The 72,089-nt window shown below is 31.5% G+C and overlaps 3 protein-coding genes across 3 annotated transcripts; 1 reads left to right on the top strand and 2 right to left on the bottom strand.

The window, feature by feature from the left end:
• Window positions 1–3,430: 3,430 nt before the first annotated feature.
• On the bottom strand, window positions 3,431–6,999 carry LOC139484442 (GTPase IMAP family member 9-like). The gene is made up of 2 exons (XM_071268175.1): window positions 6,986–6,999; window positions 3,431–4,163 (listed from the first exon to the last, which is right to left on the bottom strand). The coding sequence occupies exons 1-2, from the start codon at window positions 6,997–6,999 to the stop codon at window positions 3,431–3,433; spliced, it is 747 nt and encodes a 248-aa protein (XP_071124276.1).
• Window positions 7,000–40,168: 33,169 nt separating this feature from the next.
• Window positions 40,169–42,040, top strand: LOC139484441 (GTPase IMAP family member 4-like). The gene is made up of 2 exons (XM_071268174.1): window positions 40,169–40,954; window positions 41,966–42,040. Exons 1-2 carry the CDS (start codon window positions 40,169–40,171, stop codon window positions 42,038–42,040), a joined length of 861 nt encoding a protein of 286 aa, XP_071124275.1.
• A 23,564-nt stretch (window positions 42,041–65,604) lies between these two features.
• LOC139484440 (GTPase IMAP family member 4-like) lies at window positions 65,605–69,329 on the bottom strand. The gene is made up of 2 exons (XM_071268173.1): window positions 69,316–69,329; window positions 65,605–66,337 (listed from the first exon to the last, which is right to left on the bottom strand). Exons 1-2 carry the CDS (start codon window positions 69,327–69,329, stop codon window positions 65,605–65,607), a joined length of 747 nt encoding a protein of 248 aa, XP_071124274.1.
• Between the last annotated feature and the right edge of the window lie 2,760 nt (window positions 69,330–72,089).

Genomic DNA, 72,089 nt, shown 5'->3' with positions numbered 1-72,089 from the left:
CAGTCTAATGATTATAGATTATCGGTGATAAGCTCAACGAGATGGCGAAAGCAAGAAAGGCCATCGAGTTGAGATGAACAATGATAATCTTTTTATCGCTATTTTACCTATGACGACGCTGTCAATTTCATGTCAATTTCGTTAGCAACGCCACGTGCATGCTTAGTTTCTAGCGATGATTTTCCATCTCAAGCGAATAGCATGATATGAAAATTATCACAAAAAAAGATCAAGGTAAAATGCACAAAATAGCGATTATGAATGTTATTGCTCAATTACTTTCGTATTTGAAAAATCCGCCGGTGCCAAAATTGCAGGATATTCTTCCCTTAAGGAACACCTGACTTCATCCCAGGTTTTTGTTGGGTTATGTGTTAAGTTTTTAGTTTTCTATGTTATGTGGCCTGCTGTTTGTCGGTTTTCCTTTTTGCTATGACTGAGACGCTTTGTATTCGACCTTTGAGTTGGATTGTTCCTTTGGTGTCTTTTACCTCTCTTTTAAAATGTTACCTCTACCTGCAAAAGTAGAGACAGGAACTGTACATAGAGAAATTTTTGTACAGTTAAATATGATGTTGGCAATATATTTTTGCGGAGACAAAGTTAAGAGCGTTTATCAGATCGCACACACTTTTAGAGAATCGTGTAGCAGTCATGTGTTCTCGTGTATGGACGAGTAAAGATCGAAGAGTGGTCGGATGTGGTCACGATGGGATCGGGTATTGGTCGAGTTGGTCTTGGATAAAATAAGTATAGAAGTAGTAGAGATCTGAAAGAGATCGGACATTGGTCGAGTTAATCTGGAAATGATCGAACTTTAGTCGAGCAAAAGTCGAAATGATCGAGAACTGATCGGTATTTTTTTTGTATTCCGACCGAACTCGATCTCTACACGATCCTTTCCCGATCAATTCAACTGCTACTCGACGAATTCTCTATCTCTTCTCTAGTGGCTAGCTTTTCTGTCCTTACTCGATTGTTTTTTACAGGTCAAAAACTCTCGGGTAGAAAGTCATATCGATGACGAGTAAGGTAGACTATCCCTAACATCTTTGTCGTTTGAAACAGACCAGTCTCCCGATCACGTAATTTGTCTTGATCGGGCTTGATCGAGTTGATCTGATCTGCAGTGTGAACCTAGCTTTACACAACAAATACATATTGTCATCAAAACAGTCTTTTAAAATACATAAGAAAATATACTTATCAAAGATACGAGAATTCAATTTCTGTACCCCAGATTTGCGTTTTGTCTTCGAAAGACTAACCAGGGATGATTGAAAAAATAAGATTAAAAAGGCAAAATGAATGTCAATGTGGACGAGCATTGAGAACACAAATTGTGAAGGTTTTGCCAAACACAACTAAGATGATCTAATCCCAGGATTCTTGCTTTTAGAGTGAAATTATTATAACATAATTGAAAAACGACCCACATGATTATGCATACATTGTATTGAAAGATAAAGTTGTTGGCAGAATTGTTCAAGTGAACTTTAGTTCACCTAGCTGTCTTCAAATGTTATTATAAAATAAAACCTACCACCAACATACACGGAGAGATCGTATTATCTCTAAAACGATATGATTTTATCTTTACTGTTTGAGGTAAGAGAACTACTTCAGCATTTATCTGCTATACTAAAGTAAATAAAGTAGGTCATTACATTGCGGATATTTCTATCTACAGTTATTTAAGGTCATATGTTTTACATAACGGTTTCGATATTTAATTTCTGCACGGACGATTGCAGCAGTTATTATATAAAGAAAATTTACGACGTTTGTTAAACGATATAAAAGACAAAGTTGTTACTTTGGTATACTATTCCACAGCCATGCACCTCGTATAACCGTCTCGTCTCGTTTCGAGTTGTATATGGTGGTTTATGATGCAAATTTGTAAACCTGATTGTATAAAGTCAAAGCTATATTATTATTTAATATGTGATATCATAGCGAACGTGCTACCGTAAACCGCGTTTTTTTTCTATGACGTCCAGTTAAGAAAAATTTTCTTCTCGGAGTAGTAACACCGAAAAAATAAGTTGATTTCGTCGAGCACATTCGAAAACTATATTGGAAATAGAAACTTTTCAAAACAATTTATCAAATTTAGAATTTTGTCCTGCATTCCAATCGTATTCAACTGAATATCTTGTTTGTGTCTTCTCAAAAATGGATCTGAGTTATTGTCTCTTGTTACTCATTTAGTATATCAAGATTTACAGCCTTGGATGAAATCATGACAGGTTAATGGTAGAAGTAGCTGTGGTTGTTTCTTTCGCAATGTCGATGAAGGCTGCCGGTGACGATACATATGCTGTGCAATGTAAGTTTGGTGTAATTCATACTCGCGGCTTTTGACTAAATTGAATTGTGATATGTAAAGATCTCGACGATTTTTTTTAAAAGTCAAGATTCATTTGAGCTAGGTGTTGATATCTTCCACATCTTTTTGTGTCTTTGCTATTTTAGAAGGATATGTATTATAAAACATGAAGAGAAAATGTAATACGGAATCATATCTTTTTCAAAGCAATACCACGATTTTCGATTTTCCCCATAAGGAAGTAGATGCGTTTTTATGAAATGTAGATTTCTTTTTTTTAAATTTTATTCTTTTAATAAACTATGTTTTACAGAAACGAGTAAAGTACCATTTAATTGATTTAATTAATTATTTTAATCATTATTTTAGTGGAGTTCGTGTGGTTTCTTATTTCTTATATTTATGTTGATGTACATGTCTTTTGGTTTCACGAGTCTTTGTTTACTCCTTGATTTTAATTGTTATTGTCCCTTAACCAATTATATAAAGATATTCAAAATCATGCTTCCTTATATCAAATATCATCACAAACTGTAACATCTAAATCGTGATTTTTGAATCAAAAGTAAATGACAGTATTTACTATTATTACTGGTATCATTCGAATTTTGTCAACTCAATCACAAACATATTGAATAGTCTCGTTTGCGCCTTCTCAAACTCTAAATGCAGTCACTTTAATTTGTAAAAAAAAGTTGTGATTGTAGTTTTTATATTTTTTCAGCAATATTTATGAGATGATTACACGAACAGTACCAATGGTAATGCATCATATACGCAATTCGATAATTGTATGCATTGATGGCAGACAATTAGATTTCAAAATAAATAATTTCTCCAATAATTAATAAAAATAAAAATAGATAAAATATGTCAGAAACAATTGACTTTTGTCTTAATCACCATTATTTTAGCGGTACTTTAGAATAAAAAAATAAGAAGACTTAGTATTGATAAAAATGTACAAAATATTTTTATTATATGCCTACATTTACATTTTTATTATTGTTTGATGATCTTACTGCATTGACAGATTATATAAGAAATGTTTATTGTTATACACCGATAAAACCGTGTCAAGGACACTCCTATCGAAAACTAATTTACTGAGCATTTGCTCTGTACATCTATGTTATCGTATTCATTTTTTTTCTTTCGTTCTTCTTTCATCATATTATTAAGTCTTTCAACTTCTGCTTCCAATTTCTTAATTTTTTTGAGTGATTCGATTTGCTTGTTTACTTGATCAAAATACTTCCAGTCATAATAATCATTGATTTTATCAATTTCTTGCAACACCTGATTAGCATCTACTAGTCTATCTTCCCATTCCTGTTTGTTTTCAACGAGAACAAAACGTTTATCACAGCCATTGTATAATTTCTGTATGCCATTTGAAGATATGTTCTCAATATATTCAGTGCTATTGGGATTTTCTCCATAGTCTTCGGTTATTTCAGATTTTCTATTTATTACAAGAACTGTATTCTTGAGGAAATGGTCGTCCCCAAAAAATTCAAAAAGCTTATTTACTGCTTTTTCATCTTCTTCGGTAAATCTATTTGGCATCAAAACTATGATAATTGCATGAGGACCTGGTGATAAAAAATCAAAGCTATTTTTAAATTCATCTATCATACTTCTATCGAAAATTCCAGGGGTTTCTACAATTTTCAAGTTTCGTCCAGACTCTGTCTTCACTTGCACTGTATCACATGATGGCGTCACGTTTGAAGAAGATGAAGACACTTTGAAATGCTGTTTTCCAATGAGGGTGTTTCCCAAAGAACTTTTCCCGGCGCCAGGTCTACCAAATAAGATTATTCTACTTCTGGAATATGATAAACACTTATCATTATCTATATTTGTATATTTTCTATATAAATACCATGTACAGATTTGATATCATAGAAATGATTAAATCTTGTAAAGCGCCAAATAAAGTTTGATTGGGCTAGAAAGTTGCTGTAAAATGAGAAGATATCGGTTTCTTCTCTCCTGGTTCTTTGAATGTTAAATGTGTTTTTTAGTAAACGAAAATCACCAAAAGAACCCTACCAGCTAAACAGTTTACGAAATAAATATGATAATAAAGAATAATTGTATGTTTTGTTGTTTTTAAAGGGTAACTAAAGTGTCTTTCGTATCTTCGGAACCACCCTTTTAGAAACAATTATAAGATGAATACAGTGGTTTCCCCTCGTTTTGAATTCTATGTGCATCAGATTAATTTTCCGAGGTATACTTCTCTTGCTAAAAAAAACCAGTATCGATACAAATGAAACAAATACAGAATCAAGTCAGCTTTTTTGAAATAACTTTACATTTGTAACTTGGCCTTTTCTTCTTTTTCTTTTTAATTACATCGTAAAAATAACCGTTTCAAGTATATTAAAAAACAAATTGGGTTATGTATAACTATCTTAATTCGAATAATCTACGTAAATGTTATAAAACAAATTTGTTGACGATTAATCTGTTTTATTAAAATCAATTTGAAAAAAGAAGTTAAAACATTGGTGGAATAAAAGTTAATATGAACATATACTAGTCAACAAAAGAAACGAAACAAGACTCTTTTTCAAATTAAAGATAAAGTTTTCCGTTCATTGGACCAATACTGGAGGAAGTTATACTTAATCATTATGGAAATATAAATCCGTTGAAAAAAAATTTTTTTTTGCTTTTCTTAGTACGTTTTTTCGCGAATTTTTTTTTTTTACAAAATTTACATAAAACGACAATTTTAAAAACAGAAGTTCCAACTAATGATGCCAACCTCTCATTTAAAGGTAAAGACAGTGTTTGCCAACAATTTGTTTTTAAAAATCATACAGTATCTTCGTTTATTTGTGTAGCAAAGTTCGGCCCCACGAGAAATCGTTAAAATGTATACATTATTAACTGATTTACCATAGACAGTATGTGTAGAGCGATATTTAAAAAGCGGTAACAATCCGAAAGGTTTCAAATATACTGTGTGTTGTTTTCATATCTAAAGCATTGATTTAAGACGAAAATAAAAAAAATGTTTTTTTGTATTTTTTGAAATTTCAACAACCACTTGTTTCCCCAAAAATTTGAAAAAAACAATATTTCAACCCATAAGTTACAACACGAACATAACTTGATTAGCATATGGAATGTTTGTAAACAAATTTGAAATTTTATTCAGTAGTTAGAAAATTATGTGTCGATTTTTTATTCAACTTTCCGCAAAACTAATTTGCACCCTATGATCGTTTACACGGAATTTAGATACTTTCCGACACGTTTTGATTTTCATTATCACATGTGCATACATTGCAAATGAAAGCTTTTTAAAATAGTGTATCTCATTCTGTTTTATATTTAATACCTTTTGATAAATTTTATTTCAAAGTCGTGTATCGTTTCTTTTGTTGACTAGTATATATGTCAATAGTGCCTCAACAATATGATATATGTAAACACAATGATACTATAATAGTCTGAAGTTCTGTCCAAAATTGTTGATAAGTTTTTATGGAATATGCTTAACTGTTAATGAGCCATTGTCAAGAAAAGGAAACATGATTTATCAAAATAAAATTGAGAAAAGAAATTGGGAATGTGTCAAAGCGACAACAATCCGACCAAAGAGCATACATGGATTTATGAGTTTTGAACAGCGGTATACTACTGTTGCCTTTATTTATACAACAGCCGAAGGCCACCAATAGGTCTTCAATGTAACGAGAAACTGCCGCACCTGGAAGCGTCCTTCAGCTGGCCTCATAAAAATATGTATACTAGTACAATGATAATAGACATCATACTAAACCCCGAATTATACACCAGAAACTAAAATTAAATATCATACAAGACTAACAAAGGCCAGAGGCTCATGACTTGGGACAGGCGCCAAATTGCGATCGGGTTAAACATGTTTATGAGATCTCAACCCTTCTTTTATACCTCTACCCAATGTTGATAAAAGTAATGTAGAAAAGTAAACGCATAACAATACGCACATTAAAATTCAGTTCAAGGAAAGTTCGAGTCCGATTTCAGAAGATGTAACAAAAGAAAATAAATAAAATGACAATAAAACATCAATAAAAACAGACTACTAGCAGTTGACTGACATGCCAGCTCCAGACTTTAATTAAACTGATTGAAAGCTTATTTCTTCATCATATGCATATCAGGCACAATCCCCTCCGTTAGGGGTTTATTATCATACTATCATAAAATATTTGAGAAGAACATAACCCGTGTCATGCCAACAACTGTCTTTTTAAAAACAAATGTGTTTAGTTCCGATGCAAAGACCCTATAAGTGAATCAATATTAAAGCCAAAACACTACCAAACATCTACGTATAGCACCAGGCCAATAAACTCGAAAATGAATTAGCTTGCAATCAACAGCCACTGATTGAAATGGTATTGATCCATGATACATTGAAGTTGTTTAATTGATTAAATCAATTAAAACATATAATTATATAATTCTTTAATAAGGTATCTTAAACATTATCGAACTTGCAAAAAGAGTAATTATCAATTTGCATTGAAAAGGAATAAAATAGAGAAATGTAATAATATCATATTTTTTCTAAGTTTACATATAAATAATTGTAGACAGAACATTTCACATTTAAAGGAAAGATAAAAATGATATATAACTTACTGTTTGCTTTCCATGATGCGTATATACACCTTTGCCAAATAAATGTTATCATTTCTAAATGATTTGTTATCGGTTTATTATAAATCTTAAGTTATCAGCAATTTGTTTAACATCACACGTCACCAATATGTGTCTATAGTTTATTTCAGATTTACATATCAAATATGAGTTAGTACGATGATACGACACCATTTTGGTTGAAAAAGAAACTGTACCTTCTAAATAATTGCCTAATATGTAAAATGAAAAGTTAAGTAACAATCTATCCAAATCTCGTTAAAATAATGTCATCGAAGATATCCGTTGATGCCTGCGACTATTGTGTATATTTTGTAGGCATTTAGCTTCCGTTAGTCGTGGTTTCAGATTTTTCGGTTTTTCATAAATCGATTAAATAGGACTGCAGTCCTATTATGAATAAAATCACTGACGGAGTCAGTGACTATATTCCTATCATGATTTCTTTGATAGATCGTTGCTGCTCACAAGTAAGCCATCAAACCAAGAGTTCCAAATAGTGAAGTTGAAATCATTCCTTCGTTAATTTCACGAGTTGGTTGACCGTTATGAAATAACGGCTTCACAGATGATATCGGATATGTTTCTAACGTCGATACTACAATCCCCTTCCCTTTCATGAATGTGACCTACCGAATAAGGCTATTTAACGAGTTTATCATAACATGAATAACACTACGGGTGCAACATGTGGAGCAGGATCTGCTTACCTTTGGAGCATATGAGACTCCCACAGTTTTTGCTGGGGTTTGTGTTGCTTATTCTTTAGTTTCTATGTTGTTTCTTGTGTACTAATATTTGTCTGCGTATCCTTTTCATTTTTAGACATGGCGTTGTCAGTTTATTTTCGGTTTATGGTTTTGACTGTTCCTCTGATGTCTTTTGCCTCTCATTTGATACCTTAGAACTCTGACGAATATCAAGATAATTACCAACTCTGTTTTTTCTTTTACAATGTATTATGAATTCTTTACATATCTTTTATTCGTTTGTCTTTTACACTATGCTATCTTACCATATGGTGTCTTTTGCGCCTCTTTTGAAATAACACATATCTTGAGGTAAGACAAGTATTTATTTCAAATACTGTAGAGTTCTCTTTTTAGGAAAAAAAGGTGAAAAGGGACCATTCAAATATAATTGACATTTGTCTTGTATATTGGTAATAAAACGGGTTGTTATTTACATTACCATGACATATAAGATACCAACAGGTACCGGGGATACACAAATAAAATATTGTGTTTTCTCGTTTGAGAAGGAAAAACAATACTCCTGACCAATACTTCCCAAACAGACTAGTAAAAAGAAGTTCTAATCTCAAATTCCAATTCGTGTGATTAAATTTACTACATGTAACTGATACGCTTGCACATAAAATGTTTAACTCGGAAAATTTTTAATTGTAAGGGTAACACGTTAAATGTTTCGATAGGTCTTTTATCCTAAGGTTAGACGAATAATTACTTAAGGCAGTTTTTTTCCTTGGTGTTTGGGATTTTACTCTCTATAGAAACACAAAATAAAAAAATGGTGCTTTGATACATCCAATATATATGTTTATGACTCAGAAATGTTTTACTGCAATGAAATGTAGAATTAACTTCCTGCAACTGTCAAAGTCAAGGGAATATTTTTGTTTTAAACCTTTTTAAACCTTTTTCGTATGCAACCAGATGTGTCGTACTATGTTTTGATGGTATAACACCCATTGTTGACTTTTTTGTTAAGAAACTGCATGTAATTTATCCTTTGTAATACTAGTTATTTCAAGAATTACTGTAAAGTTTTGTCAAAATCAGTAAAATAGTTTGAGAAAAATCTAGTATAATGTCAAATATTTATCTCACTTGCCTTTAAACAGTTGATACAAGAGATGACTTTCAGATGATAGATATCACCAATAAACCTCTTCATTCTACATTATAAAGTCGCTTTTGGTCCGTTTTCCCTCTTATTTCTTAAATAAAATTCAATTTTTTGGCCAATTAATAAAAACATGTGAGTTAAATTGTCCTTATTGAAGAAAGACATGTTATTTTAAATCAGTAATTGGAGTATTCAAGCTGAATGCACTTTTCATATAAAAGTTTACCTACTCAATGGAGGTTTATATAAGTTCTTACAGAAATTATAAATTTACGCCGTGTTCCATAATGAGCATACAAAGTTTCCCTTTGAGTGAATAATTTGTTGTTTATTCGAAAAAAAATATTGCTAACTTCTTTTCTTTCTTCCTAAAAAGTTCCTGTATGAAGTCAGCCTCATAATACTAAAGAAACAAACCGGTAGGAAGTGGGATACGATTGGTTCCCTTTGGAATTTCGACAGTCTGTTGAAAAACACATCCTCCAAACTTAACAAATATGTTATCAATCAATTTTTTAGTATTCACGTCTGAATCAGCCAACTCTAGAATAGGCAGTATCACAATAACTGTGGTGTCCGGCTTTGATGGCTGATAAAATAGACGTTAATCATTTAGAAAGAGGAGCACTTTGAAGACCCAGCAATATTTTTTAAGTTTAGGTATCCAATACACATGATACAGTGATGGAAGATCCCATTCTTCATCTTTAGTTGAAATTCTAAAGGAACATAGAACAGACTTATGATCATCTAGGATTTCCTATTTGGTAAGTGTCGTTGGGGTATAAGTTGAGTTTCCAAGTGATTTGTCGATACATAATTCTTTTATCAAGCAGTTTATGTCATGATATTTACACACAAAAACGATGTTGTTTGTGGCTTTATCTGCAAGGACAACAACATACTTGTCATGGAGGTAGGGCAAGTGTTCTGAAACATTTTGGTCTTTAAAAAATGACGTAGTGTAGGTATTGATAGATAGTTTCTTAATGCGGATTTGTATCAACGACCTTACAGCCTTAATCCATTCGGAAAAATTATATCGTCTTCTTTCCAACATTGTTAATAGTTAATGTTAAAAACTAATTGCCTACTAGGTGTTTACCCGAAGAGATAGGAAAGTTGACATTCTGCATATTGCAAAACAACTAATGCTTCTTAACTTCTTTCGCTGATGGGTCTTTTGTAGACGAAACGCGCGTCTAGCGTATGTACTAAATTTAGTCCTGGTATCTATAATGAGTTTATTTACAACCACTGGGTCGATGCCACTGCTGGTGGAGATTTATTTCCCCGAGGGTATCACAAGCCCAGTAGGCAGTACTTTTTGTGTCGACATGAATTGTCATTGATATGATTATATTTATAAATTTACTGTTTACAAGTTTTTTAATTTTTTGAAATACTAAGGCTTTTCTGCCTCGGGCATGGATTACCTTAGCTGTGTTTGGCAGGACTTTTGGGAGTTTTGGTTCTCGGTGCTCTTTGGCTTCGTGCTTTGTTTGGCCTTTTTGACTTTTTTTGGATTCGAGCGTCGCTGATGGGTCTTTTGTAGACGAAACGCGCGTCTGGCATATATATTAAATTTAGTCCTGGTATCTATGATGAGTTAATTTCTATACCGACAATGTCCTTTTCTGTATCTTTCGCATCTATTTAAGTACTCACGTGGGTAATTATTTGATTGATTGATTGATTGATTAGTTGTGTACAATGTCTGTTTCAGTGACATCATGCCATTTTAGAAAGGCGTAGGTACGTGTATTCAGATCAATGTTCTATGTCAAACAAATATTAAAATGACTGCAACTGAAAAATCTAGAATTCGATGATTTATTCCTTGGAAAATGATATACAAGTATACAAAAAATTAAGTAATCCTCACAATCGAAATACGAACAATGATTGTGTTGTTTGCATGATCGAGGAGCAATGTATCAAACAATTCTTTGGATGTTTTAGATAATTACGTGCTTTTGATGGTCCTCTTGATTCTGTTGACAGTTTTGATTTGTCTACTCTATACACTACACTTCCACACTATCTTATCAAACGGAAGTTTCCTATTTAGTTAAATGGTCGTTTGGTAAAGTTGAATGCAAATATATTGCTACAACTCATTTATATCCTTCTTCTCTAATGAGAAAGGTAAATATGCTAGATATACTTACTGGAGTTGTGATAAGATGATTGGAGCTGTTAATTTTCTCCTTGATAATATTTATGTACGTTTCGGAAACAAAGTATATCGACAGGTTGTTGGTATCCCTATAGGCACTAAGTGTGTCCCTTTAATAGCAGACTTGTGTTTGTACTGTTACGAATCACAGTGTATGACTAAACACACTAAAGACCCGTCGAAATCGCATTTAATTCATAATTCAACAATACGTACCGTTATCCTGATAATATTTTTCGTTAAGTTATCAAGAATTTTCTCAATATACTGCTGAAATTTATCCCATGGCACTCACTTTAAATAAATCAAATTTAAACGTAAATAACTGTCCTTTCCTAGATTTATATATTTCAGTGTTAAACGGGAAACTTCACACTAGAATTTACGCCAAAAGGGACGATTTATCGTTCCCTATTATTTATTTTCCATTATTAGATAGTGACGTTCCTTTTGCACCAAATTAAAAGCAAACTAAATATTACGAATATGTTATATACATATACCCATTAATGGATCTACAATCTGTCGATACCTGTATTTTGCATTGCACAAGATCATATTTTTCTCTGACTGTTTATGATGTCCTTACACTAAATCCATTGGATGTTGGATGTGTACGGATTGATAATTTAGTCTAAGATGCATAATTTTTTTATTACTTGTTAGTGGCTTTGCACTAGCTGTTAGATAATTGCGAGTTCTCTCAGATCTTCTCCTTGAGTCTTCTTGTTGTTTGGATATACAATGACCCTGTCACGTCCACTTTCTCAGGTTAGGAGGTTTGGAGGTAGGAAACCCGCTAACAGGTTTAACCCCGCCACATAATGTTAGGAGCTTGTGATTCAGTGGTTGTCGTTTGTTTGTGTGTTATAAGAAAGGTGTGGTATGATTGCCAATGAGACAGCTGTCCACAAGAGACCAACATGACACATTCATTAACAACTATAGGTCACCATACGGCCTTCAACAATGAGCAAAACCCATATCACCTAGTCAGCTATAAATGGCCCCGATAAGACAATGTGTAACAATCCAAACGAGAAAACTAACGGCCTTTTCTTATTCATATAAAAAAATGAACGAAAAGTACATATGAAACACATAAACAAACGACAACAACTGAATAACAAGCTCCTGACTTGGAACAGCCACATACCTAAATAATGTGACGGGGTTAAACATGTAAGCGGGATACCAGTACAAAATAAGCACGAACTATAAAAATCAGTTAAAAAAGGCTTAACTCATCAGATGGACAAAAAATACAAGTGGACGTGGCCGGGTACTTGTACATCCCGACAAAAAAAAGACACTTATAACAGATCTGAGAGTACTCGCAGTTATCTGATTGCTAGTTCAAAGCCACTTACAACTAATAAAAAAATCATGCATCTAAGACTAAATTATCAATCCGTACACATCCAACATCCAATGGATTTAGTGTAAAGACATCATAAACAGCCAGAGAAAAACATGACCTTGTGCAATGCCCTGATAATTTACAGGTAATACATAAATTACGTTCGTTAAATTCAAAAACGTCACAACAGACATATATACACACAGTTAGATGTGCCAAAGGAACATTACCATCTAGAAGTGGAAAATTAACAATAGGAAATGACAAATCGACCTTTTTGTCGTAAATTTTAGTGTGGAGTTTTCCGTTTAAAACCGAAATATCTAAATCCAGGAAAGGACAATTATTACCGAATAAATTTGATTTATTTAAAGTTAGTTTATTGGGTTACATTTCAGCAGTATATTGAAAAATTCTTATTTAACGAAAAAATATCATCATGATAACGGTAAGTGTTGTTGAATATATCAATTAAATGCAATTTCGACGGGTCTTTACCGAGTTTAGTCATAAACTGTGATTCGTAACAGTACAAAAACAAGTCTGCTATTAAAGGGGCACACATAGTGCCCATGGGGATACCTATAACCGGTCGATAAACTTTGTTGCTGGAACGTACATAAATATTATCAAGGAGAAAATTAACAGCTTCAATCATCTCATTAGAAAGTATATCTAGCATATTTACCTTTTCATTAGAGAAGAAGGCTTTAAATGAGTTGCAGCAAATATATTTGCATTTAGCTTTACCAAACGACCATTTTGTTGAATAGGAAAACTATTGTTTAATAAGATAGTGTGGAAGTGTAGTGAAGAGAGTAGAAAAATCAAAACCATCAAAAGTACGTAATTTATCTAAAACATCCAAAGAATTTTTGTTCATATATTTCATTACATTAGTTTATGATAAGCTTTTAAATAGTAGTTAATGAACTTGTTAAGAGCACCGAAAGATTAGTTGTAGAACACTTACTAGAGGCCGACTTGAAACTATATTTTAATGTTTTTTTTGTGTAGTTCAGGTAGCGAATACATAGTAGGGACCTTCAAATGTCCAGAAGAAGCTTTGATGTGGAAGTGATATGTTTGTTTACTATATGAATCTCTGTGGAGCCAATGGACTTGAATGAAGATGCATTTAAAATTTCATCCTTAAGAACGTCCGTGTAGTATTTACAGCATACCACCACTGCTTTGTCGGCTGGTACATACACGAACCACTTTGAAAGTATTGAAGTTAATTTCTTATTCTGGAAATAGGTGTATTATGTACTCTATTATTTACTTCTAAATTATTTTCAAAATGTGATGTTCTTTTATCTATCATATTCATACATTTATTTAGATAGGTATCAAGAGATTTTTTATCAGATTTTTCCCGTTTACACCACTTTATATAAAAAGATGAAAAGGGATCTTTGATGACCTGACGACACTTATTCCAATCAATTTAAGATGAAGGACGATATTTTGGTCCTTTTTTTCAAATTGGTTTAACCTCTCTGTCCTGGACGATATTTAGGTTCCCTGTAATAACATGACTATAGGGAACTTATCTTAACTTCGACGATTTACAGTTTCAAATTAAGGTAGTATTATTATCTATATTAACGTCTGGTGTAACCGACGTATAATTAAAAATTAAACTTTTGCTGGTTTTTTTTTGTATGTATATGAAATTTTATGTGGTTTTATGTTATCAAAATAGGAAGGTATAAAGTTTTGAACGGTAGAGTCATTAAATATACTAGATAAGTTGAAAAAATCAATACCTCTGCTAATATATTTAATTTTCACAAAATGACGTTTATGATCTCAGGTTTGTCGATACACGGGAATATCCTATGTTGGCAAAAAGCTGTAATTATACGAGAATATTCATACAGTGGACTGAAGAAAGAGATGGTGTCACACTCTTTCAAAATTTCGTGTAGTTTACTAATGGGTATTTGACCCAGTTTACATAATAATTGATGCCTACCAATGTTTTTAAATATAGATAGAAGATTATCAAGTGTATAATTTATACGATGTTTAACTATAGTGTGTGATAACATTGTGTGAGGGAATTCGACGTTTGATGTACCACTGTTCACTCCAGTGCAATTTATGACAATACCACTGTATCAATCAGAATTAATATTTTTGCAGTGTTTTAAGAAATGATTTTGCTTTGTTGTCGCGTATTATTTGTGAAACATTCAATTTTTTAAAAAGGCGAACTTTCTTTATAAAGTTAATGATTATGTTGACTTTTGAAGGCCAAACTTTCTACAGCCCTAAATACGCTAATGACAGATCCAGAAACTATACTTATACATAACGACATGTTTATGAAATTATAACAAATCTATTGGTTAACACTTATTTACTCGTTATTGCAAAATAATGAACTTAAAATATCTGACATTTTCTCCCTACCCAGTTTACCCCTGAACAGCGGTATACTACTGTTGCCTTTATTTATGATTTGGACTGGTAATTTTTCATGATTGGATCGTAGGCAATTTGATTGGATTAAGTTGTTATTAGTTTACCTTCAAACTTGTTTATGCTTTTCATACATGACTATTGATTAATTAAAACGTGCATAAATGTGTACGGTTACTAAAATGCCCTTCAAACTGGACACTGGACGAGTCAATATTATGTTTATCAATGAAAGTTAAGGTATGAAAGGTAAGAATTGCCACTAATTTGATTTTCACAAAATTTTCGGAATATACTGTTGAAAGGTTATTTTTTAAAAGCCTATTGTGAAGAGTAAAGAGAAAGTTTACAAATAACACGTTTTGTTCCATTAAGCAATTCATTTTCGTAAGAGAAATACCGAAATATTTTTTACGCACGACTACGGCAGGTAAAATTATTATTTATCATAATAAAAAACAGCATTTTTCAGTCTAATTGGAATATGTTGATTACAATTAATCCCAAACCTAAGAAGTAAGTAACTAAAGTCAAGATATGTCCGATCTGCCTATTTCTGCACATCAAAAGTCAATACGATCGTTTTAAAGTCAATTTCGTCTACCTCACAAAATGTTGTTAGGCACTATAGTTGATTTCGATTGATACGTTTCCCATGAGACCTATTATTTCGTTGTTTTTTTATCAAATATATTCATGATATCAATAGAAGAAGTAGTAGATATGTTCCCTTGTCCAAGTATTGTCATTTAGACCCAATGGATAAGATGTTTGAAGTCGTTTAACCCAAGATAGTTCGATCATTTTTCGGGAATCTTCAAATTGTTTATGCGACTGCCTTTGTTGTTTCTGGATCGTTTCGAGCGGTTGAAATCTAATAATATTGTGTTTGTGTTTATCTAAATGTTGATAAATTATACTTTTCGGAAGCAGTATAGATGTTCCTGTGTTCGTTAAAAAAACTCCCGTCCTGTTTGTCCTACATATTGTATACCACACTTTGGCTTTGTTCATGTAACCAGATAAGTGAGGCTTTTGGTTTTTCATGTTATGTCACATGAAAAGGAAACAGAAAGGCTCTCCCGTTCACTGTTGACCTTATAGTATTATCAGAAGATAATCAAGAACAGGTTTGTCATTTTCTGGCATTGCACGGAAATATTTGTGGATATCCACATGCATTTTTATTGAATAATGTGGCTGCAGCAGCATTGCAACCTTTAACACAATTATAAAAACTGCTAAATTTAGATTGGGAATTTCGATTGAAGGCGATTGAATTAATATTTGGAATGAGGTTTTTAGAGCACGTGAATATCCTTGAAGGATTGGTGTTAATTGTTTTCTTTCCATTTCGTTAAATCGTGATTATTTAAAGGGTGATGAGAAGCCAAAATGAGACCGAAAGTCATAACATTGAATTAAGAGTTACAATAACGGAATATATAAACATATTTGTTTTCCGTTCATTTTCTTATATAAATAAGCCCGTTATTTTTCTCGTTTGAATTGTTTAACAATGCATTTATGGGCCATTTACAACTGACAATGCGGTATGGGTTGTTAATTTCTGTGTCATGATGGTCTTTTGTGGACAGTTGTCTCATTGGCAATAATACCAGACCTTCTTTTTTTAATACTAAATGGATGTTATTTATTCCAAACATAATCATGCATGTGCAGGTAGCAGCCAGTTCGTTATTCGATATTCGATATTCAATATCCAACCAAGCAACCGGTTGGATATTGAATATCGAATATCGAATAACGAACTGGCTGCTTACTTTACATACACAACATACTCAATGTCACTAAGATATTAATCAAGAAACAACACGATCAAAGCAATATTTAGAGATGAACAAACGATCGCCAAATTCTGTTTCAATTTTAGTCATCACATAATGTGAATCAACGCAACATGCTAAACAATAAACACCAACATGATATTTTAAATGTAAAAAAAAAAATAAAATAATATCAAGTAATTACTTTAACCCAGCTGGTTTATGATTTCTATTCATAATCAGTGTGGCTTTAATAATAACACAGATAAAAACACAGTTTCTGCAAAAAATGGATCCTTAAAGAAAAATCATGAATAATCAATGATTATCTTTTTTGAGTCATTCACCATTTGAATAGTACAAAATAAATTAATGAAACATTGTATTCACAATTGAAGTACTCACAAATAAAAAAGTTTAAGAGCTCACATCTGAATATTTCAGAGTAATAGATATTATTTCTGCGCAACAACAATTATCTATCTGCCTTAAATGTATCTAAAACGCAATAAAAAATAAAACCCAAACAAAACAAAAGCCTTTTTGATTACTTCGAGATCGTTACTGACGTATAACTTTTACACATAAAACCAGTCCTGTGGAATTAAAAGTAGAATAGCGACCACAAGTACATGTATTTAGGTGTTAGTACGTATTGTTCGGTGATTTTGAATTGCGGTCAATTCAGTTCTGTTCAGCACGTTTCAGACCATTCTGAGTATCGTTATTGTCTGTAGATAAAAACAAAGTACTGGCAGACAGTTGGGGTTGACTGCAAGCGAAGTGTCTTGATGATCTGGGTAGTACTTTATTCAAAGCTGTAAATAAATCTGAATATTGACTGAAATACTGAACACCGTTTTCGTTGTTTGTTATAATTTTAAGGTTGTAAAAACCGTTTGAGTTAAAAATCTATTTAGTTAATGTAGGTGTGGATAATCATCAAAAGTCATCATATGATATTGAAGTCTAAACAATTCTAAAACGGTATACGATTTGTGCTGTGTTTAAATCTCTTTACTTTCTCAGATGATCTCTGTTGTCAGCTTATAGCATGTTGCAATTTTCATTCTTATCCTTCAATCTTTTGTTTTCTCTTTTCAACGCTTGAATTTCTTCTTGGTCTTTAAGTTGTTTTGTTTTTAATTTTATATTTTCATGAACCATGTCAAAATAAGGGTGTCTGTAATTCCCATCTAATTTTTCAATTTCCGTCAAAATTTCTTCTGCATAGATTTTTCTTTGTTCCCACTCTGCTTGATTTTCCACAGCAACAATTCGTTTCCCACACTGTTCATACAGTTTTTGCACCTCATTGGAAGCACATTGCTCAATATATTCATGAACAGTTGGGTTTGAAACGTCAATGAATTCCGTCTTTCTAATCATTATCAGAATGGTGTAGTCAAGAAAAAAATCGTTACCAAAAAAATTTCGAAGCTCAATCAGTACGTTTTCATCCTGATCGTTATATCTAGTTGGATTTAGAACTACTAAGATTGCATGGGGGCCAGGTTTAAGAAACTTAAAGAAATTTTGAACTTCTGACAGCATATTCCTTTTTTTTGTATCAAATATTCCTGGCGTGTCTACAATTTTTACATGTCGTCCAGATTCTAACGTGTCTTCTCCTGTTTTGCACTCTTGTGTTACAGAAAGTGCCGATGTTTTCGCGAAGAAATGGTTTGTGCCTAACAATGTGTTTCCTACAGAGCTTTTTCCGGCACCAGTACTTCCAAATAAAACAATTCTAGTCCTGGAATATAAATGTATCTAATTATAAAGATCATTGCGTTGAGTTTAATTGTCTAATTCGAAAAAGAATGCATATAAAAAAACCATAATAATGTAATAGTTTGCTATTTTTTTACTGGAATGCAGCACATCTTTATTGATTTTAGGTAGTAAAAATCACGCAAAAAAAGTCTTTTCACCGGGTTGGTTTGAAAAGGTTTTTTTATTTAATGTATCATTATTTGAATTACTTGAATCTAATTTGTCCATTCAGGTCTGTTCTATAACACACGAACTCGGTCCAGAGATCATTTCATTTTATCTTATCCTTTTAATATTTCAGCCATATTAAAGTTAAAATATTGTACAGATCAATTAACAAGTTATCAGTATTTTGATAACCTCTTTATATTGTATAATGAAATAAGGTCAGGATCTTTGATTACACATTTGAATGCAGTTTTTCTGTATAACTATTTGCTCAGAAACTGGTATGCCTTAAAAAACAATATATACAAATATATAAAAAAAGTTGGATTGGATGTACGTGAAAATAACTTTTATCTGTTAGCAGTTTTATCAGTTTATTTAAGAATTGAATGCTTCTTTTTGTAACATCATAGGAGTGTAAAAGCGTTTACCGAAGTACATTTTGCATGAAGCGCAGAAGCGTAGCTTTGTGTATTAACAATAAGTAGTTTTTGAGAAATACATTTTGCATGAAGCGCAGAATCTTAGCTTTGTGTATTTACAATAAGTAGTTTTTGAGAAATACATTTTCCAAATTTATCAACAATCAAGTCGGTCTTTGTAGCCAAAATATTTAGAAAATTGTTGAGGGGTACACGTAATGATTTTACCAGAAACATGTGTATCGCATAGCACGTTTCAGTTGAAATGATATGCGTTTTGTACATAAAACAGAGAAAATCACAAAGGAGTAGGTTCAGTACTTTTGGCCCCAAAATATAGCAGGTTTACAAAAGCGTTAAAATGTAACTTTTAGCTATATGTTGGTAAGTAGTATGCTCCTCCTACATAAATATAAACTGTATTTGACAATACAATGCACGTATATCGGGTATAATCACCATTAAGTCATACTAACTTACTGCAATCTTCACAACTTTAGCATCTTAATTTTCGTCTTGAATGAAGGTGGCCGCATTTGTGTTCATTCTTGATATTGCAATATAAGTTGTATTTGATAATAAAACATAACATATATAAAGGTTGAGGATGAACACGAATGCAGCCACTTTCATTTTTGACACAAACCATCCGAAAAGTCACATTTTTTTTTACATTTTTGATAAATTTTTCATATTTAAGCTTGAATCGGAGCGTTTTTAATGACTAAATCAGTTAAAATCTTTCACACAAAGTAATTGAATCAACTGAAATAGACACTTTTGTATTTAAAAAGTGTTCAAATCTTTCGTCAGATGAACCTGAAATTTGAGGCCAAAATCGGACCTTACCTAACTCCTTCACAAAATTTACAGCATGGTAAATTTGACATGAAAAAGCATCAACATATTATTAAACTTTCACTATTTTTATATTATCACCAACCTATACTTTTTAAATATATTCAGATTGGTCCATTTCATCTTTATTGAAAGTATAAATAAAAGTTGTGGAACTACGATTATTTTCTTCACAATAATAACCCCAAATCGGTAAAAATTGATGAAAAATTGGAAAATCATCAAAATAAGGTACTTTGGAAGGCCGTAACAAATCATTTAGAGCGTTTTGATATAGACATCCGACGCTTGTTTCGTTTTCATAAAACGCATCAGCTATGGGCAAATTATATCAGTTAACAATGATTTCAAATTTGAGGAACATAAAAGAGAAAAGAAATCAGAAACGCTATGCACTGAAAGCTTAGACAATCTTAACATTGGGGAATAACAACTTAAATGTTTCGAATAATTCAACATTTTATAGGCAGTTACTGTTGTAGTAAATTGTCAAATTAATGATACTGTATGTCAACACAAATGTACCGAATTCTGGGTCTGTAACACCGTTGTAGACAAAAGTGAATTAACAAGTGCAACCCTAAGCTTCGTCTCTATTCGTTACTCTATTCATCTTTGTAAATGACTTGAACGTAATGTTGTGTAACGGGAGGGATTGTGCTTGATTTTCATATAGTGAAGAAATAATCTTTATTTAGTTTAATTGAGGGCTTGGACTGACATGTCAGTATCTTCTAGTAGTCCATTGTTGATTTGTGTATCGTTGTTATTCTGCTTAGTTTTTATTTGTACCTTTTACTTTTGTGACATCTAACTCGAGATTCTATCAACATTAGGTCAACTTTGCGTATATATGTGTGTTTGTTTATTGTACATTGGCTAAAGTTCTAGACGGAATGTGGAAATCTCTCAAAACGTGTTTATCCTACTGATTTTGTGGCCTCTCGTCTTTGTTAAGGGCATACAATACAGGTACAAGGAAGGTAACGACGGTGCTAACGTAAATTGTTCGCGACGTCAAACAGTGACTTATCGGGAAAAGATGCAGTTTTCCACTGATTTTTGACATTCAAATTGGTCTAACTTAAAAACGAGTTCATGAACCCCTTTTTTTTAAAATGACATGTGGTTCAATTACGTATGGATATTACGTGTACCAATTTCATGAATAAGTCAATAGTGCATTTTTTTTTAATTTGATAAATATTTAGCAAAAAATGATTTTTTTGTTCTACATTCATGATTTTTTGATAAATATGAGTTATTTGTAGAAATAAAGTGTACAAACTTATAGAACATTATATAATATACAGAAGTTATAGATAATTTAACAAAAAAACAGCTATTGCTTTTTTTTAAAACAAAAAATTTAGGTATTTCTGTCGAAAGCAAAAATACGGTCACAAATCCGAATCTTGAGGAAAAATCTTTAATTTGCAAATTTTTATCAAGATTTTATCCTTTATTCCGATAGTTGTCTCTTTGACACATTCCCATCACCTTCCTCAAATCTATTCCATCAACGTCTATAATACACGGGAACTCGTCTTTAAGATCGTTCCATTTTATCTCATTCATTTAATGTTATTAAAGTTAGAATTTTGTACAGACTAATAAAACAAGTTATAAGTATTTAAATAACCTCTTTATATTGTAGGATGAAATAAGGTCAGGGTCTTCGATTTGACATTGGAATACAGTTTTTCTGTACAACTATCTTCTTAGAACATTTAGAATCCGGCATGCCTTTATATAAAAAAAAACCCGGGAGTTAAATTGGATGTACAAATGATAGGAACTTTTATTTCATCAGTTTTATCAGTTTATTAGATAATAATAAATGTTGCACATATATAAATAAAGGCAACAGTGGTATATCGCTGTTCGAAATTCATAAATCGATTGAGAAAAAAACCCAACAAATCCGAGTAACAAACTAAAACTGAGGGAAACACATCAAATATAAGAGAACTACGACACAAGAGAATCACAAAATTAAAATGTAACACATACATAAACGAACTATAATATAATAATGGCCAGTTCCCTGACTTGTAACAGGACATTTTATGAAAAAAAGGTGGGTTGAACTTGGTTTTGTGGAATGCTAAACCTCCCACTTTTATGGAAATATAAATATAACATTAAAATGACAACATGACAGGACTACAATACAAATAAATCAGAGAACCAATAGGAAAGAGAAAAAACACGAATAATAGCTATCAAAAAATACCAGGTTTAAAATTTGATACACCGGACGCGCGTTTCGTCCACAGAAGACTAACCAGTGACGCTCAGATGAAAAAAAATCAAAAGCCAAAACAAGTACAAAGTTGAGGGGAATTGAGGAGTAAAAGTTCCAAACAGTTGTGCCTAATACGGCTAGGGTGTTATTCATTGGATAAGAACATCCTTATTATTAAGAATAATTCATACTTTTGCAAACAGTAAATTTTTACAAAATGACTAAATAATAGATATACATGATAAAACCGAAGTGGTGGTTAACTACAGAATAAAAATGGATACATAACAGCAAAAACCAGCACATGAAAATTTACAGTCGAATTAGCCAAAGCGATAAATGCAAAAAGTGAAGTCATATTTGAATTTCTAAATATTTTCCAAAAAATAGGATAAAATTCAAGATTAAATTTGTAATACTGATATAACATTTATTACAATGAAAATTACAATTCTATACTATTATAGCCTTTGTATGAGGTCGATACAAGGATGTATTGACATGAAAGAAGTTTGTTGACTTCTTTGGGTCGATATATCCTGTATTGACCTCATAAATAGGCTATAATTGTTATATTATCAATTTCTCACCATGTCTGTATCAAATCGTCATTTTTTTTGGTAATCTATAGATATCATATTGTTTCCTAGACAATAACAACATATTAGTTGTTATTTCATTTGCTTTTTTTTTTAAATATCTTATATATATTTGAAGATTTTGTTTTCTGCAAATAATCAATCATAGATAAAATATTTATAAAACTTTTAACAATATCATCATATTCATAACACGCGTACGACGTCACAAAGTACATCGGTTGATCGATAGACTAAAACTATGCTTTTTTCTGTGCGATATGCTTTTTTCTATCCGCCGTTTTCTCTGTACCTTTGAAAATGTAGTTTAACATGCGACTATCCCTGAACGTGTCATATTAGTTAAAATGTACAAATTAATAATATTAATTAATATCAAATTGTGGTAGTAATTTGATAATTAATTGTACTATCTAGCTACACATGTATGTCAGTGTTTCTTGTAAATCAAACTGTAAACCAATACATCGTATAAACTCAGTTGACCCAAACTGAAATCTTCTAAATGAACTGGTAGTTAATTATCTTTACCATTACACACGAATACAACAGAAACAAAATAAGATTTACAACTACAAACGATAAGACATTTGACAAAATCCGATGAGAATAACAAATATAACATCAAAACTAGATAAATGAAATTTGGATAGAAAAGTACCGTAACACGTCTTATTGCAATGCGATTTAACACTCAGCAAAACAGTCACAATCGGGAATAAGTCACGTTTGGTAATTTTAAGATCAAACCACAATCTTACACATGGTAAACATATCCTTAGTTAGTTTGGACAAAGACACATCGATTGGATCAATCATTTCGTGATGGTGGCCGTAAAATTTATGGAGTATCATTTTCAATCTGTCCTCCTCATAACTTTGTTCGAGCAGTTTCTGTTTTAGGAGGACACTCCTGTATATGAAGTCCTTATAGTGTGAACATGCACGAGCATAACACAATACGAAGGGGTAGAGGATATGTTAATGCTAAGATATAAGAAATTGATAATTGATAATTGGGAAGGTGAAATCGTCCCGTTTATCATAGATTTTCGTGTGAAGTTGTCCATATGTATCAATATTGAGGAAAAGATTAAGGTATGACGCAGTCCTTCTAGTATCAGAAGTATCCTTAATTTCAAAATTACTGGGATATATGAGATGTCAGTATTTGCTGAAATATGGGTTATTCAATGATATGACATCATCAATATATCGGAAGGTAAAATTAAATTTCGCAAGGTGAATAACATCTATATTATCAATCGTTTAAATCAACAAACTAAATTATCAATCCGTAAGTAGAGTTTGACTCCTGTTTCACTGTCACTGTGGTGTATCGTATCTTCCTGACGTCTAGCGTTAAAATCAATTAAATTTATAGAAATCAATATATCTATACCGCAATAGCATTTTTAAAGGCTTTGTTGAAATAAATTGGTGTCCGTCTATCAATAAAAATTCCCTTTATCTACAGTGAAAATTGTTAAATGGTTACAACTAATTCTCAAAATATTAAACCTTAAGTTTAATTTCAATAAAAATAAACATGTTTATCGAACTATCTATGTATCAATTTTGTACATGACAGTTTTATTTAATTTTTAATTTCATTTAGTAACAAATAATAGTCTCGAAGTCCACAACAACTCAAAAAGTGCAAATTCGGTTGCTACAATATTTGTATAGACAAATTATAGAGTACAATTAAAGGCCATTGTTCAGAAAACAATTGAACATCGTTCTACTTCTAACGATGTATTTGAATATTTTATATTAAAATATCAAAAATTCGGTCTAAAATGTCATTTTCAGTGTCAAATGATAGGTAATTCTTAGTTGATTTCAAGAATATAGGGTTTGTACACACTACTGTATAAAATAAATTAAAAAAAGCTACTTGCAATTTACACAAGGTCACGTCTAGTTTGGTTTTTAAAGTCATGTGGCTTGAAGCTTAAAGCACAGAATAAAGAAGTGAAAATAATCCATAATTCGAATTTAGAATATGACCTTGACCTTCGACCTTGCCTTCTTTCTTTTTTGAGCAAGGACCACAAATCAAAAGACCCGAGGTCTATCACTTATGGTAATGTCATTGTTTAAATAATATACTGGTATTAAATTTTTTCATATTTTTCTATTTTTGCTCCATTTATATATTATATATATATATATATAAATCTAAATATGCGATTAAGGGCATTGGTAGGAATGATTTCTCGTTCAATGACACAACTGTTTTTTTCTAGTCAGGGAATGAGGAATCACTAAAAACCAGTATGTCTTTGGTAATTTATTTGGAAAAAATTGATGCAACTTACCATTATGGAAAAGGAAAAACTACAATCAATCCTTTCTTAAGGATTCTTTATTTGCTACACCAATCGAGGGAGACGTCCTTACATTGGTATCATATAACTAGAACATGTCTTGTTACCGGTTTTTAAATATACTTTTTTATATATACATGTATATAAGTATATCACAGACGACACAAAGGTGAACAACCATATAAATTTTCTAAACAATTTTATGACACCTAACAATTAATAATGGACATTTCATTAGGGACTATCATTTGCTCTTATTTTTTTTTCATTTTCATAGTACATGTACCTTCTGATATGTGTTTTTTTTGTCTCTCAACATATATATATTTCCTAGTAATTCAGCAACCATGTTCGTCAAAGTTTCATAAGATTACTCGCCAACACGTAATAATAAAATTAAAGACTGAAAGTATATATACATAATATTTTAAATTATGTTATATGAATTTAAGGCGCAATTACTACATAAGTAAGCCGCCTTCCAAAACCAATAACAACAACAAAAATAAATTTGTTGTATTCTTTTACGGTTGTGAAGGAGTAGTGACCACAAGAAAAACCGTGTTTGGGGAGATTACTCTTACAATATCCGGTTGAGCAGTAATAGTTTCCAAAGCGTATAAACTCTACGATAACAATGTCCGAATATATAAGCGACATCTTATAAAACAACAACACTACAAAAGAAAAAAATTAGCCGAAAGAAAAAAAAAAAACCCAAAATAATGAGAGTTTAAAATCAATTGTTTAAAGAACATCTCTTACAATTTATTTTGAAATGAAAAAATGAAAATTCAGTTTTAAATGTCAGTTACTATGGCTTTATGATGTATAAATATGAATTTAAAGCAAAGATCAAAATCTAGAACGTCCAATTAACCTATAGTCTGGAGCTAACTTCAGAATCATAAACAAAGGACAAATCAGAAGGCCTTAGATCTTTAATATGTATGGTTATTGAGTTTTAGCAAATTACGCAAATTCTATGGATAAGATGGGCGAAAACTTCAATTCATTATTTACGCACCCTTTCAACCAAAATTTTGTAGTAACGACATGTCGGAAAAACCATTTGATAAAACATATGCAGTTGATTTCTAATACGGTTAATAAAAAAAGGAGTAAGAATAAGCCAAATTCAAATTTAAGAATATGACCTAACCTTTGACCTTTAACTAATTTTCTTTTTTGAACTAAGCACCCTTGGCATATATCACTTATTGTTTAACAGTTGGAATAGCATATCATTTATATAAAATACATAAGGGGAATAACTCTCATATGGAGTCCCCGAATAGCTTCGGTCCAAATGAAAACCCTTATCCTGGTAACGGAAAATGTGTTGAAATATCAAAAAAAGGTTTAAAATTTCATTTCTAGTGGTGTCAAATGATAGATATTGTTTTGCTGATTCCAAAATTTATACATTTTTCTTTGAACTAAAGGGAGATATTTTTATATTTGCGGTCTGAAAAATGTCACTTTCGGTAGTATTTGATAATTTATTTGACAGTGATTTCAAAAATATTTGATTCAATATACTTTTACATATTTTTTTTTTTACAAAATGATACTTCCGGTTTAAATAAGGTCATTTCCAATTGGACTATTAAGGTCATGTAGATTGCAACTTAATGCAAAAAGTCAAATGGCTTTATCGTTTTTAAATAAGTAATTTAAGCAAAGGTCAAAATCTTGATAGTCAAAATCAACTTTGACCAAGAGCTCAATTTCAAGTTCATAAACCTAGTACCTTTAATCAAATTATCCTTGATCTTTATTATACTTTGTAAATCAATTTTACCACCAAACATGTAACTTTATATATAAAAAGGAAGAAAACTCCCATTCAAGGACAACACACCCTTACTTTGTGAAAATAAGTTTTTGAAAATAAGTGAAAATACGTCAAAATCAAAATTTAGAATATGACCGTAAGCTAATTTTCATTTATGTTCCAAGGACCTCAATTCCAAACACCCTAGGTCTCTATCACTTATGGTTTACTTGTTACAAATACCTATCACTTATATAAAATGCATAAGAGAAATAACTCTCATATGGATAGCTTCGGTCAAAATGGCCGTTATAATCCTGAAGACGTAAGGCGCAATTTGGTAAAATAAATTTGTCGTAATCTTTTAGGGTTGTGAAGGAGAAGTGTCCACAACAACAGTATTTGGGGAGATAACTCTTACAACGTTTAGAATTTGGTAAACCAGAGTTAGTTTCAAAAGCGTATAAACTGTCCGATATCATATAACAAATATATAAGCGACATATTATAAAACAATAACACAACGCTAGAAATCAAATTAGGCGAAAAAAAACCCAATAATTAGAACAAAATCAAAAGTTGCCAATTCAGTTATACATTTGATATTGGAAATGAGGAATGTGTCAAGGAGATAATAACCAGATAAAAGAACAGAACACAGCCGAAGGCCATCAATGGACCTTCAATACAGCGAGACAAAATCTGGCACCCGGAGGCGTATTTCAGAAGGCCCTAAACAATAATGTATACTAGTTCATTGATAATAGATGACAAACTGAAGACCGAAATATACGAATGAACTTAAATTAAAAATTGTACAAGACTTACAAAGACCAGAGGATTTTGAATTATGAAAAGCGCAAAAATGCGGCGGAGTTAAAGTCAATTAAAGTAATAAGTAAATTTAGGCTCCAAATGATTAATTTATTATTTGAAAAGAATATTCATATCACTCAATTGCTTTTCTAAATAAACTAAGGGAAGGGATTTCTTAATTGAAACGGATGAGTTGATTGAATACGTTCTTATGTTTGGTCTTAACTTCAATGCTTTTTACATTTCATACAACGATAAAGTAATACAGAAGGGAAGTGTATTTATTTTGTTTTATCTAAATAAAGTAATGAAGTATTCCTAATGATTAAAATAATAAAAAAAATCTAAAATCTAAATATAGACCATATTAATGATTAGGTAGTTTAGTCTAATGCAAGCTTCAAAAGGATAGTTGAAATTCATATATTATATAGAAACGTAGAAATATCACATTTGTCAATAAATCACAGCGAAAACAATGTTTAATTTTGCTGGATGAATAAAAAAAAGCAAAGCAAAAGAAGATGGAAGATAAAAAATGTGACGTAGCTATTGGTTCTTGAACAGTGTAGCATAATTATTTTCTAATATAATCATTCAAACTCATATATGAAAAATATGGATTATATTGCAAGTGTTAAATGTTCTGAAATCAAGTTTTTTAAATAGAATATTTTACTTACGGTCTTTTGTCTGTCATTGTAATTGAGATATTTCAAAATATTTGCGTTATATGTTAATGTTAGTTGTATCGTGTCCTTTTACACTCTGGTTATCATTTGTAATCAAAGTATTGTAATAATCACATGCGGGAATTTGATTTCTATAGTTGATTTCAAAGAAACTTAATACTTGACGAGTTTATCTACTGACATCAGTTATTATGCAACAATCGTTTTATTTAGTGAAAATTTGAGATTTTGTAGAAATCATAGGTCATTATATGTCATTGTTTGAGGAACAAAAGACAATTGGACAAATATAGTGATTCCTCATAAAAAATCAAGTTATTTTCCTTGCAGAGAAGGGACGACATTCTGCACACGTCTTGTATAATCGCCTTATTTTATTGATCGGTCGAGGAGATAATGCGTTATGTACAAGCACATAATGATGCGAACATCACTTGGACACTCCAAAGTTGATTGATGCAATGATAGACTCAGGCCGTAATATATAGGCCTTATTATGAAGACTAAGAGTTCCATTAGTGACATTTGATTTACCATTTGTTATCACATTTGTGAATAATTAAGTGAAAGTTACACCATTTTTTATTGGCCTAAAGAGTTGAACTTTAAAGGAAATGAGAGGTATAAATAGACCAAAAATGACCTTATCATGAAGACGAAGAATTCCATTAATGACATTTGTCATCCTTATTTAATTTTTCATGTGTTTCATTACTAAAGGAGTTAAAGTTACCCCCTTTTTTTTTCTTGGCCTGAAAATTTGAAATTGTAAGGAAATGAGTGGTACAAATGACCAAAATGGGTCTTTTAATGCAGACAAAGAGTCCCATTAGTGACATTTGTCATCCAAGAGTCATCATACAGACATCATTTGAGGGATGCTGCCCCCAAGGAAGCTATTATACCAAGAGTTTCAAATTGTCAAATTTAAATCATCCCTTCGTAATTTTTGCGGACGCCATTACACGTTGGCTGACCGTTATGAAATAACCGTGTCACGGATGATGTATTTCGTGTATCGTACTACAACCCCCTTCCCTTTTCAAGAACGTGATCTACCGAATTAGACTATTTATCGAGTTTGCATTAAAATGAACCACACACGATGGATGCCACATGTAGAGCAGGATATGTGTACCCTTCCAGAGCACATGAGATCACCCCCGATATTTGGTTGGGTTCGTGTTGCTCAGTCTTTAGTTTTCAAGGTTGTGTCTTGTGTTCTTATATTTGTCTGTTAGTCTTTTTCCATTCAGCCAAGGCGTGTCAGTTTATTTTCAATCTTTGAGTTTGACTGTCCCACTACTATATTTTGCCCCTCTTTTGCATCATTTTTAATTGTGTGTAAGCAGATGAGACACATATAAGATCAATTATTGGTTGACACTATAGTCTATCATGATGCGGCTTGATTTTAATTGCTCGATTCGTTGCCGGTATCATTTTACATAATATTAACTATTGAGCTGATTATAACAAAACTTGGCAGTGTGGCATGAAATAACAAGTATATACAAATGAAGGAAATAACATTCAGTTTATTCAACAAAAAGTCTTCTTAATGTGTAATACCAACACATGAAAGTACATCACATCAACTAAACGAAAAAGAGTCGAAAATATGTGTGACAGTTGTTGGAAATTAATCATACATTTCATTGCAGAGGAACTGAGTTAAAACATATATATTGGGTGTTTCAAAGCATCATGTCTTTCCATTTTGTGTTTCTTTAGAATTTTTTGGAAACTTGCAGTTACATGGGGAAAAGGTGTGAACATTTCACCGGTTGAAAGTAAGCTATGTTTGCTTTCTAATATGCAACGAAATGTAATTCAAAATTATGTCTTTAGCACTGAACAAGATAAAACTTTACTCATGCCAAGTATTTCATAAGACGGAGATTATTTCTGCACATTTGGTTAAAAAGTGTATTTACCATTTACCAAGACTAAAGTCAGGAGCCTGTCCTTCAGCCGTGACCGTTTGATGGTTTGTGATATATTTGTTTTTTCTGTTCATAGATAAGGCCGTTAGTTTCCTCGTTTGAACTGTTTTTCACTTGTCATTTCGAGGCCTTTTATAGCTGTTCATACGGTATGGACTTTGTTAATTATTGAAGGCCGAACAATGACATATACATGTATCATTTGGTCTTTGTGGAGTGTTGTCTCGTTGGCAATCTTACCACATCTTTTTTTTTATATATCGACCTTTATTAATATATAAAGTTTTCAAACGGGAGTTGGAATTGTAACGCGTGACGTGACAAAATTTTGCAAACGACTGAAAGGCTGTCGTCTATCCTCTTTTTTGGCACAACCTTTTGGAATTTTGGGTCCTCAATGCTCCTCAACTTTGTATTTGTTTTGGCTTTTTAACTATTTTGATCTGAGCGTCACTGATGAGTCTTATGTAGACGAAACGCGCGTCGGGCGTATAAAATTATAATCCTGGTACTTTTGATAACTATTTTACTTGCTTGTCTTGTGCAATGACTGTATTATAGATTTTCATTTTAAGCTTAAATCTAAGCGTCTTAATGCCTTAATCAGTTCAAATCTTTCATATGAACTTATTGAATCGACTAAGGTTGACACTTAAGTGTTTGAAAAAGTGTCCAAAATCTTTCTTCAGATGAACCTGAAGATTGAGGTCAAAATTGGCTCTTACCGAAAATAGTTTGTTGACATATTTAGCAACGTTTGACAAAATGCCTTACTTTTTGTAATTGTTATATAACACGCTTGCATGCATGGAGAAATGAACTGCCATCTTCTGAATAGCTATCATTTACTGAGACAGTTGAAACTCTTTTTATGAAAACTCAGCGACATGTCAAATCCTGCAAAAGATTAAACGAAATTTTACATGACAGCAAAATTTGTTTGATTTGTCAACATTTCATTTCGGATACTCTTTTAAAACTTATATTCTAGAGCATTCCAGAAATGATATTTGTCGAGGTCAAATATCAAGGTATTCTGTTATTATTATTTAATAGGTTTGAAAGTAAAATTACACGTGTTTCTTTCAAAAATTTAGTTAACCGTTATTATGACGTTATTTGCGAATATCGAAAAACAGTCTAGTATGAATCGAAGTATTGATACATAATACTAATATATGATTCATTTCATGGGTTATAAATTTTAAAAATATCAATGGTTTGTTTCTCCAGATGAAAATTAGAGTTTTTTTTTAAATTTATGACCGTTGACCTTGATTTACGGCAAGATTGAACAAGCTTTTATATTTACGACACATATATTAAAAGTTCACAGTTTTAGCTTTCCAATGAGCTTTTGAAATCTCATTAGGTATTTAGCTAATTCAAATTTTTAAAATTGTCCTTTTCGGCGCTCTACTATTAGGAGGAAAATATAGTCTATTGCAAATACTAGATGAAGACTGTAGGAGTAAAATCTTTACAGTCCTGAAACAATTGAATTTTAGTTTTATAATGTATCAGCAAGTAGTAGAACACTTTAAAAATCAAGCACCATAAACAAAATTTTAAAATAAATTTAGAACATAATAGGCAGGGTTTACCATTCTTCAAATCTCATTTGTCCATTAAAAGGTGTCATGATACAGTATAAAAAAGAAGATGATGTATGATTGCCAATGGGACACAAAAGACCAAACTGACTCAGACATTAACAAATATAGGTCACCGTATAGGTTGTGTTTCTCACGTATATATTATGATGGTATTGTCCTTTTATTTTTTAAATCTTTAATTATGTATATGTTTTAGAGTTAAGAATGTACTTAGGTGAGATAAGTTGAAAACTAATAAATCAAGAATTTGAAATTGATACTTTAAGCCTGTAGAACATTTTTAGACGAAACGCGCGTCTGGCGTATAAAATTATAATCCTGGTACTTTTGATAACTATTTAAGGATAAAAATAAGCTTAAAATATTGATAGGTCATGGACCTTCTTTTCGAGATATTTAAGATTTAGAATATGACGGGAAAGGCTGACTCGGACTTTTAGCTTATGTTTAGTTTGCATTAGTATTATTTGGGTCTCAAAACAAAAGACAGAAAATCGAGAATCTTAAAAAATTTTGAAAAATTACCTTTCATGAGCTATTAAGTCTTATATGAAAAAATAAATTGGTGTTATGGGGGAAAATATTTCACCTTCTATTGTATGGAAAAACACCAGAGTCCGAACATTTGACTCAAATTCAAAAACCTCACCTAAGTACATTTTTTAGTAAGACATTACACTAGTACAAATTTTAAGTAGGTGTCAGCTTAAGCCTGCTGTGTTGAAGACACATAGGAGGTCATGACCTGTTTTCTGTTTTTTTTGTCAGGTTGGTTTCTCTTTGACACATTCCCCATTTTTATCCTTATTTTTATTCGACAATCCAACACATGGTCAAAAATAGAATATATTTCAGCATGTTGACTAGAGAAAGGCTGCTTGATTCTGACTGAACAAGCAATGCTACCCGTTTTATTCATATGTATATATATTCAAGTATTTTCGAAGAATAGACTATAGTTTCGTCACATGTCTGTCCAATCGGTCTTCAACAAACTATGACAATATGATCAGTCGGGTATTAAGAAGTACAATGAAGTAGGTAAGGATATTTATTTTCACTAAATTTTCATAATATTTTGTACAGAAAAATACTTTATTAAGAAGGTAGATATACACTTAATAAATTAGTTTTATTCTTGCAAACAAAACTATATTTCGGTTTATCTATAAATGAAGTCACGTTTATCTGAAAAGTTATTTATGTAAGTTTGGGTTATAATTTTAAATCATAGAATTCTTCCTTCACTGAAAGACAGTCTTTCTCTGACAGTTTAATGAATCGGCTGCTATCATGCAAAACAGATAATATCTTGTTTCATATTATAATTCGTCCGGTACTCATTTTCGTTGATTTCGTTGATAAAAGTTAAGTAAGAATTTAAACGTTAAAAACAGTATTAATATTATCCAGGTTTGTATTCAGATTGAGGAAAATCTTCAATTTCTATCAATTTTTGAGTAAAGTCAGATTTTATAAAAAGCTGTTTCGGCAGTCCTTGATAGATCCTGCTTACCTGACCTGACACAAGACATCAGCCATGTGAATCTTATTAAAATATTAGAGACATTGTAACCTTGGTAAATGTTGTTATATCTCCTGTTTACAGTACACTTTGATGTAATCAAAATTCAATTATTTTTATTCAAATATATAATAAAAACCAAAAACAGTTTTTTTTCTTCATCAAATACTTTCTTTTATGCAGACAAGGTCTTGATTTTCTAAATTTATCTAATGTATGTTGTGATCACAACGTTTAAAACGCCGGCCTGCAAGTTTAATTAATACTATTAAGTTATTGTATCTAATGATTAGCCACCAAAAGCAAACAAATGGATGCTATTTTAGATGATAATTTACTACACAAAAGACATATTTTTCTCTTAACTGTTAATATTTGAGATGCGCTATGATATATATGGTTACAGGAGTCCTGCTTATTGTGCATGACTTAGAAATTGTTTTGCTTTTTTGTTCAAGATACGTTAAAAGCTCTGAGCTTGTAAATCCAACTAGTACTATGTCAAACATACCTGACTTGTTGATAAATTAGCTAATCTTGGTGAAGAAGATTAACATTTGAATCTTAGTCTGAAGGGGGAAGGGTTGTTAACTCTTCAAACGTTTTTTTGCAGTTTGTTTATTTAGTGTATTGTTTTTTTTAGTTTTGTTTTTGCTAAATTTGTACTTTATCAGAAATTATGTATATTATATTCCGTTTTAACTATACTGTACTAGACTATATTTACTATCAACTGCTTGAGTCTTTAATTTTTTGTTAACCTAGGAGGTGTTCTTATACCATTGTAGATGCCGGTTCATTATAAGTATCATTTTAGCAAATGATGACAATTTGGTTTCTCGCACAATGTTTTTTCAAAATAACGGAAATATTTACAATTGTTGTGCAGGCGTCTTCTTTTTTGGATACGTGTACAAGTTACTAATATAACAATTGTTATCTAGCCAATCACTTGTCAGTTCCTATGGAGTTTCCCCTTTCTGAATGTACCCTGGAATTCTGTATTCTAGTATTTAAATTTTTCTTATAATGAGTCTTTTGAACTGAAATACAAATGTAGATAAGATAATCATTTAGGTATATCACATTTTATTTCGACTAAAATCTGCATTAATTCACAATGCAGTTCTATTTTCAATGTCTCTTTGACTGCCAAACTGTACTATTGCAAATATATTTACTTGGTTTGAGAACTTATCTGGTTCCATAGGTCAAATTAAAGCAAGGATTTGGTAACAATTTGAGGGATACTTTTACTTTCATTTATTTGAAAGATAATAATTTAAATACATATAATTGTACTTTTTGTCAAAATGGTCATTGTATTTCGAACTTAAAAAGTCAAATCTTCGCGTACCATTCATTTTCAAGCGTTAAAAGTAAAGTATCATTTATAAAGTCGGTCTGACCGTCTCTATAGTAAATATGTGCTTTATTGTTTTTCCTTTTTTGTTTTAGTATTTAGAATTAGTAAAAATGACTCAATGATATGTACATGATTTCATTTTCACCGCATTAAGATTTTGTTTGCATATTTTCTCAATATTAGGGTGAAAGGTATAGGAAAAACCTTCAAAGATGCAGACTCTTGTCTTTTAGAAGTTTGTTTTTAAGGTAGAGCAAGGAATTTTTTATGTACAGTTAATATTTTCATGTGCCACAGAAAACATATAAACATTGATCAAACTTTAAAATCAACCTTAAAATGACACTACTGGTTCATTAGTGACATACATGAGCTGCGGGAATTTCTCGCTACATTGAAGACCTGTTGGTGACCTTCTGCTGTTTTTTTCATTTCTACGGTCGGGTTGTTGTCTCTTTGAAACATTCCCCATTTCCATTCTCAATTTTATCTTTTACAGAGTTTGTCTTTTGTGCCATGTGGAGGCAGTAGAGTGCCTCCCCGTGCTTCAGGTTTATGCTGTCATAATATACTAGATTGTGGAGTGTGTGTCCAAGCGAAAACTGCTCTAGTTCATTACTTTAGGAATATTTATCAAAAAGTAGTATTTCAATATTCAGCCCCATTCTACTATTTAGTCAGCCATCATTCCTACCCTGATAACCCAATCTTTTTCGGGTAATTAATACTGATAGCGTTTGACATTTTTAACCGAACAAATTTATCAATTTTACATAACTTAAATTATTGTATGCTGGTTCATATTCTAGACGCCAGTCTTTGCTCCTTTATTATATAATGCACTAGCAAAAAACAATTATGAAGCATAGAAATGGAAAAATATTAAATACTAAACTTGTTCAAAGGGTATCTACACGTCTCAATCTTCAAAATCGGTTATCTAAAAATACTACCATCGCTAACATTTTTAACAATACAAATCGTGGTTACCCTTCTATCGATAAGTGTCAAGCCAAAAAATGACTTACATGTCCCCGTCTTTCCACCAACAATACGGTAAGGTCCACGTTTAATGGTCGGACATTTTCTTTGAATTTTGAAACTGATATAACTTGAAAAACGAACAGTTTTATTTGTTTACTCACATGAAACAAACCGGGATGTGGTATTCAGTACGTAGGTGAAACTGGACGATATTTATCTAAACGCACCCAAGAACATCTGTATCGTTTTAAAAGACCCAATAAATTCAAAAGTATCATTAATCAACAATCATCAATAATTAAATAAAATTTTGGAGGAATGCAACACAATTTCATATATCAGTCCTAAGTATGAAATTGTTCAAATTATTATGGCATATTTTTATTTTACACTATTTCCCAAAATGAATCGCCCTGAAGATCATAAAAAACCTTTTATAAAAATAAATTATGTCAACAAAGATTTTGATTTTGTAAATATTGCCGGTATATTTAACAACCATTCTGTTAAAGAACAAATTCCTGAAAATTTTGACAATACTGAGCTACCTCTTATTTGTGACATTTACAAGAAATCTTCCCGGAAATTTGTGTTTAATTATAGTCAATTCTGTAAAGATGTTAATATCAATGAAAATACACCTACTTCATGTAATTGTAGTAATTCTGAATATATTTATGAACCCATTTCCCATGTTATATACAAGAGATCTTAACATCGTTCAAGACCGAGAGTTAAAATCATTCCTCAGTAGAGGACCTCAATATCGTCCCCGTCAATTATTAATGGGAATGAGTGTCGTTATATCATCCATGACTCACTCCATACTTACTGTATGAAATGGATAAAACGGGAAAAAGCTGACAAAAAATCTTTTGACTCTTTTTTTAATTCAGTAATGAAGATGGTTGATATACGTATTCAACATTTTAAATAACATTTTACTATTAACAATAACCACAAATTATTCAAATAAGGCCTTCAAAAATAGTGGAATTAATTACTTTTGGAGTGTCAAGAACTCGTTGGAAGTACTTGCTAAATTGCATGCTTATATTGGTGATTTTGAATCTGTTCAAAGTTTTGATTTTTCTACCCTGTATATAACACGTTGCCTCACATTCTCATTCAGAAAAAATTCACACACATAATTAAATGGGCATTTAAAAAGTCAGAATGTGAATATATATGTTCAAACTCTTTTAGGTCATTTTTTAGTAGCAATAAACAAAAAAACTATGTCAATTGGACATGCTTTGATACTATATATGCCCTTGAATTTTTACTAGATAACATTTTTGTTCGCTTTGGGTATTCCCTATATCGTCAGGTTATCGGAATTCTAATGGGGACTAACTGTACACCACTTATTGCGGACCTGTTTTTGTATTGCTATGAGTTACAATTTATGACAAAAATAAGCAAAGACCCATCGAAACAACATCTGATACACAAATTTAATAATACTTTTAGATATTTGGATGATATTTTGGCTCTCAATAATGACGACTTCAGTATGTATATTACTGCCCTTTCCTCGATCTTGATATCTATATCACTAACGAAGAGCTGAATACTAAAATTTATGATAAAAGAGATGATTTTTCATTTCCTAACGTTAATTATCCATTTTTAGATTGTGACGCTCCCTTGTCACCATCTTACGGTGTTTATATATTTTAACTTGTACGATTCGTTCGTGTAAGTAACAATGTTTAAGATTGTAACGAGAGAAATTTATGTATTACTGAAAAATTATAACACCAGGGTTTTCGATATCACAAACTAGTCAAAACATTTACTAAATGTTATCATCGGTATAAGGACATCATTCGTAAATATAGCTCAACATGCAGACTTCTTATACGTTTAGGTATTTCACACCCAATTTTTTATGGAAATATTCTTTATAAACCACAAAGGAGTCAGTATTCACCTCAGAAACTAACAAAACCTTTGAATAGACTTATTAAGAAGGGATATCGTTACGATACTGTTGTCAGGTCATTTAAGATTGCATATTTTGGCGTTAATATTGATTCACTTATAGGGTCTTTTCATCGAAACTAAACGCATTTATTCAAAACGAGTTGTTGGTATGACACGGGTGATGTTCTTCTCATATATGTTATGATGGTATGATACTAAACCCCTAACGGGAAGGATTGTGCTTGATGTTCATATGATGAAATCATAATCTTTCAGTCAGTTTAATTGAAGTCTGGAGCTGGCATGTCAGTTAACTGCTAGTAGTCTGTTGTTTTTTTATGTATTATTGTCATTTTGTTTATTTTCTTTGGTTACATCTTCTAACATCAGACTCTGACTTCTCTTGAACTAAATTTTGATGTGCGTATTGTTATGCGTTTATTTTTCTACATTGGCTAGAGGTATAGAGGGAGGGTTGAGATCTCATAAACATGTTTAACCCCGCCGCATTTTTGCGCCTGTCCCAAGTCAGGAGCCTCTGGCCTTTGTTAGTCTTGTATTTTTTAATTTTAGTTTCTTGTGTACAATTTTGAAATTAGTATGGCGTTCATTTTTACTGAACTAGTATATATTTGTTTAGGGGCCAGCCGAAGGACGCCTCCGGGTGCGAGAATTTCTCGCTACATTGAAGACCTGTTGGTGACTTTCTGCTGTTGTTTTTTTTTCTACATTCGGGTTGTTGTCTCTTTGACACATTCACCATTTCCATTTTCAATTTTATGTGGTATATTTTCAATACCATGGTTATCATTTTTTCTTCGAAGCAACAAATTAATTATAGATTTAAATACGCCTAATTACCAAAATGAAGTAATCTTCTTCTTGTGCTCTTTTAAAATTTTCTTTCAATAGACGTGTAACGTAATAGTATGCACTTGCCAATGAGGATGACAAATACGACTTTAAATGTGAATTTTGAGAACTTTTTTAACAATTGTACAAAAGACCAACATGGATACTATTTGACCTCTCTAGTATTATTAGACATTGGAAATAATTTCAAAGAAACAAATCTGTTAAAAATAACTCAGGAAAAGCTTATTCTTCCTTATGCTTTTTTCATGTAAAATGTTTGAACCATCGTAATGAGGATCTTTGGAAACATGACGTTTCTATTATACTCATGCATAGTCTCAAGACTTTATGAATGACAATTTGTTGGGTCTAAACAGTCTTTTTAACATTGCACAAAATATCCTTGTCATAAACTCTCTAATGCATGTATTTTATTTGTGTATTTGATTAACTAAAAATTTATCAAAGTTTAACCTGAAATTGATATTTCTTTTATAAGTGTTCATTGTCCTGTAAATTTCTCTCTGAGGTTTCTGTTCATGCTATGAATACACAAATACATGCAAAGAAACCCGTTCTTTGTAAATTCTCTGCACTAGTCTAAATACTTCTTAGTCAATCGTAGAGAATATGCAACTACGTGGCAGGTGACATTGAATGCGCATAGACTAAGTAGCAATTGACAGCAATAAAAACTAAATTAATTTGATATTAGATGAACGAAGATGTGTAGAGCATACCTTGTTTACATCACGCAAAATGGAATTTTACCTGTTTTCGTCGATAATTATTTTTTTAGACATAGTCCCCACATTGAAAGTCTAACTTGTCAAACTCAGCGTCGAGTATATACATTTTTGTAACATGTTTAATAGTAGTTAATGTTATGTTAAAGTACTCACTGTGTGAATGAGAGAGAGAGTTCAAAATTGAATGAACTGTTATGAAAAAAATAAGTTGAATCATAATATAACACCGACTGCATTAACAAAAGTTTCAGGATTGCATACCTTATCAGTTAGAAGAAACAAATACAGTCTCCTTTCTAAAAACTCTTAACGTTTCAATATATAACGACAAGGAAACATTTATATAACTATCTATGAATACAAATCGTTAAAATCTGAAATTAGCGCATATAATAGTTATCAAAGGTACCAGAATTATAATTTAGTACGCCAGACGCGCGTTTCGTCTACATAAGACTCATCAGTGACGCTCATATCAAAATATCTATATAGCCAAACAAGTACAAAGTTGAAGAGCATTGAGGATCCAAAATTCCAAAAAGTAATGCCAAATACGGCTAAGGTAATATATGCCTGGGAGAAGAAAATCCTTAGTTTTTTTTTTAAATATTAAACACGGAACTTATAAAAAACGGTATGGAAAAGACAAATTCACAAAAATACTTAACTCTGAGGAAAATTCAAAACGATGATCTGAATCAAAATAACTAATTTATGGACTACTTTTTATTTTCATAGCCAATGCAAGCTTGTTGTTTGTTTTAAATTAAGTATCTTTTAAAGTATTCCTTCGATAGTCTTTTAGTTATCATTTGAAACAACATTGGTGATATTTAGAAAAGTAATACTCCATTTTGTGCTCTATTTACAGCACTACAAATATGCACTACGAAACTGATTCCGACGATAACAATGATAAAAATTCTGTTGACAAGAATGGCAAGAATTCTGAGGTCAATCTTGCCAAATCGAATGACATAATGCTGGTTCTTATTGGATTTCCTGGAAGTGGAAAAAGCGCAACGGGCAATACCATCTTAAACGAAAATCATTTTAAAGCAGCAATGCAGGCCAAAATAGTCACCGATTGCGTAGATTTAAAGTCATTTATCAATGAGGGTAAGACGCTGACTATTGTTGACACTCCCGGTATATATAAAGCTGCAGATTTGAGTCAAACATTGGACGCTCTGAAAAGTAAAACGAAGATTGGAAATGCCGTATTTGGAGTAACAGTTCGAGTTGGCAAACTTAGTGACAATCAAACAACATTTATTCACGATTTACTAATGAATTATAATGAATTTAGCTTTTTTCTTATCTTCACGAATATATGCGAGCTGGCAGGATTCAGGCAGCAATTTGAAACTGAAATGTTTACAAATTTTTTAACAGACACTCCAGAAATACAAAAATTGATTAAAACTCATGAACTGAAATATTGTTTGATTGAAAATAACAAAGCCAAATTCGATGAACATCATTGTGACGAACAGTTACCAAACCTTTTTGATGTGATTAGATCAATCTCCAAGCCAGTAAAACACGTTAATGTTATTCAGAAAAAACTAGATCAACAAGTGTCGTTAATTAGGAAAGACTTAGTTGATATAATTAAAATAGTCAATCCCATCGAAAAGTTACCAGTTGAAACAATTAATGAATTGGTATGTGACATAGACTATAAACTGTCAATTGGGGATTTTAAAAGAGAATTAGGATCCGTTATATCGGGGAAAATAAATGCTTCAAAACACAAAGGCGGAAGAACAAATATGGAAATAGGTGCACATGGCTCGTGTTCTCGGTGTTGTTCATGCTGTTGCTGTTTATTATAATACATTTACCATATGAATTAGTAAAGTACTTGTATTCTAACAGCCATTGTTCATTAAACTTAGAAAAAAGCAATTTTTTGAATAAAAACGAAGGCTTAAATAGATGGAACTATAATTGAAGTATGATTGAAACGACATTTGGAAGCTGTTATTAACTTTCTTTCATTTCTTGTCCATGGGTATCTTCTTATTTTACATTAGTTACCTAGTTATTTGTCTTGTGCTATTATGAAATAAGTCGATGTGATATAAATGCCAATAAAACCAATCTCCACCAGAGACCAAATGACAATAAAAATTTACAACTTTAAGTCACCGTATTGACCAATAATGTTCTTGTTCTTTTATTTCTCCGCCTTAGATTGGACTTTAACACGATATAGCTTGAAACACGCACATTTGATATGGTCTTTATTGACATTTTTTTATATGTATAGAAATGCCCATGCTTTATAAAAGGAAAATTTCGACATCTGGTCATTATGAACGGAGAAATTGCTACAGTCAGTCATTACGAAATCTCAGTCATGCATTACGAAATCACACCCGTGCATTACGAAATCAGTCATGCATTATGAACAGATGAAACGGGACATCGATTAAATCAAAATGTCGTTTATTTCTTTAAATAAGTGTGACATTTTTTAATTTTTTTTTAAACTTAATATCATAAAAACAAGTTTAAATGATGTTCATTGTTTTGTAACGACACGAAACGGAAATATTTCACAGCCTTTTTCGAGTACGACTTTCGATTATTATCACTGTTTCATTTCCGTTGTTCAATCCTTAGAATGCAGACTTTAAGAATAGTTAAACTGTCTGATTTATTCTTCTCAGCTACGAATCCAAAATTATACAGCTATCCATCCACAAACTACAACAGGACCAATACAGAAAAAGCCAGTTTTATAACATTTTTATTAAATGGTTTTAATTCTTCTATTAAACAAAGAGTAAAAAAAAATTACCGTGAAGAAGATACAGGAATTTCATAGCTGAACTACAACTTGTCTTTTCACATTCAATTTCGCATGGAATTTTGGTCAACATTGTGACTGTCAGATGTAATTTCTGATTTCTCATCCAAGTACTTAATTTTATGCTATCAAAAATTCATTTCATCTAGCAAATAAAAAGTAGCTGGGAAGAATAAATCAGACAGTTTAACTATACTAAAGTATGCATTCTGAGGATTGAACAACGGAAATGGAACAGTGACAATAATCGAGAGTCGTACTCGAAAAAGGCTGTGAAATATTTCCGTTTCAAGTCGTTACAAAACGATGTCAATGAACATCATTTAAACTTGTTTTTATGATATTAAGTTTAAAAAAAAAAAAAAAAAATGTCACACTTATTTAAAGAAATAAACGACATTTTGATTTAATCGATGTCCCGTTTCATCTGTTCATAATGCATGACTGTGATTTCGTAATGCACGGGTATGATTTCGTAATGCATGACTGAGATTTCGTAATGACTGGCTGTAGCAATTTCTCCGTTCATAATGACCAGATGTCGAAATTTTCCTTTTATAAAGCATGGGCATTTCTACACATATTGTAGTAAGTTGGTTAATAAAGAGTTATAAAGAACAATATGAAGGGATCACTGTTCATCCTGTTTTTCAACACATAACTCCTTCAAACTTTATATCGTGGATATTTGGTATATTTAAAGCTTTATCATGGTGAAGTACAAATTATTTTTCTCAAACTAAACTGTCATTAAAAGAGTAAGAGAGTACACCAAGTTGGTAGCAACACATATACTTTTGTTTAGTTGGTTAATAAATATATTAAGAAATTGGTGTTTTTATAATGGCCCTGTTATATGTCCTCGGTCAGTAATAATGCCCTCGGATGTCTGTAATGGCCCTCGGCGTTGCCACGGACTTCCTCGACCATTATTACAGACCTTTGACATATAACAGGGCCATTATAAAAACACCAATTCATTAATACTATAGAATTGATTCGTTTTTCAATTCTGTTATTAAATTCTTTTTAAATGCTGGTGACTAATGAAATAGAATACTTTGAAAATAGAAATATTTCACAGCATATTCTATGTACCTTTTTTTGGCGTAAAATGCTGTTACTTTCAACAGCTAAAAATCTAAAAAGCAAATGAACATTTTACGATTAAATAGTTATTTGAAATTTCAAGTAATTTCCTCCAAATAGATTTATCAAAATATATTCATTATTCTATGTACTTATTGGCCAACTATGCTGTTACTTTCAACTGCTCGACTCTCAAAAGCAAACGAATATCATAGAAAACAAAAACAATAAAAATGACTGTGTGCCAAATTATAAAGCAAATTTGTTATTTGAACCTTTGAACTCTTCTAGGGAGAAAGCATAAAAATTGAAATAAAAGATCTTTTTGAAAACTAAACTTATATCAAATATGAATAGATATATTTAATCATAAGTCAATACAAGAGAATAATCGTATTGATCTTTAACCAGTCACATGAAACACATATGATCATACCTCACATGACACAAAGACAAACAAATCAAAGTTTTATTCGTCGTCAATATTATTAAGATGCATATATTACTCTTTGTATTCTCTGTTTATAACCGATATCGCGAAGCACGTGAAAGATGCGTGTAAATATAAATCTATAGGTTTACAAGATCTCATCATTTAAAGGTTATGTTCAATAAATGAACTTAATCCAGTCTGTGTGTACATTTTCCTTCTTAATATCTATCATTTGTTGGACTACATAATTGTTTTTAGAATAATACAATAAGTACCAGTGTCCTATAAATTGAGAAAATTGCGTAAAATCAATTCAAAATAACAAAAAAAAAAGTATCGGAAAACAGTGAGTTGAATATTAGCAGAATAGTTTCAGAGAAAAGTGTTAAATATTTCTAAATCACGAGAAACAGATCCGATTGTATGCTCAAACTTAACGTTTCTCAACATTTGGTTAGATAAAAATTTCTATCAAGTTACTGCTATAAAGGGATGGAAAGCTACTTTGATTTTTTTCTTTAAAGTCTTTATACTTTAAATCACTAAAACAACTTGAAGAATGAAACTTTCCACATTATTCCTTAATTATCTGTTAATTATTTTCTTCAATTAATGCAGTTTTACATACATACAACAAGTAAATTCTGTAAAACAAGCGTGCTATTAAAGACGTATCTATGGATCCAAAAGCATATTATATTTTAATTATGTTGCCATATGGTATTAATTTTTGAACAAACATTTCTCTCGTTTTAAAGTTATATATTTTGCAAGAAACTAACTTATATTGATCTTCTATTTAAAAACATAGATTAACATAACTGAGTTTATACTGCTATACACTTCAGGATACTAAAGGGCATATATCATGGCGTTACTAATACAATGCATTGCACAATACCTTACTTTTTTAAGAACGTTTAAGGTTTGTACTGATGATATAATGCAACCACTCCAAGATAGCGGAATATGTTTTTTATTTCTTATCCCTCCGTTCGCGTGTTTTGTCTTAAGGTCGTCTTACAAATATGTAAGTCTCATTTTTAGACGATGTACAACCAAAATGAAGAACTTCTTGGATGAAAATTCAGTGTTATGATTCATTTTTGTCATGTTATCTTCTTTTCATGTTCGGGACGAATCAGTTAGGAAATTGAATTATAAAAAATTAGATATACATGTATGAATTTAAAAAAAGTTTATGTGTACTGCGAGAAAAAATAGTCTTTAATTTACAGTTGATAGTGTTATTGGAAACATTATCACAAAAAGAACACTGGTTGATAAATAAAATAGCAAAAGTTCTGAATTTCAATGAATATTAAAAACAAAAAAATGTCCCTTATTAAAGGGTAAAATCAAAAGGTCGTACATATTAAACGAATGAACAACAACTGTTTTGTTCCTGATTTGGTACATGCAATTTCTTATGTTGACAACTTTGTGTAAACAAATCAAACAGACATACCACTGAATAACAGGCTCCTGACTTAGGACAGGCACATACAAACAGGAAACAGAAAATGGCGGGGTTAAACATGTAAGAAGATACCAAACCTCCCATATATGACAGTGGTATAAAAGAACAACATTAGAACGAACTATAGAAATTGGTTGAAAAAGTTTTAGCTCATCAGATGGATAAAATTATAAACGTTGACGTGGCTTTGTACTTGTACATCCCAACAACAAAATAACACTAGAAGCAGATTTACGAGTACGTTCAGTTAACTGACAGTTCAAAGCCACTAACAACTAATAACAAATTCTTGCATTAAAAACTTAATTATCAATCCGTACACATTCAAATTCAAATGGATTTAGTGTAAACCGGATATAAGCAGTCAGAGAAAAACATGATCATGTGCAATGCAAATTAAAGGTATCGACATATTGTGTATCTATGAATGTGAATATGTATATAGCATACTAGTAATATCAGAGACATATAATACAAGAGATTGGCAACTCGGCGAAATCCCGTGATTTCACACGGCCAGATTTAACCCTCGCGAGATTTCTTTGGGTAATAGTCTTTATCAAAGAATTAAAAGTACTCGTAGAAAAGGTGAAGTTGAAGCATAAATAACTGTTTCAGTGTTAAATTTAACATATTTAATTGAATAATTTGAGTTCATACATAAATATTAATTTCAATGTCATTTTAATTTTGATTTGTATTATTGAAAAAGAGACATTATTTGATATTGTATTAAAAATACGACATTAAAGTCATAAGAAACCTCAAATTAAAAAAAAAATATGCGTATGTTTTTTTATAATTAAATGGATAGTTTTCATTATACAACTTATGTACATATACTTTTTTCTGAAGAAAATTCTTTAATTTGTCCACATTTAGAAGAAGCTTATTTATTTTTAATTGCTTGCTTCCAGGAAGCAATTCGCCGACATATTTTCCGTATGCATAGTGACCCGAGCGTAACCCTCCTCGTAAAAATCCGGTGACCACAATACGCATGGATCTATCATTCAAATAAACAAATATCTGATTATACATGTTAAACACGTGTTCAATACCTATGATTTTTGTGATTTGTTTACTATAAGGTGACAATCGGTAAAACTCGGCTTCAAAACACGGCATTTAATGAGCAGCCATATTTGTTAAATCATAACAAACAGAGAGAAAAAAATTGACGATTATATGATACATTTGCGAAAATAATGACAAAAACATGCACATAGGACTAAGTTTATGATGTATACATGCATTGGTTCAAGAATTGGACAAACACTATTTTTCACCACTCGTTTCATATGACTTTAGATAATTAATACTTAATAAAATGTATGTCTTGTATCAGAGTTAATTTTATTTGATTGTTTCATAATTGGTTTCTATTGAATATACACGTGTCTCGGAGACATAATGTCCACTTGTGACATGTATATTCGGCTTGAATTATCCGATGGTCAGGTAAATCACAACCTGTTAAAATGAGTTTTATTTGACACCTGGTACACACGAAGTTGTTACACCAAAGGTGTACACACTCTTTCCGAAAATATTATTTACAATTTGTAAAATTAATAAATGTGTAGAAAAAAAAAACATAATTTGTTTGATAAATATCGTTTATCATGATCGACTTATATTTATAATTTGTACAGATCATTAAAAATTGATTACGTTCTGGGTTCAGTGTTAATTTGGCTTGTATTGAGTTGATTGTCTGTAAATTGTTTTCTAATTGTGTTTTTCGAAATTTATATTATGAGCTTGCATTCAGTTGTTTTTATGATTGTCGGGAAATTTATGGTTTCTCCTTTTCACGGATTGTGTATTTAGTTAGGACTTACATTTAATGATCATTTAACAGAAAATAGCAATATAAGTCTCACTTTTGACCTAGAATATACATTTACCATATTGTAAGCGTAATGTACATGTTTCCCTTCTTTTTTTTTTAACTTTTAGACTAGTTAAAATCTCCTTTTAATTTTGAAACAGACATGGAAATATGTGAATAGTTTAACAACAATTTGACTTGATTGTTAGTTAAAACCTTTTTTTTACTTTATACAAACTGCACGAAAATGTGTCTTCCTTTATTGTTGATTAGGCTGATTTAATTGATGGTTGCTTAACGTCCAGTGGCAAATATTTCATTTTTTTTTTACTTATTGATGTGCGAGTGTATGACATTCATTTTTTTCTGTACAGTATATGCAATATAATGTCTAACTCTCCACAAGAAACCAAATGATACAGACATTAACATCTTTAGGTGACCAAAAGGCTCTAAGCAATGCGTAAATTTCATACTGCACTGTCAACTATGCAAGGTCTATTTAAGAAAAAAGTTTAACACATCAAACAAGAAAACTTACTGTCTGATTTATGAACAAAATAATAACAAAAAAATCCAAATATGATATATACAGCAACACACCAGTGAATTAAAGGCTCCTTACTTTGGACAGGCACATACATAATAAAGACATGCTAATAGATTTCACCATTCACAAGCCGTACAATTTTATGTTCTTGTTTTGGTTTTTTTTCCCCACAGTAATCATATCTATAAAACCTATAAACCAATTAATTTGGTGTGGCTTTTGATTAAACCAAATTACATCTGTTAAAAAAATACCGACATACATCTTAGTATTCTGAATTGAAAAGGACCAGTCAGACTGAGAATCAGAACATGTACATGTATTTATGTATACAGTATATCTAGAATATCACTACACATGATTCCATCCTTTTTCAATAACTAAACCAAAATTTGAGAGAACAAAAATAATTCCAGGTATAAATAATATTTTTATTATCAAACATTTATTCATAATGTTACTGTCAATGATAACTTAAGAGTTTTATGATCATTTCCCTGCAACTGATCTGGTACAGTTCAACTAAGCAAATTTCGGTATCTGTACAGCTAAGGATATATACATGTACATTGTATCACCGATGGTAACTTGTAATAAATTGCAAACAGTGAAAGGGAGATGGCAAGATTCTTCATGTTCATTGTGTGTCTCATTCACTGCAAATATCTCAATTTCTTGTGCAATCAGTTGCTCTCTACCTTACAGTGGTGATAGAAAAAGAAACAGCATGACAATCAAATTCAAGCGTTCATATTTTTCCATTCTCTTTCCATCTTCAGTGTGGATTGAAACTGAAACAGATGTCTCCTCCATATTGGTACCAACAGCTGTTCATGGTAGAGGATTACTCTCTTTTAACTCCATTTGTTAATTTCTACATCTTTTCCTCTTTGGCATTCTAAATTAAAAAAAAACGACTTGAAAGTCTTACTTGTAAACTGTACTTCCTACATGTATGTCATACAACATTCTGCCGGTTTTTATTATGCTAAATCTATTTTAAATTTCATTTTGGCATGTATAGACCTTACAAGCTTGCTATTAGGTACCAATTTTTGATATGTTTGTCAATTGTTAAACGTGGTACAGTGAACATACAATGTAAGTTGCTGACATCAACTTTATTTAGTCTCTGCTTCTCATGAGGATCTAGAAGGGGTTTACAAAAGCATAACGGACTGAAAGTCACAGGACATAAAGTCACAAATTTAGTAGAACAAAAAGTCATAAGACAAAAAATTTACAAATAATCTTTTGACAATTGTTTGTATATATAATTAGAGAAATATCTTTAAATATTTACTTTTTAATACATATATTCGTATTAAAGTTTAAGAAAAGTGTCATTAAATTTGAAAAATGAAGAAAGACTTATTGGCACCATGAAGCTATTTAAGTGCCAAACCAGTTTGACATTTTTGTTTTTTGTAACAATTATTTGATTGTTGGATTGTATACAATAGTTCAAGAATAGAAATAAGTGTTTTTTGTTGAAGGAAAATAATCAGAAAAAATGAATTGTGACTTTTTGTCCTGTGACTTTCTGACACTGTCCTTCATTCATACAAAAGAGTATCAGAATAACTGCATAATTAAAATCAGAGAAGTAAGGACAAGAGGAAACATCTTATCAAAATATCAAGATTGGAGAATGATGGGGTGCTAAAATAAATAAAGAAAAGAGAATGATGGGGAAAATTTACAAAGAAAAGAGAAAAAAATTGGAGATGTGTACTTGTCCATGGTAATACAAATATATGCCCCGCTGATCTTATTTTAATAAGATAACAGTTGGAATAAATACAGGCTCATTAAAATGCATATTTATTCTATAATTTCTAAGTTTTATGAAAATAGGTAAGTCCCGCATAGCCGGGTTTGGGTATCAATGTGAAAAAAATAAATCACCTTTGATGGTATTTTATGAAAACACTATTTAATCAAAATATACGAAAAAAGTATAATTTTAACAAGATAACAATCGGGAGAGGAATAACTCTATGGAATTGCATATATAATCGTAAATTTCTAAGTTTTATGAAAAAAGGGTAGTTCTCGCATAGCTGGATTTGAGTATCAATGTGAAAAAAAAAATCACCTTTGATGGTATTTTATGAAAACACTATTTGATCAAAATAAACGAAAATAGTATCATTTTAACGGGATTACAATCGGGAGTAGAATAATACTATACAATTGCATATATAATCATAAATTTCTAAGTATTATGAAAAAAATGGTGGGCCACACCGGTTCTACAGTATTGAAAGAGGGGAAGATGAATGGGCCGAATTTAAATAGGTCTGCATTGGATTATTATCATCATTTCAGCACATTAAATTGGTAGAACAAGTTATGTATCTTTTGAATATACTTACATGCTTTAGCTGTGAAAACAATCGACATAAATGAGAAAACAAATCTGTAAGCGTATCGTCTCTCTTAACAACAATGGCGGAATTTTCTCATCTCGAGCCTCCTTCATCCCAGGTCACATCATAATCCCAAGCACTTCCGGTAGCCAAGTGATTGCATTGGCCGTTATACAGACTCTATTAGAGTTGCCAATCTCATGTATTATATGTCTCTGGTAATATACAATTTTCTTTTAATTTATTGATATCAAAATCAACACCTATACCAATTTCAACAGTATTCAACGACTTATTACAATGTTGAATTAGTAACCTTTTAGTATTAGTTTCGTTAAAAAATCAATAAGTTACTAAGATCGTTTCTAAATTTCCGAGCACGGTCATCAACATTTCTGTAAAAATGAGGATGTGCGATCCAGTTTGAAATAAGATATTTACAATTATTTGTAATTCTCATCGGAATTTGTCAATTGCCTTGACGTCTTTACGGTTATATTCATGTCTTATGGTAAAGAATATTAATCACCGTCTTCATTTATTAGATTTGATTTGGTTCAACATAATTTGTACGATAAATTACGTTTGCAGTTTGATTCAAAATTAACCGGACATAGACATGATAGAATGTAGTTAATTGTCTAATTGCTACCTCAGTTTAATATTGATAAGTATTGCAATGATCATTGTTATTAAATGTAATATCAATGTTTAGTACAAATATAATTTTAAATCAATCCTTATTCGATCTTATTATAGTTTTCAGGTCTTGACTAATTCGGGTGTGTCTATTTCTTGTGTTGGATTTTTTAGATTTATGTAATGTATCCGGTTGTTTTCTGTAATTAGTTAATGCTTCAGTTTTATCATGTTTATCTTTTATATAGTCATTTTATAAGATTTATGGTTTGCAAAATATGAATTATTCTAAATAATAGGGATGTTCTGGTCCCTAACAGATTATATATTTGTTATACTCATCGGATTTTGTCTCATGCTAAGTCCGTTTCTGTGTGTGTTACATTTAAATGTTGTGTCGTTATTCTTTTTGTATTCAATTCTTTCCTATAGGTTTTGGTTTGTGTCCCGGATTTGTTTTTTCTATCGATTTATGATTTTTGAACATCGGTATACTACTGTTGCCTTTATTTGCAATTAAACTTTTAATTAAAACCAAATATTTATATCTTTGAAATAATTTAGTAAAGGTTTAAAATAATTTATGGTAACAAATCCATGGCTCAATAATTTACCAGTAATAAAAAGATTACGTTCGTTAAAATAAAAAAAAACGTTAACTATCTTATAGGCGTATAAACCATGCTCGACCAAGTCTAAACTATACTCGACCAATTCTTAACCATCCTATACTTTTTTGGTATTAATCTATTGCATTTTTCTACTTTAGGAACAATTTTAACAATTCTATCAATAAATTGAAACATCAATATGAAAAAAAAAATTTCAACATAACATTAAAACCAAAATTTTACCATTAACATAATACAACTTCCACACATGTTCATAAATATTTACATTTATATATCACCTTTAAAATAAAAATAAAAGTAGATCAAATAATCTCAAAACTTATTTTTGACTATAATAGATCTGTGAAACATTCGAATTAATTATATTTTATTGTTACTGAACAATTTTCACCAATGATAAAATTAGTATAGATTTGTGGTTGAGTTTAGTTAATAGTGAACATTTCTTTTTGTTAAAATAAAATTTAGAATAGAATAAAAAGCAACTTATTAGATTTAAAAAAAAATACACCTTTGTTTTGTTAAACCAAATCAACAGAATATACACAGCCATGAATCACCATCACTGATGGTGATCCGATGGATAAATCTATTGTAGAGTTGTCACTGTTTCAGACATACTCATAAATATAAGTATTTCTGTGACTGTATCTTTCATTAATTTGTAGAATCCTTTACTATACATATATTTTAGCTGATCTGTAAATATTCTTTCTTCCTGCCTTATATATCATTTACTATCGTACGACGCTAGAATAAAACTTTAGAGGAAAGGTAACACATGGCCACCGAAAGCATTTGTTGTGAAGCCAAGGTAGTCGAGTGGTCTAGCGCACCGGATTGAACGCATGGTAAGTAGTTCGAATCCCGGCGAGGGAAGAACAAAAAAATTGCGACAGCAAATTTACAGATCTTACATTGTTAGGTTGATGTTAAGACGAGTTGTATCTATGTATATACATATTTATGTTTTATTGTTGTTGTTTTCAACAGTAAATAATAAAACAGGAAGAGTTTTTCTTGGTAAAAAACAGTTTCAAACCTTTGGTTAAGTATGGTTTCGACTGAAAAAATAGGTCCAGTACAGGTTGAGAATGGGTTACGACTGTTTCAGACTGGTCTAGTAATAACTCAGACTTTTTTGTATGGCAAAGATGAGTGCAAAGTACAAATCAGTACAGTCGTGTATGATTAAGACTGGATTTGAGTAATGTCGAGTAAATTTCAAACCGATTCAGTCTGGTCAGGAATAAAACCCAGTTCTGCCGAATACAGATATTTGCCATTTCCGACTTTTACTTGTTTGTAGTGTTAAGTTCCGAAAAATGATTGAAGCCAAGTTTTGTTTAATTTGACCCCCACTAATAGCAGGTCATCTAAAAAAAAAGTTTTTTAGTCCGGACCATTGAATTTTTTTTTACAATTTTCCCTGAAACTTCTAAAGTAAACTCCTATGTTCTTTTAAGCAGTAACTTCCATATTGGTTGGATGACAGATTTGTTGATTATATGTTTCAATTAAGACAACCTATAGACTATAAGGTCCATAAGCTGAAGCGGAGAAGATTTTAAAAAATGATGACAAAATTAAATTACAAAAATTCTGTAAAGGACAATAACTCCTTAATTGGTCAATTGACAATTTTGTGATGTTGACTATTTTGGAGATCTTACTTTGCTGAATAATTTTGCTTTATACAAATGTTTAATCTCGATCTATTATATTATTCAAGATAAAAAAATGCAAAATTATTAAAAACAACCCATTCAGGTGCAACAACCTTAATAGTTAAACTTTCTAGGCTGATAGACATTGAAATAACGAAGTTTTATTCACTGTCAGATTTTCTCTTTATACTATAGTTTCAAAGATAAAAGTCAAAACTGCATTTGACTCCATGACCTTTTGTTATCCTTGCTGTTGTTGTTTATGGTTGGATAATTTATGTTGAACCAGTAATCATAAGGATGATGTTATTTGACCAAATAGTTTCAGACAAGAAAAAATATTTGTAAAAGATTAAAAAAAAGGGCAATTAATCCGTATGAGGTCAAAAAATAATTTTGATCTTGTGAATTTATTTCTAGATCTTATTTTATTGAACAATTTTACTGTTAAAAGTTATCTCTATCCAATTTGATATCCAAGATCATAACAAAAAAATTGCATGATTTTACAAAAATACCAATTGGGGGATAGCAATCAAACAATGATTGTCTACAGATGCGTCTGAAAGTTTCAGGGCAGATAGATGTTCACCTGCTAAAATATGAACTACATCAAAAGTTTCATCAGCAACGCTCGAATAAAATTTAGAAACAAATAAGACTAAATAGTGCCATACATATAAGTCAAAATCTGCATGCTATTGCCATGTTCTATTTCTAGCCAATGCAGTAATGGGTAATGGCGGGTGTCATCGGATACATTTGATTAAGATGTCAAAAGCCAACTTTGGTTGTATTTTGCTCAGTAGTTTCAATGGAGAAATATTTTGTAAACGTTTACGGAAGATTACAATGTCTATGACGGCGGATGACTACGACAATGACGAGAAGAACAACGACGGACGACAATACGACGACAGACGTCAACTGATAAAAGAAGCTGCTCATGTGGCCCTGTGAATCAGGTGTGCTTGAATACATGTAAATTTGAGTCCCTTTTCACAGACCTAGTTTATTCACCTTATCGCTCTTTTGAAATATGTACCGCTTGACACGAGAGTCTGTGCAGGTTGAACTTTTCCATTTTTTTACTATTAAAACTTCAAAATTTTACCGGAACCTTTGCGATGTCCAGTAAATGCGGATAAATAGCGATAATGTGTATAAATGTAACATTACTTGCTTACAGACACATAATAGCATCAAATAGATAATATAAGATTGATTGAACCTAGCAAGGATTATAGACTACTTTCGAGTTTGTCCTCCACTGGAAAAAATTGCCAACCATAAATGCGCGTCTTTATGAAATCATTTACCAGACAGAGGGTATCGCATGTATTCCTGTATTATTCACGTTTATTAAGCTTCTAAGTGATCGTCATTGTGCAGGATAAACTAAAAATAATGTTTGTTCCTTATGTACTTTATCGCAACTCTCGAATGACAGCAGTGCTGATCATCATTTATGAGAATTACATTTGCCGAATAATTCGTACAATATAGCATCATGGTTTTCCAACAACTTGCTCAACATGGAAATGACGACTCCCCATTATACACGAATGATGTTCACTAATACCAAAGTGTTTGACGAAAATGCATATTGAACTCGAAAAATTTCTATTTTGACACATATTTCATCGGGAGCTTGTTTGCATTTGTTTACAAACCATAATCTCACGTGATCACGCACTGACGTCGGAATCTTTTATTGTACCATAATATTACACAATAAGACATTTATCATGCAAAACAGTTATCAAGACATGCAAAGGATATATGTGAACGGTTAATAAAAATAAAAACAATATTGCATGTATGGTTAATAAAAAAAATCAAATCGATCAGATTTCCACCAGGAACTCAAATCGACTGGGTTGACATTTCTGTTATCGGGGATAAGTGATCAGTAAAATAGGATTTTACTTAACCGTTCACAAGGTCTACAGAACCTTTACAATAATGAGTAATACTGACCAAAATTGCTTATATTAAATGCTATATTCTTTATTGTACACTGTCGAAATGATGATGATTTAACTATGCAGCTTTTTATTGGCGCGAACGATTCTCACTCCTATTGATTGGCGTAAAAAATGTGTATAAAATCAGATATAACTTAATCTCAGCGTAGATAAAAGTAAATATGCAAAACAATGACAATACAATAAAGACGAACTTTGTTTATATTCCTGTAAGAAAAAAGAATATTATTTTACCAATATACTCCACTTAGAATCACATTTGAGTGCAAGATAATCTCTCTTTGTGAATCGGTTGAAAACAGGGGTCGAAGTTCAACAAATTATCGAAATATACATCTATTTTTACTGAAGAGTTTGGCATATTTTAATCATAATGTTAGAAAAAATTATTGTTGTTAGAAGATACAAAACAGAAAATGATTATTTTACCAAATACATATTAGTTTCAAATGTGCTATGACATATGTTGTGAGAAAAAAACCTAACAAAAGATACAACAATCAATATTTTATAGGCAAGACGCGCGTTTATTCTTCATCAAAAGTTTCATCAGCGACGCTCGAATTAAATAAAAAAAAAATAAAAAAAAATAAGGCCAAATTAAGAACGAAGCTAAAAATCGTTAAGTTCCAAAATGCCGAAATAATCGGATCCTTTAGTACTTTTTTCCAAGTTTCAGAAATAATGGTATCACCATGTTCCTTTGATCGCAATAATATAACATATTGTGATTTTCTAAATAACTATGCGTCGGGCCACAGCCAGCGCCCGACAACATTAATTGAAAAAAGTCTTTTTTAGGATAATTGTAGGAATTTTTAGATTATATACGCGTCAAAAAAATATGTCACTGTTTGTGGTGTCTTGTGCCGTTGTTAAAGAATGCCGTCCGTTATTATTCTGTGGATTTCATGTTACAATTAGATTATTCATTTATGCGTTTTTCTATGCTGAGTATTCTTCCATATTGTTGTCATTTAGCGATATTTTTAGCATTGTAATGAAATAGAGGATTGGTTAGCCATTAAACCAGGTTTAATCCACCATTTTTTTAAATGTCCTGTACCAAGTCAGGAATATGGCTGTTGTAATCAAATAGTCCGTTTCTATGTATGTTGGCGTTTGTTTGGGTTGCACTTCATTTTTTTTTCTATTGATTGCCTCTTATGGGGTGTGTTTTCATTGGTTTAATTTTGTTACCAGGATTTGTTTTCTCTCAACCGATTCGACTTTTATACAGCTGTATACTACTGTTACTTTTATTTGCTATAATCGGCTCCGGAAATAATAAAACAAGAAAGACTTAAAATATTTGGTCTGAAGCCTGAGGCAAGCTCAACAGAAATGATAGCAAGTAGAGTTTGTGATTTACGCACCCATTAGATACCAAAAATTCCTGTTTTCTTTTTTATGGTAAGTGATATTTAAAAGGTATACGTAAGATCACAAAAATACTGAAATCCGAGGAATATTCAATTGTAAAGTCCCTACTCAAATGGAAAAATCAAATGACAAAACACATCAAACGAATGAACAACAACTGTCATATTATTTTTCCTGACTTGGTACAGGCATATCAAATGTAGAAAATGGGGGATTGATCCTGGTTTTATAGCGCTAAACATGTTACGTATATATGCCAGTCGCATCAAATTCCTTTATATTTACAACGATGCGTGAACTTTATTTTACTTTATATTATTTTTTAACTTCTCTGTAACCTTTGTACTTGCATGGTTTTACGAGAATAAACTATCTATCTATCTAACAAACCAGACATAATAAATACAGGTCAAAAAATGGGTATAGCAGTCATCACTGAGTTATGTACAATCTCAAAAACAAACAATCTTTTACAAAAAAGCACAAAAGTATCTAAAACCAATTATAAAGCGATCATTATAAACTCTTAGCATAGCTTAAGGCATACGTGTAACGCTTGATTAAAAAAAGTTGAAAGTTTATCAAATGGGAAGTTGGACAGCATAGAATTAGAAAATTTCAAAAAGGTATTACGACCTTTGCTATCTTACCATGACCTAACTGCACTCTAACTACGCTTCTACTACGACCTGATTTAGCCACGACAACAGCACGATTGTTTTGAACATGTTCAAAGTTGGCCACGCTCATCACGATCTTGAAGACCTTACACGATCGCACTATGAGCGTCAAAATTTATTATTTCTTTTTTACATATCGTAGTGCGATCTTGGCCTAGTGGGACTGCGGTATTAAAACGCAATGGAAAAATAAGGAGACAAAAAGAAAAACAATAGTTTACAAAATACAACAGCGATCAATTGAATTTTTCTCATATGTTTTTCAACCAACTTTAAACATTTATTATCTTTAACAGTAGTCTCCTGAGACAAATATGCACACGGGCATAATTGTCATTGTAAACGCCGTTACATCGACTGTCCTGTACTATGATGTTAAAGTAGTCAATATAAAATTTACTCTTTTTTTAGTCATTTTTTTTATGTAGATCAAATGGTACATATCAATAAACAATCTATTTCTTCGTGAAGATATACAATAATCTGTTAAAGTCTTGATTTATATCTGTATTTTTATATTTTAATATTATAGTGTATCAAAAGCATTTATATAAATCAATACAAATGAGACCAAAAATTGCACTAACATTGGTATCATATGCTTCGTTTTTTTCAAACACCATTCTCTGTTTTTAAACTAATGTAATTATGAAACTATACATATACATTTGTTTTTTTAGAATTTTTTTTTTTTAAATTCAACATTCAGCCTTCAAATATATGAATATGATCGATCTTTAATAGCGTTGTATCAATTGTAGATTTCAGTAATAGCCATGCAGATAAAATTTTAAAAGTAAATGGACGGCTGTTTGATTTGAGCAGGTAAGACAGTTATATTGAAAAATAATTGTTTGGCATGGAAGATAAATATTCTATAACATAAAATGAAGGAATCATTCAACATAAAATGAAGGAATCATTTATGAGTTTATTTACAACCACTGGGTCAATGCCACTGCTGGTGGAGATTCCCCCGAGGATATCACAAGCCCAGTAGTCAGCACTTTTTGTTCTGACATGAATTGTCATTGATATGGTTATTTTTATAAATTTACTGTTTACAAAATATTGATTTTTTTTAAATACTAAGGTTTTTCTACCTCAGGTGTAGTTTACCTTAGCTGTATTCGGCAAAACTTTTAGGAATTAAATTCCTCAATGCTCTTCAACTTCGTACTTTAATTGGCCTTTTTAACTTTTTTGGATTCGAGCGTCACTGCTGAGTCTTTTGTAGACGAAACGCCCGTCTGGCGTATAAACAAAATTTAGTCCTGGTATCTATGATGAGTTTATTTACAACCACTGTGTCGATACCAATGCAGGTGGAGATTTATTTCCCCGAGGGTATCACAAGCCCAGAAGTCAGCACTTTTTGTGCTGACATGAATTGTCATTGATATGGTTATATTTATAAATTTCCTGTTTACAAACTATTGATTTTTTTTAAATACTAAGGCTTTTTTTTTTTACCTCAGGCATAGATAACCTTAGCTGTATTTGGCAAAACCTTTAGGAATTTTGGCCCTCAATGCTCTTCAACTTCGTACTTTAATTGGTCTTTTTAACCTTTTTGGATTCGAGCGTCACTGATGAGTCTTTTGTAGACAAAACGCGCGTCTGGCGGAAATACAAAATTTAGTCCTGGTATTATGATGAGTTTATTTAAACATAAAATGAAGGAATTATTTTTTACAAAATTGTGTTTATGTGGTTTGTGTGTTTGATTTGTATATTTGTCATGTTTGTCGTGTATGGTCAATTTGCTTTTGACTTATTAATAAAAAAATCCTTCGTTTTTATGCTTCTCATTTAAATGTTTATTAACATCAACATCCGGAAATATTTCAAAATTATGTAAAGGATGACATTCATCACGAAAACTAGGGTAATGTCTATTCCGGATTTTATACTAGAAAAATTGTTAGGTAAATTACTATTTTATTGCTGTTAACAGTTAATACAAGTATACGTTGATTATATCTTTAATATAAGCTTTTGATTTCAAATATTTTGGTCACGAGCATCACCGCCATCTACCCGACCGCCATCCGACTGTTCACGACCTTTACTCGACAATTTACGACATCATCAGGACTCCATCCCGACAACAAAATGAATACTTATTCGATAAAATCCGATCCATTCACGATTTGTACACGATTTTTACTCGACTAGCAAGACCAATTTATTTTCACGATCTCAGTGAGATCTTGTCCAGACCAGATCGACCGGATCGTATATGGGTCGTAGGGATAGTCGGGTATGCAATATTTTAGTATAAAACGTCCGAAACTTTAATTTGCCGCCACTTCGGAGTAAGTATTACGTGTTACCCTTCTCCGTCCGTACGTATTAGTTTCCGTTCTGTTATTTTATTTTGCCTCAACTAAATGTTATGAAACGCCGTATAATAAATGCTATATTGTCATAAAACAAAGTTCAAAAGCAAATTTGGGTGTCCGTTCTTCAATAATTACCCTTTATAATGTTATATTTGATAGCTGGGGTATTATCATTGACCCATGCACACATTTTTCGTATATTTCATTATATTCAGTAGAGTAAAACCATACATTTAAAATATCTATATAGAAATAAAGCAATTGGATTTATGGGCAAGGTAGTAAGAGCTGAAATAGACATATTAAAAACTGTGACGGAGCTTGGAGAGTGAAAAGAAGACGAACAAGAAGGTGTAAACAGCAACGGGGGCCGAGGAATCTAGGTGAGGCAGTGGCTGACACGCAGTGGCACAACGAGAGACTTGCACTAAGGGGAACCCAGACGTTTAAAAAAACTTCCTCGTAGTGGACGCTGATATGTAATGATAGTTGAATTGCTCTTTTTTGGAAATGACACCACAAAATGCCACTGGATTAGTACTTATGATAGATAGCAATATACATAAACTTTACTATCCCCTTTTCTTTGCTTTCTTACAAATAAAGCAAACTGTTTGTGTAATATATGTGCATAAGTATGTAATCAGTATTTTTCATAGATTTGATATCCAGTAGTTGAATGGTTCAATATACTTATTCCTTTTTTCTATTTTCTTTTTTCTGTATGGCAACAAACTCCATGTATTTGAGTTAACATATTGCAAAAAGAGGGCAAAGATGTCACATACCACCCCAAGTTTTACACAAAGTAGATATCAATCACCTGGAGTGATACCTTTTTGAAACTGTTTACAACTTTACATATATCTATCAAGAGATCAAGAGTGCATTTCTTTCTTACCAAATAGATATAGGAAGATGTGGTGTGAGTGCCAATGAGACAACTCTCCATCAAAATAGCAATTAAAAAAAGTAAACCATCATAGGTCAATGTACGGCTTAAACACGGAACCTTGGCTCATAACGAACAAAAAGCTAGAAAGGGCCCCTAAATGACATGTTTAAAACCATTCAAACGGGAAAACTAACGGTCTTATCTATATAACATGTATAAAAAAACAAGAAACGAGAAACACGTATGAATTACATAAACAAACGACAAGTGCTGTACATCAGTTTGGTAAACCTTAAGTCTTAGAGGCATGATTTTTTTATTAGTTGTTATTGGCTTTGAACTAGCTGTCAGATAACTGCGAGTACTCTCATATCTGTTAATTGTGTCTTTTTGTGTCTGGATGTATAAGTACGCGGCCACGTTCACTTTTATTTCTTGTCTATCTGATGACTTAAGCCTTTTACAACTGATTTTTATAGTTCGTCCTTATGTTGTACTGTTATACCACTGTCCAAGATTAGGGGGAGGGTTGGTATCCCGCTTACATGTTTAACCCCACCACATTATTTATGTAGGTGCCCGTTCCAAGTCAGGAGCCTGTAATTCAGTGGTTGTCGTTTGTTAATGTGTTACATATTTGTTTTTCGTTCATTTTTCTACATTAATAAGGCCGTTAGTTTTCTCGTTTGAATTGTTTTACATTGTCTTATTGGGGCCTTTTATAGCTGACTATGCGATATGGGCTTACTCATTGTTGAAGGCCGTACGGTGACCTATAGTTGTAAATGTTTGTGTCATTTTGGTCTTTTGTGGATAGTTGTCTCATTGGCAATCATACCACATTTTTTTTTTATAGTTAAGTGCTATTTGTTATAGTTTGTTTAACGTTACATTAGTAGAAAAAAATGCATCGTTTAATCGGAGTTAGCTATCCCTGTTTGAACTGTCAAAAACGCATGCACTGTTTGTTGTTATTTGAAATTATTACGCGGGGAAATAGGTTTATGCAAACTTTGCAAACGTATTTTAGAAACAAATGATTAAAACGCTGAACTGTTTGTATCGCTTGTGTAAGAACGAATTTCGCTCCAAATGAAAAAAAAAATATTTGTCTTTCATCTCTTTTTTGTGTGAAATTACGTAAAAAAGTTCGAATGAAAACAGTAATGTTACCTATAGTTGTTATTAATCATTTCTATGTTATTAGGTGTACTTCGAAGAGCTGTCTCGTTGGCAATTGTAGTACATCTTTTTTTTTTTTATACTGGACACACATTTCAATACAAACGAAAAAAATACGGATATACAAAACAGAAAATATCCCATAAAACAGGTAAATATAACCTTGACCGATGCTCTTATCAACCAACTTCGAAAGATAACTTAGTCGTCAGCAATCTAATAATTATAGATTATCGGAGATCAGCTCAACGAAAAAGGCAATCGAGTTGAGATGAACAATGAGAATTTTTTTATTGCTATTTTATCTATGACGACGTTGTCAATTTCATGTCAATTTCATTAGCAACGCCACGTGCATGCTTAGTTTCTAGCGATGATTTTCCATCTCAAGCGAATAGCATGATATGAAATATATCACAAAAAAAGATCAAGGTAAAATGCACAAAATAGCGATTATGAATGTTATTGCTCAATTACTTTCGTATTTGAAAAATCCGCCGGTGCCAAAACTGCAGGATATTCTTCCCTTACGGAACACCTGACTTCATCCCAGGTTTTTGTTGGGTTATGTGTTTAGGTTTTAGTTTTCTATGTTATGTGGCCTGCTGTTTGTCGGTTTTATTTTTTGCTATGGCTGAGTCGCTTTGTATTCGACCTTTGAGTTGGATTGTTCCTGTGGTGCCTTTTACCTCTCTTTTAAAATGTTACCTTTACTTGCAAAAGTAGAGACAGGAACTGTACATAGAGGAATTTTTGTACAGTTAAATATGATGTTGCCAATATATTTTTGCGGAGACAGAGTTATACGAGTTAATCAGATCGCACACACTTTTAGATAAACGTGTAGCAGTCATGTGTTCTCGTGTATGGACGAGTAGAGATCGAAGTATGGTCGGATGTGGTAGCGAAGGGATCGTGTATTGGTCGGCTTGGTCTTGGATAAAATAAATATAGAAGTCGTAGTGATCTGGAAGAGATAGAACATTGGTCGAGTTAATCTGGAAATGATCAAACTTTAGTCAAGCAAAAGTCGAAATGATCAAGAACTGATCGGTATTTGTTTTGTATTCCGACCGAACTCGATCTCTACACGATTCTTTCCTGATCAATTCGACTGCTACTCGATCTCTTCTCGATCTCTTCTCGAGTGGCTAGCTTTTCTGTCCTTATTCGATTGTTTTTGACATGTCAAAAACTCTCGGGTAGAAAGTCATATCGATGACGAGTAAGGTAGACTATCCCGAACATCCTTGTCGATTGAAACAGACCAGTCTCCCGATCCCGTTATTTGTCTTGATCGGGCTTGGTCGAGTTGATCTGATCTGCAGTGTGAACCTAGCTTTACACAACAAATACGTAGTGTCATCAAAACATTAGAGTTCTTTTAAAATACATAAGAAAATATACTCATCAAAGATACAAGAATTCAATTTCTGTACGCCAGATTTGCGTTTTGTCTGCGAAAGACTAACCAGTGATGATTAAAAAAATAAGATTAAAAAGGCCAAAGGAATATCAATGTGGACGAGCATTGAGAGCACAAATTGTGAAGGTTTTGATAAACACAGCTAAGATGATCTAATCCCAGGATAGAAAATTCTTAGTATTTAAAAAAATGTCACAGTTTAAAAAAAAAGAAAGATATATTGCCACTATAACATATGAACTGCCAAGATATAACCTATTGCCGGGTCATATTAAAAGTATTGACTAAACTTTTAACAATTTGATAAACAAATTAAAGTGTTCTCAAAATTACAGACTCAAGTTAAACAATACAAAATAATACCAGACATTGCAGAAAGAACAGCTGTCATAAATTTAAATTAAAGATATTGTCATTCAGTAGGAAAACAAATAATCTGGAATAAAACTTAAATATATTGCCTGAATTTACAGAAATTCATGCTTTAAGAGTGAAATTATTATAACCTAATTGAAAAACGACCCACATGATTATGCATACATTGTATTGAAAGATAAAGTTATTGGCATACTTGTCCAAGTGAACTTTAGTTCACCTTGCTGTCTTCAAATGTTATTATAAAATAAAACCTACCACCAACATTGTATTATCTCTAAAACGATATGATTTTATCTTTACTGTTTGAGGTAAGAGAACTACTTCAGCATTTATCTGCTATACTAAAGTAAATAAAGTAGGTCATTACATTGCGGATACTTCTATCTACAGTTATTTAAGGTCATATGTTTTATATAACGGTTTTCGATATTTAATTTCTGCACGGACGATTGCAGCAGTTATTATGTAAAAAAAAATTACGACGTTTGTTAAACGATATAGAAAATAAGTTGTTACTTTGGTATACTATTCCACAGCCATGCACCTCGTATAACTGTCTCGTCTCGTATCGAGTTATATATGGTGGTTTATGATGCAAATTTGTATACCTGATTGTATAAAGTTAAAGCTATAGTATTATTTATATGATATCGTAGCGAACGTGCAACCGTAAACCGCGTTTTTTTCTATGACATCCAGTTAAGATAAATTTTCTTCTCGGAGTGGTGACACCGAAAAAACAAGTTGATTTCGTCGAGCAAAGGAAAACTTACACACACAGAAAAGGACTAAGAGAAGGCGAGACAACAGTAAAAAAAACCCGATCAAAATCCATTCAAAACTACCATCTTATATCTAACTGGAATGTCATTAAAATAAAACTCAGTTTAGGATATTAAAAACAATATGTTCAAAGTCTAAATTGTTTTTAAGATGAATAATTTGTTTTGTAAACGTTTTCCTAAAACTTTACAACTGTTACACCAAAGTTACACCGAGTTAAAATTAAACTATTGCACTTGTTTTCAACTTTCTGTTTGGAGAATAATTGAAAACATTTTTTTATCTGATAAGTCTTGGGTTTTAATAAAAGAAAAAGAGACAATATTAGAAATTATTAATTAGTGTGGCTAATGACGAAAGTACTACCGCTCCACTTTTATGATAAGTTAACTAACTGTTCACATACCATGAAGATATGCCGAACATTCGAAAGCTATATTGGAAACTTTTCAAAACAATTTATTACATTTAGAATTTTGTCCTGCATTTCAATCGTATTCAACTGAATATCTTTTCTGTGTTCTCAAAAATGGATCTGAGTTATTGTTTCTTATTACTCATTTAGTACATCAAGATTTACAGCCTTGGATAAAATCATGACAGGTTAATGGTAGAAGTAGCTGTGGTTTGTTTCTTTCGCAATGTCGATGAAGGCTGCCGGTGACGAGACAGATGCTGTACAATGTAAGTTTGGTGTAATTCATACTCGCGGCTTTTGACTTAATTGAATTGTGATATGTAAAGATCTGGAAGATTTGTTTTAAAGTCAAGATTCATTTGAGCTAGGTGTTGATATCTTCCACATCTTTGTGTGTCTTTGCTATTTCAGAAGGATATGTATTATAAAACATAAAGAGAAAATGTAATATGGAATCATATCTTTTTCAAAGTAATACCAAGATTTTCGATTTCCCCATAAGGAAGTAGATGCGTTTTTATGTAATGTAGATTTTTTTCAAATTTTATTCTTTTAATAAACTATGTTTCACAGAATCGAGTAAAGTACCATTTAATTGATTGAATTACTTATTTCAATCATCATTTTAGTGGAGTTCGTGTGGTTTCTTATTTCTTATTTATTCAATGTTGATGTACATGTCTTATGGTTTCACGAGTCTTTGTTTACTCCTTGATTTTAATTGGTATTGTCCCTTAACCAATTATATAAAGATATTCAAAATCATGCTTCCTAATATCAAATATCATCACAAACTGTAAAATATAAATCGTGAATTCTTAATCAAAAGTAAATGACAGTCTTTACTAATTACTGGTATCATTCGAATTTTGTCAATTCAATCACAAACATATTCAATGATCTCGTTTGCGTCTTCTCAAACTCTAAATGCAGTCACTTCAATTTGTAAAAAAAAGTTGTGATTGTAGTTTTTGTATATTTTCAGCAATATTTATGAGATGATTACACGAACAGTACCAATGTTAATGCATCATATACGCAATTCGATAATTGTATACATTGATGGCAGACAATTAGATTTCAAAATAAATAATTTCTCCAATAATTAATAAAAATAAAAATAGATAAAATATGTCAGAAACAATTGACTTTTGTCTTAATCACCATTATTTTAGCGGTACTGTAGAATAAAAAAATATTTTTATTATTTGCCTACATTTACATTTTTATTATTGTTTGATGATCTAACTGCATTGACAGATTATATAAGAAATGTGTATTGTTATACACCGATAAAACCGTGTCAAGGACACTCCTGTCGAAAACTAATTTACTGAGCATTTGCTCTGTGCATCTATGTTATCGTGTTCATTTTTTTTCTTTCGTTCCTCTTTCATCATATTATTAAGTCTTTCAACTTCTGCTTCCAATTTCTTAATTTTTTTGAGTGATTCGATTTGCTTGTTTACTTGATCAAAATACTTCCAGTCATAATAATCATTGATTTTATCAATTTCTTGCAACACCTGATTAGCATCTACTAGTCTATCTTCCCATTCCTGTTTGTTTTCAACGAGAACAAAACGTTTATCACAGCCATTGTATAATTTCTGTATGCCATTTGAAGATATGTTCTCAATATATTCAGTGCTATTGGGATTTTCTCCATAGTCTTCGGTTATTTCAGATTTTCTATTTATTACAAGAACTGTATTCCTGAGGAAATGGTCGTCCCCAAAAAATTCAAAAAGCTTATTTACTGCTTTTTCATCTTCTTCGGTAAATCTATTTGGCATCAAAACTATGATAATTGCATGAGGACCTGGTGATAAAAAATCAAAGCTATTTCTAAATTCATCTATCATACTTCTATCGGAAATTCCAGGGGTTTCTACAATTTTCAAGTTTCGTCCAGACTCTGTCTTCACTTGCACTGTATCACATGATGGCGTCACGTTTGAAGAAGATGAAGACACTTTGAAATGCTGTTTTCCAATGAGGGTGTTTCCCAAAGAACTTTTCCCGGCGCCAGGTCTACCAAATAAGATTATTCTACTTCTGGAATATGATAAACACTTATCATTATCTATATTTGTATATGTTCTATATAAATACCATGTACAGATTTGATATCATAGAAATGATTAAATCTTGTAAAGCGCCAAATAAAGTTTGATTGGGCTAGAAAGTTGCTGTAAAATGAGAAGATATCGGTTTCTTCTCTCCTGGTTATTTGAATGTTAAATGTGTTTTTTAGTAAACGAAAATCACCAAAAGAACCTTACCAGCTAAACAGTTTACGAAATAAATATGATAATAAAGAATAATTGTATGTTTTGTTGTTTTTAAAGGGTAACTAAAGTGTCTTTCGTATCTTCGGAACCACCCTTTTAGAAACAATTATAAGATGAATACAGTGGTTTCCCCTCGTTTTGAATTCTATGTGCATCAGATAAATTTTCCGAGATATACTTGTCTTGCTGAAAAAAACACCCAGTATCGATACAAATGAAACAAATACAGAAAGAATCAAGGCAGCTTTTTTGAAATAACTTTACATTTGTAACTTGGCCTTTTCTTCTTTTTCTTTTTAATTACATCATAAAAATAACCGTTTCAAGTATATTAAAAACAAATTGGGTTATGTATAACTATCTTAATTCGAATAATCTACGTAATTGTTATAAAACAAATTTGTTGACGATTAATCTGCTTTATTAAAATCAATTTGAAAAAAGAAGTTAAAACATTGGTGGAATAAAAGTTAATATGAACATATACTAGTCAACAAAAGAAACGAAACAAGACTCTTTTTCAAATTAAAGATAAAGTTTTCCCGTTCATTGGACCAATACTGGAGGAAGTTATACTTAATCATTATGGAAATATAAATCCGTTGAAAATTTTTTTTTTTGCTTTTCTTAGTACGTGTTTTCGCGAATTTTTTTTTTTACAAAATTTACATAAAACGACAATTTTAAAAACAGAAGTTCCAATTAATGATGCCAACCTCTCATTTAAAGGTAAAGACAGTGTTTGCCATCAATTTGTTTTTAAAAATCATACAGTATCTTCGTTTATTTGTGTAGCAAAGTTCGGCCCCACGAGAAATCGTTAAAATGTATACATTATCAACTGATTTACCATAGACAGTATGTGTAGAGCGATATTCAAAAAGCGGTAACAATCTTAAAACTAATCCGAAAGGTTTCAAATATACTGTGTGTTGTTTTCATATCTAAAGCATTGATTTGAGACGAAAATAAAAAATGCTTTTTTGCATTTTTTGAAATTTCAAAAACCACTTGTTTCCCCAAAAATTTGAAAAAACAATATTTCAACCCATACGTTACAACACGAACATAACTTGATTAGCATATGGAATGTTTGTAAACAAATTTGAAATTTTATTCAGTAGTTAGAAAATTATGTGTCGATTTTTTATTCAACTTTCCGCAAAACTTATTTGCACCCTATAATAGTTTACACAGAATTTAGATACTTTCCGACACGTTTTGATTTTCATTATCACATGTGCATACATTGCAAATGAAAGCTTTTTAAAATAGTGTATCTCATTCTGTTTTATATTTAATACCTTTTGATAAATTTTATTTCAAAGTCGTGTATCGTTTCTTTTGTTGACTAGTATATATGTCAATAGTGCCTCAACAATATGATATATGTAAACACAATGATACTGTAATAGTCTGAAGTTCTGTCCAAAATTGTTGATAAGTTTTTATGGAATATGCTTAACTGTTAACGAGCCATTGTCAAGAAAAGGAAACATGATTTATCAAAATAAAATTGAGAAAAGAAATTGGGAATGTGTCAAAGCGACAACAATCCGACCAAAGAGCATACATGGATTTATGAGTTTTGAACAGCGGTATACTACTGTTGCCTTTATTTATACAACAGCCGAAGGCCACCAATAGGTCTTCAATGTAACGAGAAACTGCCGCACCTGGAAGCGTCCTTCAGCTGGCCTCATAAAAATATGTATACTAGTACAATGATAATAGACATCATACTAAACCCCGAATTATACACCAGAAACTAAAATTAAACATTATACAAGACTAACAAAGGCCAGAGGCTCATGACTTGGGACAGGCGCCAAATTGCGATCGGGTTAAACATGTTTTTGAGATCTCAACCCTTCTTTTATACCTCTACCCAATGTAGATAAAGGCAACAGTATTGAACCGCTGTTCAAAACTCATAATTGATAATTACTCTTCTTTTTCTTTTTAATTACATCGTAAAAATAACCGTTACAAGGTTATTAAAAAACAAATTGGGTTATGTATAACTATCTTAATTCGAATAGAAAAGTAATGTAGAAAAGTAAACACATAACAATACGCACATTAAAATTCAGTTCAAGGAAAGTTCGAGTCCGATTTCAGAAGATGTAACAAAAGAAAATAAATAAAATGACAATAAAACATAAATAAAAACAGACTACTAGCAGTTGACTGACATGCCAGCTCCAGACCTTAATTAAACTGATTGAAAGCTTATTTCTTCATCATATGCATATCAGGCACAATCCCCTCCGTTAGGGGTTTATTATCATACTATCATAAAATATTTGAGAAGAACATAACCCGTGTCATGCCAACAACTGTCTTTTTAAAAACAAATGTGTTTAGTTCCGATGCAAAGACCCTATAAGTGAATCAATATTAAAGCCAAAACACTACCAAACATCTACGTATAGCACCAGGCCAATAAACTCGAAAATGAATTAGCTTGCAATCAACAGCCACTGATTGAAATGGTATTGATCCATGATACATTGAAGTTGTTTAATTGATTAAATCAATTAAAACATATAATTATATAATTCTTTAATAAGGTATCTTAAACATTATCGAACTTGCAAAAAGAGTAATTATCAATTTGCATTGAAAAGGAATAAAATAGAGAAATGTAATAATATCATATTTTTTCTAAGTTTACATATAAATAATTGTAGACAGAACATTTCACATTTAAAGGAAAGATAAAAATGATATATAACTTACTGTTTGCTTTCCATGATGCGTATATACACCTTTGCCAAATAAATGTTATCATTTCTAAATGATTTGTTATCGGTTTATTATAAATCTTAAGTTATCAGCAATTTGTTTAACATCACACGTCACCAATATGTGTCTATAGTTTATTTCAGATTTACATATCAAATATGAGTTAGTACGATGATACGACACCATTTTGGTTGAAAAAGAAACTGTACCTTCTAAATAATTGCCTAATATGTAAAATGAAAAGTTAAGTAACAATCTATCCAAATCTCGTTAAAATAATGTCATCGAAGATATCCGTTGATGCCCGCGACTATTGTGTATATTTTGTAGGCATTTAGCTTCCGTTAGTCGTGGTTTCAGATTTTTCGGTTTATCATAAATCGATTAAATAGGACTGCAGTCCTATTATGAATACAATCACTGACGGAGTCAGTGACTATATTCCTATCATGATTTCTTTGATAGATCGTTGCTGCTCACAAGTAAGCCATCAAACCAAGAGTTCCAAATAGTGAAATTGAAATCATTCCTTCGTTAATTTCACGAGTTGGTTGAGCGTTATGAAATAACGGCTTCACAGATGATATTGAATATGTTTCGAACGTCGATACTACAATCCCCTTCCCTTTCATGAATGTGACCTACCGAATAAGGCTATTTAACGAGTGTATCATAACATGAATAACACTACGGGTGCAACATGTGGAGAAGGATCTGCTTACCTTTGGAATATATGAGACTCCCCCAGTTTTTGCTGGGGTTTGTGTTGCTTATTCTTTAGTTTCTATGTTGTTTCTTGTGTACTAATATTTGTCTGCGTATCCTTTTCATTTTTAGACATGGCGTTGTCAGTTTATTTTCGGTTTATGGGTTTGACTGTTCCGCTGATGTCTTTTGCCTCTCATTTGATACTTTAGAACTCTGACGAATATCAGGATAATTACCAACTCTGTTTTTTCTTTTACAATGTATTATGAATTCTTTACATATCTTTTATTCGTTTGTCTTTTACACTATGTTATCTTACCATATGGTGTCTTTTGCGCCTCTTTTGAAATAGCACATATCTTGAGGTAAGACAAGTATTTATTTCAAATACTGTAGAGTTCTCTTTTTAGGGAAAAAAGGTGAAAAGGGACCATTCAAATATAATTGACATTTGTCTTGTAAATTGATAATAAAACGGGTTGTTATTTACATTACCATGACATATAAGATACCAACAGGTACCGGGGATACACAAATAAAATATTGTGTTTTCTCGTTTGAGAAGGAAAAACAATACTCCTGACCAATACTTCCCAAACAGACTAGTGAAAAGAAGTTCTAATCTCAAATTCCAATTCGTGCGATTAAATTTACTACATGTAACTGAAACGCTTGCACATAAAATGTTTAACTCGGAAAATTTTAAATTGTAAGGGTAACACGTTAAATGTTTCGATAGGTCTTTTATCCTTAGGTTTGACGAATAATTACTTAAGGCAGTTTTTTTCCTTGGTGTTTGGGATTTTACTCTCTATAGAAACATAAAATAAAAAAATGGTGCTTTGATACACCCAATATATATGGTCATGACTCAGAAATGTTTTACTGCAATGAAATGTAGAATTAACTTCCTGCAACTGTCAAAGTCAAGGGAATATTTTTGTTTTAAACCTTTTTAAACCTTTTTCGTATGCAACCAGATGTGTCGTACTATGTTTTGATGGTATAACACCCATTGTTGACTTTTTTTTAAGAAACTGCATGTAATTTATCCTTTGTAATACTAGTTATTTCAAGAATTACTATAAAGTTTTGTCAAAATCAGTAAAATTGTTTGAGAAAAATCTAGTATAATGTCAAATATATATTTCACTTGCCTTTAAACAGTTGAATATGATACAAGAGATGACTTTCAGATGATAGATATCATTAATAAACCTCTTCTTTCTACATTATAAAGTCGCTTTTGGTCCGTTTTCCCTCTTATTTCTTAAATAAAATTCAATTTTTTGGCCGATTAATAAAAACATGTGAGTTAAATTGTCCTTATTGAAGAAAGACATGTTATTTTAAATCAGTAATTGGAGTATTCAAGCTGAATGCACTTTTCATATAAAAGTTTACCGACTCAATGGAGGTTTATATAAGTTCTTACTGAAATTATAAATTTACGCCATGTTCCATAATGAGCATACAAAGTTTCCCTTTGAGTGAATAATTTGTTGTTTATTCGAATAAAAATATTGCTAACTTCTTTTCTTTCTTCCTAAGAAGTTCCTGTATGAAGTCAGCCTCATAATACTAAAGAAACAAACCGGTAGGGAGAGGGACACGATTGGTTCCCTTTGGAATTTCGACAGTCTGTTGAAAAACACACCCTCCAAACTTAACAAATATGTTATCAATCAATTTTTTAGTATTCACGTCTGAATCAGCCAACTCTAGAATAGGCAGTATCACAATAACTGTGGTGTCCGGCTTTGATGGCTGATAAAATAGACGTTAATCATTTAGAAAGAGGAGCACTTTGAAGACCCAGCAATATTTTTTAAGTTTAGGTATCCAATACACATGATACAGTGATGGAAGATCCCATTCTTCATCTTAAGTTGAAATTCTAAAGGAACATAGAACAGACTTATGATCATCTAGGATTTCCTATTTGGTAAGTGTCGTTGGGGTATAAGTTGAGTTTCCAAGTGATTTGTCGATAGCTAATTCTTATATCAAGCAGTTTATGTCATGATATTTACACACAAAAACGATGTTGTTTGTGGCTT

Source organism: Mytilus edulis, chromosome 8 (genome assembly GCF_963676685.1).
Source record: "Mytilus edulis chromosome 8, xbMytEdul2.2, whole genome shotgun sequence".
Taxonomy (NCBI): domain Eukaryota; kingdom Metazoa; phylum Mollusca; class Bivalvia; order Mytilida; family Mytilidae; genus Mytilus; species Mytilus edulis.
This window is presented reverse-complemented; position numbering and strand designations above follow the sequence as displayed.

Excerpts from the sequence above, each read along its gene's own strand:
- LOC139484441 (XM_071268174.1), top strand. The coding sequence starts at position 40,169 with ATGCACTACGAAACTGATTCCGACGATAACAATGATAAAAATTCTGTT. Across the intron at positions 40,955-41,965 it reads TTGAAACAATTAATGAATTG|CTACGAATCCAAAATTATAC; the intron begins GTATGTGACATA and ends TATTCTTCTCAG.